We start from the raw sequence: 72089 nt of genomic DNA on the forward strand, positions 1-72089 counted from the left end.
CTGGACCTCCTCCCTGTAGGCTGACTCATCATTGTTGGTGATCTGGCCTACTACCGTGGTGTCATCCGCAAACTTGATGATGGTGTTGGAACCATTAACAGCCACACAGTCGGGGGTGAAGAGGGAGTAGAGGAGGGGGCTCAGCACACATCCTTGTGGGGCCCCCGTGTTCAGGGTCGGGGGGGGGAGGTGTGGTTACCTAATTTGACAGACTGGGGTCTGTTTGTTAGGAAGTCCAGGGTCCAGTTGCAGAGGGAAGTGTTCAGGCCAAGAGTTTGGAGTTTGGTGGCCAGCTTGTTGGGGACGACAGTGTTGAATGCTGAGCTGTAGTCTATGAACAGCATTCTGATGTAGGTCTCCTTACCATCTAGGTGATTCAGTGCCGAGTGTAGAGCAGTTGTGATTGCATCCTCCATTGATCTGTTTGCACGATAGGCAAACTGGTGTTGGTCAAGTGAGGCAGGAACACTGGCTTTGATGTGGGCTAAGACCAGTCTCTCGAAACACTTCATTATGATGGGTGTGAGTGCGACAGGTCGATAGTCGTTCACGCACATCACAGCCATTTGTTTTGGCACAGGAATAATGGTAGTGGTCTTGAAGCATGTAGGGACTACTGCCTGGGCCAATGACAGATTGAAGATGGTGGTGAAGACATCAGCCAGCTGATCAGCACATTCCTTGAGTACCCATCCAGGGATGCTATCCGGTCCAGCAGCCTTTCGTGTGTTCACTCCACGTAAAACACCCCTAACGTCGGAGGTCGACAGAGTGAGCACCTGGTCTTCCGGGGGTGGCAAAGCTTTGGTAGCTGGCTCCCTGTTGTCCCTGTCGAAGCGAGCGTAGAAGTTGTTAAGCTCCTCCGGAAGGGAGGCATCGCTAACTGGGGGACTGGTGTTTTTGCCCTTGTAGTCAGTGATGGACTGGATGCCTTACCACATGCGCCGGGGGTCCGAGTTGTTGCGGAAGTGATCCTCTATCCGCAGTGTCTGTTTCCTTTTGGCAGTCCTGATACCCTTTTTTAGGTTGGTCCTAGCTGCACTGTAAGCCCCTCAACCCCTCATCTCCATATTCAACCCTAAAAAGGGTGTTCCCATTATGACAGCGCAAAGGCTACAGAGGTGGTCCCTTTTTCTAGGGGCACACCAATACAACATAGAATACAAAGGATCAAAACAGCATGGGAATGCTGACGGTTTATCGCGCCTACCGTTGCCAACGGTAGAAGAGGCACCTACAGTAGACCCAGTGGAGATGTTCCACTCTACCATAGTGGAATGTCTACCATAACAAATTCTGCCATTGAAAGGGAGACAAGAAATGACCTGACCCTCTCACGGGTCTACGATTTAACAGTAAAGGGATGGCCAGCACATGGCGAACCACTGTTGCCAGCATTCTCGCAAAGAAGAGAACAGCTGTCAGTGTGCCGAGGAACCTTGATGTGTGGATCCAGAGTGGTGATTCCACCCAAACTCCAGGATAAAGTGCTAAAGGAGCTTCACGAGGGGCATCTGGGTGGAGTGAAAATGAAGAACCTAGCCAGGGCGTTTGTATGGTGGCCAGGTATCAATGGAGACATTGAAGAAATGACCAAGAGCTGCCTAGGATGCCAGAAGGTCCAAAACGCTCCACCACAAGCCCCTCTACATCCATGGGAGTGGCCCTCATCTCCCTGGCAAAGGGTACACATCGGCTTTGCTGGTCCATTTATGGACTCAATGTTCTTAATCGTGCTTGATGCACACTCCAAGTGGCCGGAGGTAATAAAGATGTCCTCCACCACCACGGAAAAAACCATCACAGTATTAAGGACCATATTTGCCAGGAATGGGCTGCCGGAACAGATCTGTTCTGCTAATGGACTGCAATTTGTGTCCGAAGAATTCAGGAAGTTCTTAAAAAACAATGGGGTTAAGCACTACACGTCCGCCCCATACCATCCCGCCACCAATGGATTGGCTGAAAGGTTTGTCCAGACCTTCAAGAAGGCCATAAAGGCCATGGGTAATGAAGACATAAAACTTCAGCACAAGGTGGACAACTTCTTGTTCGCATACAGGAATGCAACACATATGGTTACCAACCAAACTCCCGCCATGATGTTCTTCAATAGAAACCTAAGATGCCGGCTGGATTTGGTCAAGCCCAACATCAGAAGGGACGTGGAGAACCGTCAGTTTCAAGGCATGAATGAAAGGCCAACTAGAACCTTCCAGATAGGTCAACAAGTTTTGGCCCAGGATTACCGTACCAAGAAATGGCAGCCTGGAACTATCTGCACACGACTAGGACCACTGATGTATACCGTGGACATCGGAGAAAGCATAATAAGGCGCCATGCTGACCAAATCATAGAGTCATCCGAAAAGGGACAACCTACACCACAATTCTATACGCCGAACGATGAAGTAGAGATACCCATATCTACCTCCGATTAGGTGATACTGGAACCCGATGAACCCGACACTGGCATTCAAGCCGAATCAGCCTTGCCAAAAGAACCTACTACACCACCAGAAACTACTACACCATCGAGGCGTTATCCGGACTGAGTCAGGAAGCCTCCTGAGAGACTGACTTATAATTAATTAACTACAGCAATGTGTATTTTATTTTTCTTATAACATGTAATTGTCAGGATTGGGGAGCCACGGGGCCGTATAAATACGAGGCCGTGCTCTCCGGGCAAGGTAGGTTCTGGACCCAAGTGCAGAAACCAGACAAGAGACACATATACCGTACTTTGTTTGAACTTTACTAGATTCACACATAACTAGATTAACACAGCAATATACATAAGAACTAGAGACAAGAGAACTCGAGACAGAAACACAACAAGCATACATAAGAACTAGAGACAAGTTACAAGACAGCTAGTCAAGATAGGAACTCAGGACAGCTTCCATGAGGAAGCCCACTTGTCTATACTGAGCTTGCGACAAGCTACCACAAGGGGCAACCGGCTTGCCGAGGCTAAACTCCAGATAAGCTACCCCAAGGGTAATCGGCTTATCAATGCAAAGCTCGAGACAAGATCCCAACGGCTCCCACATAGCAACACGCTAGTCCAAACAGCACCTTACCAAGACAAGCAACTTAACAGAACAACAGACTTAAATACATCTTAAATCCAGAGACAAGAACACAGACTTAGATACATAGCTCGAGAGAACTATGGCAGCCAGCTAGTGAAGGCAAGCTGCCATAGAGAAAAGGCTAGTCACACAGAGCACCTAGTCAAGACAAAGGACATTGTCAAGACTAACTCCCTGGTCCACCCTAGTGAGGACTGAGCAAAGAGTGAAGCAACAACAGAACTTATATACCAAGACACCAGGTGAAACCCATGAACAGCTAACAGGCCGTTAAGAATTAACACAGGGTTAGGAACAATTAACACAGAAAACTAGGAACAATTAACAAAGGACCCAAACAAGGTGAAGGTGCCATCTAGAGGTTACCAACAGAACTGACTGGCACCCTCACAGTAATTAATAATTACTTAAAATATGATGTACTGGTTAGCTAAAAGGGGAGGAATTGTAGTGTATGTGCCTTTAAGAGCCCCATGTATGCTGTAATGCCGGTAATGGCCACTCGGGCTATATAAGCCTGTATATTGTGTTATATCCGTTAGTACCCCCCAGACTTTGCTTAGTAAACACCTATGAACCAACTCCTGCCTTCAGTGTCTCTATCAACATACGGACACCACTGTGGTGAATACAGGAGTGGACACAGCACAGAGGGAAAATACAGGAGAGGACACAGCACCAGACGGAGAATACAGGAGAGGACACAGCACCAGATGGAGTATACAGGAGAGGACACAGCACCAGATGGAGAATACAGGAGATGACACATCACCAAATGGAGAATACAGAACAGGACACAGCACCAAAGGGTGAATACAGGAGAAGACACAGCACAGAGGGAAAATACAGGAGGTCAGAGCACCAGAGGGAGAATACAGGAGATGACACATCACCAGACAGAGAATACAGGAGAGGACACAGAATTAGACGGAGAATACAGGAGAGGACACAGCACCAGATGGAGTATAAAGGAGAGGACACAGTACCTGAGCAAGAATACAGGAGAGGACACAGCAACAGGCGGAGAATACAGGAGAGGACACATCACCAGAGGGAGAATACAGGAGAGGACACAGCATAGAGGGAGAATACAGGAGAGGACACAGCATCAGAGGGAGAGTAATGGAGAGTACCCAACACCAAGGGGAGATTACAGGAGAGAGCAAAGAATGGAGGGCGAAGGCAGGAGTGGACACAGCACTAGTGGGAGAATACAGGAGAGGACACAGCACCTGAGGGAGAATACAGGAGAGGACACAGCACCAGATCGAGATTACAGAAGATGACACAGCACAGATAGAGAATACAGGAGATGACACAGCACAGAAGGAGTGTACTGGAGAGGGCTCAGCACACAGGGAGAGTACAGGAGAGGACACATCACCAGACGGGGAGGACAGGAGAGGATACAGCACAGAGTGAGTATACAGGACAGGACACAGCACCAGAGGGAGCGTACTGGAGAGGACACAGCACTAGAGGGAGAATGCAGGAGAGGACACAGCACCAGAGGCATAATACAGAAGAGGACACAGCACAGAGGACTGAATTTAGGAGAGGACACAGCACAGAAGACTGAATTTAGGAGAGGACACAGCACCAGATCGAGTATACAGGAGAGGACACAGCACCAGAGGTAGAATACAGGAGAGGACAGAGCACCAGACACAGAATACAGGAGAGGACAGAGCACCAGACAGAGAATACAGTGGAGGATACAGCGCTGAGGGAAAATACAGGAAAGGACACAGAACAGATGGAGAATACAGGAGCGGACACAGTACAAGAGGGAGAATAAAGGAGAGGACGCAGCACCAGACAGAGAATACAGGAGAGGACACAGTACCAGAGGCATAATACAGAAGAGGACACAGCACAGAGGGAGAATAAAGGAGAGGACACAGCACCAGAGGGGGAGCACAGGGGAGGACACAGCACAGAGGGAGAGTACAGGAGAGGATACAGCAGCAGATGGATATTACAGGAGAATACACAGCACAGAGGGAGAATTCAGGAGAGGACACAGCACCAGTGGGAGAATACAGGAGAGGACACAGCACCAGAGGGAGAATACAGCAGAGGACACAGCACCAGACAGGAAGCACATGAGGGGACACAGCATAGAGGGTGAGTGCAGGAGAGGACACAGCACCAGAGGAAGGATACATGAGAGGACACAGCACCGGAGGGAGAATACAGGAGAGGACACAGCACCAGATCGAGGTAACAGGAGAGGACACAGCACAGATGGAGAATACAGGAGATGACCCAGCACCAGAGGGAGAATAAAGGGGAGGGCACAGCACGAGAGAATAAGTTCACGTGAGGACACAGCACAGAGGGAGAATAAAGGAGAGGACACAGCACCAGACAGGGAGCAAAAGAGAAGACACAGCACAGAGTGAGAATAAAGGAGAGGTCACAGCAAAAAGGGAGAATACAGGAGAGGACAAATCACAGAGTGATAGAATAGGAGAGGACACAGCACAGAATGAGAGGACAGGAGAGGACACAGCACAGAGGGAGAATACAGGAGAGGACACAGCACCAGACGGAGAATACAGGAGATGACACATCACCAGATGGAGAATACAGGAGAGGGTACAGCACCAGATGGAGTATACAGGAGAGGACACAGCACCAGACGGAGAATACAGGAGAGGACACAGCACAGAGGGAAAATACAGTAGAGGACACAGCACCAGACAAAGTGTACAGGAGAGGACACAGCACCAAAGGGAGAATACATGAGAGGGCACAGCACAGAGGGAAAATACAGGAGGTCACAGCACCAGAGGGAGAATACAGGAGACGACACATCACCAGTCAGAGAATGCAGGAGAGGGCACAGCACCAGACGGAGAATAAAGGAGAGGACACAGCACCAGACGGAGAATACAGGAGAGGACACAGCACCAGACAGCGTATACAGGAGAGGACACAACACCAGACGAAGAATACAGGAGACAACACATCACCAGATGGAGAATACAGGAGAGGACACAGCACCAAAGGGTGAATACAGGAGAGGACACAGCAGAGAGGGATAATACAGGAGGTCACAGCACCAGAGGGAGAATACAGGAGATGACACATCACCAGACAGAGAGTACAGGAGAGGACACAGCCGAGAGGGAAAATACAGGAGGACACAGCACCAGGGGGAGTATACAAGAGAGGACACAGCACCAGACAGAGAATACACTAGAATACACAGCACAGAGGGTGAATACAGGAGTGGACACATCACCAGATGGAGAATGCAGGAGAGGACACAGCACAGATGCAAAATACAGGAGGACACAGCACCAGAGAGAGAATACAGGAGAGGACACAGCACCTGACAGAGAATACATGAGAGGACACAGCACAGAGGGTGAATACAGGAGAGGACACAGCACCAGATGGGGAGCAGAGGAGAGGCCACAGCACAGATGGATAGTACAGGAGAAGACACAGCACAGAGGTTGAATGCAGGAGAAGACACAGCACAGAGGGTAAATATAGCAGAGGACGCAGCACAGAGGGAGAATAAAGGTGAGGACACAGCACCAGACGGGGAGCACAGGAGGGGACACAGCACAGAGGGAGATTACGGGAGAGGACACAGCACAGAGGGAGAGAACAAGAGAGGACACAGCACAGAGTGAGAGTACAGCAGAGCACACAGGGTGAACACTGGAGTGGGCACAACACAGCGGGTGAATAAAGGAGAGGACACAGCACCAGACAGAGAGCACAGGAGAGGACACAGCACAGAGGGAGATTACAGGAGAGGACACAGCACCAGACAAAGAACACAGGAAAGGACACAGCACCAGAGGCATAATACAGAAGAGGATACAGCACAGAGGGAGAATAAAGGAGAGGACACAGCACCAGAGTGGGAGCACAGGGGAGCACACCACATGGAGCGAGAGTACAGGATAGGATACAGCAGCAGATGGATATTACAGGAGAATACACAGCACAGCGGGCGAATTCAGGGGAGGACACAGCACCAGTGGAAGAATACAGGAGAGGTCACAACACCAGAGGGAGAATACAGCAGTGGACACAGCAGCAGGTGGGGAATACAGGAAAGGGCACAGCACCAAACAGGAAGCACATGAGGGGACACAGCATAGAGGGTGAGTACAGGAGAGGACACAGCACCAGAGGAAGGGTACATGAGATGACAGAGCTCCAGCGGGAGAATAAAGGAGAGGGCACAGCAACAGAGAGTAAGTTCACGAGAGGACACAGCACAGAGGGAGAATAAAGGAGAGGACACAGCACCAGACAGTGAGCACAGGAGAGGACACAGCACAGAGTGAGAATAAAGGAGAGGTCACAGCAAAAAGGGAGAATACAGGAGAGGACAAAACACAGAGGGATAGAATAGGAGAGGACACAGCAGAGAATGAGAGTACAGGAAAGGACACAGTACAGAGGGAGAATATAGGATAGGACACAGCACCAGGTGGAGAATACAGGTGTGGACACAGCACCAGAGGGCGAATACAGGAGAGCACACAGCACAGAGGGAGAATACAGGAGAGGACACAGCACCAGATGAAGAATACAGGAGAGGGCACAGCACCAGATGGAGAATACAGGAGAGGACACAGCACCAGATGGAGAATACTGGAGCACATCACCAGATGGACAATACAGGAGAGGATACAGCACCAGACGCAGTATACAGGAGAGGACACAGCACCAGACGGAGAATACAGGAGAGGACCCAGCACAGAGGGAAAATACAGGAGAGGACACAGCACCAGACAGAGAATACAGGAGAGGACACAGCACCAGACAGAGTATACAGGAGAGGACACAGCACCAGACGAAGAATACAGGAGACAACACATCACCAGATGGAGAATACAGGAGAGGACACAGCACCAAAGGGAGCATACAGCAGAGGACACAGCACAGAGGGAAAATACAGGAGGTCACAGCACCAGAGTGAGTATACAGGAGACGACACATCACCAGACGGAGAATATAGGAGAGGACACAGCACAGAGGGAAAATACAGGAGGACACCGCACCAGAGGGAGAATACAGGAGAGGACACAGCACCAGACAGAGAATACACTAGAATACACAGCACAGAGCGTGAATACAGGGGAGGAAACATCACCAGATGGAGAATACAGGAGAGGACAGAGCACACAGGGAAAATGCAGGAGGACACGGCACCAGAGGAAGAATACAGGCGAGGACACAGCACCTGACAGAGAATACATGAGAGGACACTGCCCAGAGGGTGAATACAGGAGAGGACACAGCACCAGACGGGGAGCAGAGGAGAGGTCACAGCACAGACGGACAGTAAAGGAGAAGACACAGCACAGAGGGTGAATGCAGGAGAAGACACAGCACAGAGGGTGAATATAGCAGAGGACACAGCATAGAGGGAGAATAAAGGAGAGGATACAGCACCAGACGGTGAGCACAGCAGAGGACACAGCACAGAGGGAGAGAACAAGAGAGGACACAGCACAGAGGGAGAGTACAGCAGAGAACACAGCATACAGGGTGAACACTGGAGTGGACACAACACAGCGGGTGAATACAGTAGAGGACACAGCAGCAGACAGAGAGCACAGGAGAGGACACAGCACAGAGGGAGATTACAGGAGAGGACACAGCACCAGACAGAGAATACAGGAGAGGACACAGCACCAGAGGCATAATACAGAAGAGGACACAGCACAGAGGGTGAATAAAGGAGAGGACACAGTACCAGATCGAGTATACACGAGAGGACACAGCACAGAGTGAGAATAAATGAGAGGACACAGTACCAGAGGGAGAATACAGGAGAGGACACAGCACCAGAGAGAGAATACAGGAGAGGACACAGCACCTGACAGAGAATACATGAGAGGACACAGCACAGAGGATGAATACAGGAGTGGACCCAGCACCAGGCGGGGAGCAGAGGAGAGGCCACAGCACAGATGGATAGTACAGGAGAAGACACAGCACAGAAGGTGAATGCAGGAGAAGACACAGCACAGAGGGTGAATATAGCAGAGGACACAGCACAGAGGGAGAATAAAGGAGAGGACACAGCACCAGAGTGGGGGCACAGGGGAGGTCACAGCACGGAGGGAGAGTACAGGAGAGGATACAGCAGCAGATGGATATTACAGGAGAATACACAGCACAGCGGGAGAATCCAGTAGAGGACACAGCACCAGTGGGAGAATACAGCAGAGGACACAGCACCAGGTGGGGAATACAGGAAAGGACACAGCACCAAACAGGAAGCACATGAGGGGACGCAGCATAGAGGGTGAGTACAGGAGAGGACACAGCACCAGAGGAAGAGTACATGAGAGGACATAGCACCGGAAGGAGAATACAGGGGAGGACATAGCACCAGATCGAGGTTACAGGAGAGGACAGAGCACAGAGGGAGAATACAGGAGATGACAGAGCTCCAGAGGGAGAATAAAGGAGAGGGCACAGCACCAGGGAGTAAGTTCACGAGAGGACACAGAACAGAGGGAGCATAAAGGAGAGGACACAGCACCAGACAGGGAGCACAGGAGAGGACACAGCACAGAGTGAGAATAAAGGAGAGGTCACAGCAAAAAGGGACAAAACACAGAGGGATAGAATAGGAGAGGAAACAGCACAGAATAAGATTACAGGAGAGGACACAGCACAGAGGGAGAATATAGGATTGGACACAGCACCAGGTGGAGAATACAGGTGTGGACACAGCACCAGAGGGCGAATACAGGAGAGGACACAGCACAGAGGGAGAATATAGGAGAGGACACAGCACCAGATGGAGAATACAGGAGAGGGCACAGCACCAGATGGAGAATACAGGAGAGGACACAGCACCAGACGGAGAATACTGGAGCACATCACCAGATGGACAATACAGGAGAGGATACAGCACCAGACGGAGTATACAGGAGAGGACATAGCACCAGATGGAGAATACAGGAGAGGACACAGCACAGAGGGAAAATACAGGGGGACACAGCACCAGAGGGAGAATGCAGGAGAGGACAGAGCACCAGACAGAGAATACATTAGAATACACAGCACAGAGCGTGAATACAGGAGAGGACACATCACCAGATGGAGAATACAGGAGAGGACAGAGCACAGAGGGTGAATACAGGAGAGGACACAGCACCAGACGGGGAGCAGAGGAGAGGTCACAGCACAGACGGATAGTAAAGGAGAAGACACAGCACAGAGGGTGAATGCAGGAGAAGACACAGCACAGAGGGTGAATATAGCAAAGGACACAGCACAGAGGGAGAATAAAGGAGAGGATACAGAACCAGATGGGGAGCACAGGAGAGGACACAGCACAAAGGGAGAGAACAAGAGAGGACACATCACAGAGGGAGAGTACAGCAGAGAACACAGCACACAGGGTGAACACTGGAGTGGACACAACACAGCGGGTGAATACAGGAGAGGACACAGCACAAGACGGAGAGCGCAGGAGAGGACACAGCACAGAGCGGGATTACAGGAGAGGACACAGCACCAGACAGAGAATACAGGAGAGGACACAGCACCAGAGGCATAATACAGAAGAGGACACAGCACAGAGGGAAAATAAAGGAGAGGACACAGCACCAGAGGGGGAGCACAGGGGAGGATACAGCACGGTGGGAGAGTACAGCAGAGGACATAGCAGCAGATGGATGTTACAGGAGAATACACAGCACAGAGGGAGAATTCAGGAGAGGACACAGCACCAGTGGGAGAATACAGGAAAGGACACAGCACCAGAGGGAGAATACAGCAGAGGACACAGCACCAGGCGGGGAATACATTAAAGTACACAGCACTAAAAAGGAAGCACATGAGGGGACACAGTATAGAGGATGAGTACAGGAGAGGACACAGCACCAGAGGAAGGGTACATGAGAGGACACAGCACTGGAGGGAGACTACAGGAGAGGACACAGCACCAGTTCAAGGTAACAGGAGAGTACACAGCAGCAGACGGAGAATACAGGAGATGACACATCACCAGATGGAGAATACAGGAGAGGACACAGCACCAGACAGTGAATACAGGAGGGGACACAGCACCAGATGGAGAGCACAGGAGAGGTCACAGCACAGAGGGAGATTACAGGAGAGGACACAGCATCAGATATGTGTACAGGAGTCTACACAGCACCAGAAGGGAACTACAGGAGACGATACGGCATCAGAGGGAGAATACAGGAGAGGACACAGCAACAGACAGAGTATACAGGAGAGGACACAGAACCAGATGGAGAATACAGGAGACAACACATCACCAGATGGAGAATACAGGAGAGGACACAGCACCAAAGGGAGCATACAGGAGAGGACACAGCACAGAGGGAAAATACAGGAGGTCACAGCACCAGAGGGAGAATACAGGAGACGATACATCACCAGACAGTGAATACAGGAGAGGAAACAGCACAGAGGAAAAATACAGGAGGACACAGCACCAGAGGGAGAATACAGGAGAGGACACAGCACCAGACAGAGAATACACTAGAATACACAGCACAGAGCGTGAATACAGGAGAGGACACAACACCAGATGGAGAATACAGGAGAGGACACAGCAAAGAGGGAAAATACAGGAGGAAACAGCACCAGAGGGAAAATACAGGAGAGGACACAGCACCTGACAGAGAATACATGAGAGGACATTGCACAGAGGGTGAATACAGGAGAGGACACAGCACCAGACGAGGAGCAGAGGAGAGGTCACAGCACAGACGGATAGTACAGGAGAAGACAGGATGCAGCATTTCCAAATTTGCAGACGACACTAAACTAGGAGGTGGGGTGGGCTCAGAGGAAGAGACCAGGAAGCTCCAGAGCGATTTGGACAGACTGGGCGATTGGGCGGATAAATGGCAGATGCACTATAATGTGGACAAGTGCGAAGTTATCCACCTTGGGTGCAGGAACGGGAGGGCAAATTATTATTTAAATGGCAATAGATTGGGAGAGGGGGAAGTACAGAGAGACCTGGGTGTTCTTGTACACCAGTCACTGAAGGCGAGCATGCAGGTGCAACAGGCGGTCAAGAAGGCAAACGGTATGCTGGCCTTCATAGCAAAAGGGTTAGAATACAGGAACAGGGATACCTTGCTGCAGCTGTACAGGGCACTGGTGAGACCACACCTCGAGTACTGTGTACAGTTTTGGTCGCCTCATCTGAGGAAGGATGTTCTTGCCATGGAGGGGGTGCAGCGGCGATTCACCAGGCTGATACCAGGAATGGCGGGAATGACCTATGAGGAGAGACTATGTAGTTTAGGGATGTACACACTGGAGTTTAGAAGATTGAGAGGGGACCTCATAGAAGTGTATAAAATTCTGACAGGTCTAGACAGACTGGATGCAGAAGGAATGTTTCCCTTGGCGGGTGAGAACAGAACTAGAGGACATAATTTAAGGATAAGGGCTAAACCATTTAGGACAGAGATGAGGGGGAATTTCTTCACTCAGAGAGTGGTGAACCTGTGGAACTCATTGCCACAGAGGGCAGTGTACGCCAGCTCATTAAATATATTTAAGAGGGAATTAGATATATTTCTACGGGCAAAAGGGGTTAAGGGTTACGGAGAGAAGGCGGGGACGGGATACTGAATTAAAGGATCAGCCATGATCTCATTAAATGGCGGAGCAGGCACGAAGGGCCGAATGGCCTACTCCTGCTCCTATCTTCTATGTATCTATGTATCTATGTAAGACACAGCACAGAGGGTGAATGCAGGAGAAGACACAGCACAGAGGGTGAATATAGCAGAGGACACAGCAGAGAGGGAGAATAAAGGAGAGGATACAGCACCAGACGGGGAGCACAGGAGAGGACACAGCACAGAGGGAGAGAGCAAGAGAGGACACAGCACAGAGGGAGAGTACAGCAGAGAACACAGCAAACAGTGTGAACACTGGAGTGGACACAACACAGCGGGTGAATACAGGAGAGGACACAGCACCAGACAGAGAGCACAGGAGAGGACAAATACAGAGGGAGATTACAGGGGAGGACACAGCACCAGACAGAGAATACAGGAGAGGACACAGCACCAGAGGCAAAATACAGAAGAGGAGACAGCACAGAGGGAGAATAAAGGAGAGGACACAGCACCAGAGGGGGAGCACAGGGGAGGATAAAGCACGGAGGGAGAGTACAGGAGAGGATACTGCAGCAGACGGATATTACAGGAGAATACACAGCACAGAGGTAGAATTCAGGAGAGGACACAGCACAGAGGGAGAGAACAAGAGAGGACACAGCACAGAGGGAGAGTACAGCAGAGAACACAGCACACAGGGTGAACACTGGAGTGGACACAACACAGCGAGTAAATACAGGAGAGGACACAGCAGCAGACGGAGAGCGCAGGAGAGGACACAGCACAGAGGGAGATTACAGGAGAGGACACAGCACCAGACAGGGAATACAGGGGAGGAAACAGCACCAGAGGCATAATACAGAAGAGGACACAGCACAGAGGGAGAATAAAGGAGAGGACACAGCACCAGATTGAGTATACACGAGAGGACACAGCACCAGGGAGAGAATACAGGACAGGACACAGCACCTGATAAAGAGTACATGAGAGGACACAGCACAGAGGGTGAATACAGGAGAGGACACAGCACCAGACGGGTAGCAGAGGAGAGGCCACAGCACAGATGGATAGTACAGGAGAAGACACAGCACAGAGGGTGAATGCAGGAGAAGACAGAGCACAGATGGTGAATATAGCAGAGGACACAGCACAGAGGGAAATTACAGGAGAGGACACAGCACCAGACAAAGAACACAGGAAAGGACACAGCACCAGAGGCATAATACAGAAGAGGACACAGCACAGAGGGAGAATAAAGTAGAGGACACAGCACCAGAGTGGGAGCATAGGGGAGGACACAGCACGGAGGGAGAGTACAGGAGAGGATACAGCAGCAGATGGATATTACAGGAGAATACACAGCACAGCGGGAGAATTCAGGAGAGGACACAGCACCAGTGGGAGAATACAGGAGAGGACACAGCACCAGTGGGAAAATACAGCAGAGGACACAGCACCAGGTGGGGAATACAGGAAAGGACACAGCACCAAACAGGAAGCACATGAGGGGACACAGCATAGAGGGTGAGTACAGGAGAGGACACAGCACCAGAGGAAGTGTACATGAGAGGACACAGCACTGGACGGAGAATACAGGGGAGGACATAGCACCAGATCAAGGTAACAGGAGAGGACACAGCACAGAGGGAGAATACAGGAGATGACAGAGCTCCAGAGGGAGAATAAAGGAGAGGGCACAGCACCAGAGAGTAAGTTCACGAGAGGACACAGCACAGAGGGAGAATAAAGGAGAGGACAAAGCACCAGACTGGGAGCACAGGAGAGGACACAGCACAGAGTGAGAATAAAGGAGAGTTCACAGCAAAAAGGGAGAATACAGGAGAGGACAAAACACAGAGGGATAGAATAGGAGAGGACACAGCACAGAATAAGAGTACAGGAGAGGACACAGCACAGAGGGAGAATATAGGATAGGACACAGCACCAGGTGGAGAATACAGGTGTGGACACAGCACCAGAGGGCGAATACAGGAGAGGACACAGCATAGAGGGAGAATACAGGAGAGGACACAGCACCAGATGGAGAATACAGGAGAGGGCACAGCACCAGATGGAGAATACAAGAGAGGACACAGCACCAGATGGAGAATACTGGAGCACATCACCAGATGGACAATACAGGAGAGGATACAGCACCAGACGGAGTATACAGGAGAGGACACAGCTCCAGATGGAGAATACAGGAGAGGACACAGCACAGAGGGAAAATACAGGAGAGGACACAGCACCAGACGGAGAATACAGGAGAGGACACAGCACCAGGCAGAGTATACAGGAGAGGACACAGCACCAGATGGAGAATACAGGAGATAAAACATCACCAGATGGAGAATACAGGAGAGGACACAGCACCAAATGGAGCATACAGGAGAGGACGCAGCACAGAGGGAAAATACAGGCTGTCACTGCACCAGAGGGAGAATACAGGAGACGACACATCATCAGGCAGAGAATACAGGCGAGGACACAGCACAGAGGGAAAATACAGGAGGACACAGCAGCAGAGGGAGAATACAGGAGAGGACAGAGCACCAGACAGAGAATACACTAGAATACACAGCACAGAGCGTGAATACAGGAGAGGACACATCACCAGATGGAGAATACAGGAGAGGACAGAGCACAGAGGGAAAATACAGGAGGACACAGCACCAGAGGGAGAATACATGAGAGGACACTCCACAGAGGGTGAATACAGGAGAGGACACAGCATCAGATGGAGAGCAGAGGAGAGATCACACCACAGACGGATAGTAAATGAGAAGACACAGCACAGAGGGTGAATATAGCAGAGGACACAGCACAGCTGGAGAGTATTGGATAGGGCCCAGCACAGAGGGAGAATACAGGATAGGACACAGCATCAGATGGGTGTACAGGAGTCTACACAGCACCAGAGGGGAATTACAGGAGATGATACGGCACCAGAGGGAGAATACAGGAGAGGACACAGCACCAGACAGAGTATACAGGCGAGGACACAGCACCAGATGGAGAATACAGGAGACAACACATCACCAGATGGAGAATACAGGAGAGGACACAGCACCAAAGGGAGCATACAGGAGAGGACACAGCACAGAGGGAAAATACAGGAGGTCACAGCACCAGAGGGAGAATACAGGAGATGACACATCACCAGACAGAGAATACAGGAGAGGACACTGCACAGAGGGTGAATACAGGAGAGGACACAGCACCAGACGGGGAGCAGAGGAGAGGTCACAGCACAGACGGATAGTACAGTAGAAGACACAGCACAGAGAGTGAATGCAGGAGAAGACACAGCACAGAGGGTGAATATAGCAGAGGACACAGCACAGAGGGAGAATAAAGGAGAGGGTACAGCACCAGACGGGGCGCACAGGAGAGGACACAGCACAGAGGGAGAGAACAAGAGAGGATACTGCACAGAGGGAGAGTACAGCAGAGAACACAGCACACAGGGTGAAAAATGGAGTGGACACAACACAGCGGGTGAATACAGGAGAGGACACAACACCAGACGGAGAGCACAGGAGAGGACACAGCACCGAGGGAGATTACAGGAGAGGACACAGCACCAGACAGAGAATACAGGAGAGGACACAGCACCAGAGGCATAATACAGAAGAGGACACATCACAGAGGGAGAATAAAGGAGAGGACACAGCACCAGAGGGGGAGCACAGGGGAGGATACAGCACGGAGCAGAGTACAGGAAAGGATACAGCAGCAGACGGATATTACAGGAGAATACACAGCACAGAGGGAGAATTCAGGACAGGACACAGCACCAGTGGGAGAATACAGGAGAGGACACAGCACCAGAGGGGAATACAGCAGAGGACCCAGCACCAGGCGAGGAATACAGGAAAGGACACAGCACCAAACAGGAAGCACATGAGGGGACACAGCATAGAGGGTGAGTACAGGAGAGGACACAACACCAGAGGAAGGGTACATGAGAGGACACAGCACTGGAGGAAGAATACAGGAGAGGACAAAGCACCAGATCGAGGTAACAGGAGAGGACACAGCAGCAGATGGAGAATACAGGAGACAACACATCACCAGAAGGAGAATACAGGAGAGGACACAGCACCAGACAGAGAATACAGGAGAGGACACAGCAGCAGATGGAGAGCACAGGAGAGGACACAGCACAGAGGGAGATTACAGGAGAGGACACAGCAGCAGACAGATAGTACAGAAGAAGACACAGCATAAAGGGGGAATACAGGAGAAGACACAGCACAGTGGGAGAATACAGGAGAAGACACAGCACAGTGGGAGAATACAGGAGAAGACACAGCACAGCTGGAGAGTATTGGATAGGGCCCAGCGCAGAGGGAGAATACAGGATAGGCCACAGCATCAGACGGGTGTACAGGAGTCTACACAGCACCAGAGGGGAAATACTGGAGACAATATGGCACCAGGGGGAGAATACAGGAGAGGACACAGCACCAGATCGAGTATACACCAGAGGACACAGCACACAGTGAGAATATATGAGAGGACACAGTACCAGAGGGAGAACACAGGAGAGGACACAGCAACAGGCGGAGAATACAGGAGAGGAAACTTCACCAGAGGGTAAATACAGGAGAGGGCACAGCACCAGAGGGGGACAACAGGGAAGGACACAGCAGAGGTGGAGAATACAGGAGCGGACACATTACCAGAGGGAGAATACAGGAGAGGACACAGCAATAGACAGATAATACAGGAGAGGACACAGCACCAGAGGCATCATACAGAAGAGGACACAGCACAGATGGAGAATAAAGGAGATGACACAGCACAGAGGGAGAATAAAGGAGAGGACACAGCACCAGACAGGGTGCACAAGAGAGGACACAGCACAGAGTGAGAATAAAGGAGATGTCACAGCAAAAAGGGAGAATACAGGAGAGGACAAAACACAGAGAGATAGAATAGGAGAGGACACAGCACAGAATGAGAGTACAGGAGAGAACAAAGCACAGAGGGAGAATACAGGATAGGACACAGCAGCAGGTGGAGAATACAGGAGTGGACACAGCACCAGAGGGCGAATGTAGGAGAGAACACATCACAGAGGGAGAACACAGGATAGGGCACAGCACCAGGTGGAGAATACAGGAGTGGACACAGCACAGAGGGAAAATACAGGAGAGGACACAGCACCAGACGGAGAATACAGGAGAGGACACAGCACCAGACGGAGAATACAGGAGAGGACACTGCACCAGATGGAGTATACAGGAGAGGACACAGCACCAGACGGAGAATACAGGAGATGACACATCACCAAATGGAGAATACAGGAGAGGACACATCACCAAAGGGAGAATACAGGTGAAGACACAGCACAGAGGGATAATAGAGGAGGTCAGTGCACCAGAGGGAGAATACAGGAGACGACACATCACCAGCCAGAGAATACAGGAGAGGACACAGCACCAGACGGAGAATACAGGAGAGGACACAGCACCAGATGCAGTATAAAGGAGAGGACACAGTACCTGAGGAAGAATACAGGAGAGGACACAGCAACAGGTGGAGAATACAGGAGAGGACACATCACCAGAGGGTGAATACAGGAGATGACACAGCACACAGGGTGAACACTGGAGTGGACACAACACAGCGGGTGAATACAGGAGAGCACATAGCACCAGACGGAGAGCACAGGAGAGGACACAGCACCAGAGGCATAATACAGAAGAGGACACAGCACCAGAGGGAGAATACAGGAGAGGACACAGCACCAGATCGAGATTACAGAAGATGACACAGCACAGATAGAGAATACAGGAGATGACACAGCACAGAAGGAGTGTACTGGAGAGGGCTCAGCAGAGAGGGAGAGTACAGGAGAGGACACAACACCAGACAGGGAGGACAGGAGACGATACAGCACAGAGGGAGTATACAGGACAGGACACATCACCAGAGGGAGCGTACTGGAGAGGACACAGCACCAGAGGGAGAATGCAGGAGAGGACACAGCACCAGAGGCATAATACAAAAGAGGACACAGCACAGAGGACTGAATTTAGGAGAGGACACAGCACAGGAGACTGAAATTAGGAGAGGACTCAGCACCAGATCGAGTATACAGGAGAGGACAGAGCACCAGACAGAGAATACAGGAGAGGACAGAGCACCAGACAGAGAATACAGGAGAGGGTACAGTGCAGAGGGAGAATACAGTGGAGGACACAGCACCAGAGGGAGAATACAGGCGAGGACAGAGCACCAGTCACAGAATACAGGAGAGGACAGAGCACCAGACAGAGAATACAGGAGAGGGTACAGCACAGAGGGAGAATAAAGCAGAGAACACAGCACACAGGGTGAACACTGGAGTGGAGACAACACAGCGGGTGAATACAGGAGAGCACACAGCACCAGACGGAGAGCACAGGAGAGGACACAGCACCAGAGGCATAATACAGAAGAGGACACAGCACAGAGGGAGAATAATGGAGAGGACACAGCACCAAAGGGGGAGCACAGGGGAGGATACAGCACGGAGGGAGAGTACAAGAGAGGATACAGCAGTAGACGGATATTACAGGAGAATAGACAGCACAGAGGGAGAATTCAGGAGAAGATCAACTAAATGCATACTTTGGGTCAGTCTTTACGAAGGAAGACACAAAAAACCTCCCTGGGATATCGGAAAAAATAGGGACATTGGCAAAGGAGGAACTGACGCAAATCAATATCTCTAAGGATATGGTGTTAAGGAAGCTAAAGGGATTGAAGGTGGACAAATCCCCAGGGCCTGATAACATGCATCCTAGGGTACTGAAGGAGGTGGCCCTAGAGATAGCGGATGCACTAAGGATGATTTTTCAGAATTCATTAGACTCGGGAACAGTGCCGATGGATTGGAGGGTAGCTAACGTTACCCCACTATTCAAAAAGGGGGGTAGGGAAAAAGCAGGTAATTACAGACCTGTAAGCCTTACATCAGTTGTGGGCAAAATGCTGGAGTCCATCATTAAGGATGAAATAGCGGAGCACTTAGCAAATGGGGACAGGATAGGACAGAGTCAACATGGATTTACAAAGGGTAAATCGTGCTTGACTAATCTATTGGAATTTTTTGAGGGAGTAACTGGTAGAATAGATGGGGGAGAGCCAGTAGATGTGGTGTACCTGGACTTCCAAAAGGCCTTCGATAAGGTCCCACATAAAAGATTAGCATGGAAAATTGAGGCTCATGGGATAAAGGGGAAAGTTTTGGCGTGGATAGGGAACTGGCTGTCAGATAGAAAACAGAGAGTTGGAATAAACGGCTCATTTTCTGAATGGCAGGCAGTAACAAGTGGGGTACCACAGGGATCTGTCCTGGGCCCCCAGCTGTTCACAATTTACATTAATGACCTGGATCAGGGAGTCGGATGCAGCATTTCCAAATTTGCAGACGACACTAAACTAGGAGGGGGGGTGGGCTCAGAGGAAGAGACCAGGAAGCTCCAGAGCGATTTGGACAGACTGGGCGATTGGGCGGATAAATGGCAGATGCACTATAATGTGGACAAGTGCGAAGTTATCCACCTTGGGTGCAGGAACGGGAGGGCAAATTATTATTTAAATGGCAATAGATTGGGAGAGGGGGAAGTACAGAGAGACCTGGGTGTTCTTGTACACCAGTCACTGAAGGCGAGCATGCAGGTGCAACAGGCGGTCAAGAAGGCAAACGGTATGCTGGCCTTCATAGCAAAAGGGTTAGAATACAGGAACAGGGATACCTTGCTGCAGCTGTACAGGGCACTGGTGAGACCACACCTCGAGTACTGTGTACAGTTTTGGTCGCCTCATCTGAGGAAGGATGTTCTTGCCATGGAGGGGGTGCAGCGGCGATTCACCAGGCTGATACCAGGAATGGCGGGAATGACCTATGAGGAGAGACTATGTAGTTTAGGGATGTACACACTGGAGTTTAGAAGATTGAGAGGGGACCTCATAGAAGTGTATAAAATTCTGACAGGTCTAGACAGACTGGATGCAGAAGGAATGTTTCCCTTGGCGGGTGAGAACAGAACTAGAGGACATAATTTAAGGATAAGGGCTAAACCATTTAGGACAGAGATGAGGGGGAATTTCTTCACTCAGAGAGTGGTGAACCTGTGGAACTCATTGCCACAGAGGGCAGTGTACGCCAGCTCATTAAATATATTTAAGAGGGAATTAGATATATTTCTACGGGCAAAAGGGGTTAAGGGTTACGGAGAGAAGGCGGGGACGGGATACTGAATTAAAGGATCAGCCATGATCTCATCGAATGGCGGAGCAGGCACGAAGGGCCGAATGGCCTACTCCTGCTCCTATCTTCTATGTATCTATGTATGTAAGACACAGCACCAGTGGGAGAATACAGGAGAGGACACAGAACCAGAGGGAGAATACAGCAGAGGACCCAGCACCAGGCGGGGAATACAGGAAAGGACACAGCACCAAACAGGAAGCACATGAGGGGACACAGCATAGAGGGTGAGTACAGGAGAGGAGACAGCACAAGACGAAGGGTACATGAGATGACACAGCACTGGAGGAAGAATACAGGAGAGGACACAGCACCAGATCGAGGTAACAGGAGAGGACACAGCACCAGATGGAGAATACAGGAGACGACACATCACCAGGTGGAGAATACAGGAGAGGACACAGCACCAGACAGTGAATACAGGAGAGGACACAGCACCAGACAGAGAGCACAGGAGAGGACACAGCACAGAGGGAGCTTACAGGAGAGGACACGGCAGCAGACGGATAGTACAGGAGAAGACACAGCACAAAGGGGGAATACAGGAGAAGACACAGCACAGTGGGAGAATACAGGAGAAGACACAGCACAGTGGGAGAATACAGGAGAAGAAACAGCACAGCTGGAGCGTATTGGATAGGGCCCAGCACAGAGGGAGAATACAGGATAGGCTACAGCATCAGATAGGTTTACAGGAGTCTACACAGCACCAGAGGGGAACTACAGGAGATGATACGGCACCAGAGGGAGAATACAGGAGAGGACACAGCACCTGACAGAGAATACATGAGAGGACACTGCACAGAGGGTGAATACAGGAGAGGACACAGCACCAGACGGGGAGCAGAGGAGAGGTCACAGCACAGACGGATAGTACAGTAGAAGACACAGCACAGAGGGTGAATGCAGGAGAAGACACAGCGCAGAGGGTGAATATAGCAGAGGACACAGCACAGAGGGAGAATAAAGGAGAGGCTACAGCACCAGACGGGGAGCACAGGAGAGGACACAGCATAGAGGGAGAGAACAAGAGAGGATACTGCACAGAGGGAGAGTACAGCAGAGAACACAGCACACAGGGTGAACAATGGAGTGGACACAACACAGCGGTTGAATACAGGAGAGGACACAGCACCAGACAGAGAGCACAGGAGAGGACACAGCACAGAGGGAGATTACAGGAGAGGACACAGCACCAGACAGAGAATACAGGAGAGGACACAGCACCAGAGGCATAATACAGAAGAGGACAGAGCACAGAGGGAGAATAAAGGAGAGGACACAGCACCAGAGGGGGAGCACAGGGGAGGATACAGCATGGAGGGAGAGTACATGAAAGGATACAGCAGCAGATGGATATTACAGGAGAATACACAGCACAGAGGGAGAATTCAGGAGAGGACACAGCACCAGTGGGAGAATACAGCAGAGGACACAGCACCAGAGGGGGAATACAGCAGAGGACCCAGCACCAGGTGGGGAATACAGGAAAGGACACAGCACCAAACAGGAAGCACATGAGGGGACACAGCATAGAGGGTGAGTACAGGAGAGGACACAGCACCAGAGGAAGGGTACATGAGAGGACACAGCACTGGAGGAAGAATACAGGAGAGGACAAAGCACCAGATCGAGGTAACAGGAGAGGACACAGCACCAGACGGAGAATACAGGAGACGACACATCACCAGAAGGAGAATACAGGAGAGGACACAGCACCAGACAGAGAATACAGGAGAGGACACAGCACCAGATGGAGAGCACAGGAGAGGACACAGCACAGAGGGAGATTACAGGAGAGGACACAGCAGCAGACGGATAGTACAGGAGAAGACACAGCACAAGCGGGTATACAGGAGAAGACACAGCACAGCTGGAGAGTATTGGATCGAGCCCAGCACAGAGGGAGAATACAGGATAGGCCACAGCATCAGATGGGTGTACAGGAGTCTACACAGCACCAGAGGGGAAATACAGGAGACGATATGGCACCAGAGGGAGAATACAGGAGAGGACACAGCACCAGATCGAGTATACACCAGAGAACACAGCACACAGTGAGAATAAATGAGAGGACACAGTACCAGAGGGAGGATACAGGAGAGGACACAGTACCAGAGGGAGAATACAGGAGAGGACACAGCAACAGGTGGAGAATACAGGAGAGGACTCATCACCAGAGGGAGAATACAGAAGAGGACACAGCACCAGAGGGGGACAACAGGGAAGGACACAGCACAGGTGGAGAATACAGGAGTGGACACATTACCAGAGGGAGAATACAGGAGAGGACACAGCACTAGACAGAGAATACAAGAGAAGACACAGCACCAGAGGCATAATACAGAAGAGGACACAGCACCAGAGGGAGAATAAAGGAGAGGGCACAGCACAAGACAGGGAGCACAAGAGAGGACACAGCACAGAGTGAGAATAAAGGAGATGTCACAGCAAAAAGGGAGAATACAGGAGAGGACAAAACACAGAGAGATAGAATAGGAGAGGACACAGCACAGAATGAGAGTACAGGAGAGAACAAAGCACAGAGGGAGAATACAGGATAGGACACAGCAGCAGGTGGAGAATACAGGAGTGGACACAGCACCAGGGGGCGAATATAGGAGAGAACACAGCACAGAGGGAGAACACAGGATAGGGCACAGCACCAGGTGGAGAATACAGGAGAGGACACAGCACAGAGGGAAAATAAAGGAGAGGACACAGCACCAGACGGAGAATACAGGAGAGGACACAGCACCAGACGGAGAATACAGGAGAGGACACTGCACCAGATGGAGTATACAGGAGAGGACACAGCACCAGACGGAGAATACAGGAGATGACACATCACCAAATGGAGAATACAGGAGAGGACACATCACCAAAGGGAGAATACAGGTGAAGACACAGCACAGAGGGATAATAGAGGAGGTCAGTGCACCAGAGGGAGAATACAGGAGACGACACATCACCAGCCAGAGAATACAGGAGAGGACACAGCACCAGACGGAGAATACAGGAGAGGACACAGCACCAGATGCAGTATAAAGGAGAGGACACAGTACCTGAGGAAGAATACAGGAGAGGACACAGCAACAGGTGGAGAATACAGGAGAGGACACATCACCAGAGGGTGAATACAGGAGATGACACAGCATAGAGGGAGAATACAGGAGAGGACACACCACCAGAGGGAGAGTAATGGAGAGTACCCAACTCCAAAGGGAGATTAGAGGAGAGAGCACAGCACGGAGGGCGAATGCAGGTGTGGACACAGCACCAGTGGCAGAATACAGGAGAGGACACAGCACCAGAGGGAGAATACAGGAGAGGACACAGCACCAGATTGAGATTACAGAAGATGACACAGAACAGATAGAGAATACAGGAGATGACAGAGCACAGAAGGAGTGTACTGGAAAGGGCTCAGCACAGAGAGAGAGTACAGGAGAGGACACAACACCAGACCAGGAGGACAGGAGAGGATACAGCACAGAGGGAGTATACAGGACAGGACACATCACCAGAGGGAGCGTACTGCAGAGGACACAGCACCAGAGGGAGAATGCAGGAGAGGACACAGCACCAGAGGCATAATACAAAAGAGGACACAGCAGAGAGGACTGAATTTAGGAGAGGACACAGCACAGAAGACTGAATTTAGGAGAGGACTCAGCACCAGATCGAATATACAGGAGAGGACAGAGCACCAGACAGAGAATACAGGAGAGGACAGAGCACCAGACAGAGAATACAGGAGAGGGTACAGCGCAGAGGGAGAATACAGGAGAGGACACAGCACCAGAGGGAGAATACAGGAGAGGACAGAGCACCAGTCAGAGAATACAGGAGAGGACAGAGCACCAGACAGAGAATACAGGAGAGGGTACAGCACAGAGGGAGAATACAGCAGAGAACACAGCACACAGGGTGAACACTGGGGTGGACACAACACAGCCGGTGAATACAGGAGAGCACACAGCACCAGACGGAGAGCACAGGAGAGGACACAGCACCAGAGGCATAATACAGAAGAGGACACAGCACAGAGGGAGAATAATGGAGAGGACACAGCACCAAAGGGGGAGCACAGGGGAGGATACAGCACGGAGGGCGAGTACAGGAGAGGATACAGCAGCAGATGGATATTACAGGAGAATACACAGCACAGAGGGAGAATTCAGGAGAGGACACAGCACCAGTGGGAGAATACAGGAGAGGACACAGCACCAGAGGGAGAATACAGCAGAGGACCCAGCACCAGGCGGGGAATACAGGAAAGGACACAGCACCAAACAGGAAGCACATGAGGGGACACAGCATAGAGGGTGAGTACAGGAGAGGACACAGCACCAGAGGAAGGGTACATGAGATGACACAGCACTGGAGGAAGAATACAGGAGACGACACAGCACCAGATCGAGGTAACAGGAGAGGACACAGCACCAGACGGAGAATACAGGAGATGACACATCACCAGATGGAGAATACAGGAGAGGACACAGCACCAGACAGTGAATACAGGAGAGGACACAGCACCAGATGGAGAGCACAGGAGAGGACACAGCACAGAGGGAGCTTACAGGAGAGGACACAGCAGCAGACGGATAGTACAGGAGAAGACACAGCACAAAGGGGGAATGCAGGAGAAGACACAGCACAGTGGGAGAATACAGGAGAAGACACAGCACAGTGGGAGAATACAGGAGAAGAAACAGCACAGCTGGAGAGTATTGGATAAGGCCCAGCACAGAGGGAGAACACAGGATAGGCCACAGCATCAGATAGGTTTACAGGAGTCTACACAGCACCAGAGGGGAACTACAGGAGATGATACGTCACCAGAGGGAGAATACAGGAGAGGACACAGCACCAGATCGAGTATACACGAGAGGACACAGCACACAGTGAGATTAAATGAGAGGACACAGTACCAGAGGGAGAATACAGGAGAGGACACAGTACCAGAGGGGGAATACAGGAGAGGACACAGCACCAGAGGGGGACAACAGGTAAGGACACAGCACAGATGGAGAATACAGGAGTGGACACATTACCAGAGGGAGAATAGAGGAGAGGACACAGCACCAGACAAAGAATACAGGAGAGGACACAGCACCAGAGGCATAATACAGAAGAGGACACAGCACAGATGGAGAATAAAGGAGATGACACAGCACCAGAGTGAGAATAAAGGAGAGGGCACAGCACCAGATAGTAAGTTCATGAGAGGACACAGCACAGAGGGAGAATAAAGGAGAGGACACAGCACCAGACAGGGAGCACAGGAGAGGACACAGCACAGAGTGAGAATAAAGGAGATGTCACAGCAAAAAGGGAGAATACAGGAGAGGACAAAACACAGAGAGATAGAATAGGAGAGGACACAGCACAGAATGAGAGTACAGGAGAGAACAAAGCACAGAGGGAGAATACAGGATAGGACACAGCACCAGGTGGAGAATACAGGAGTGGACACAGCACCAGAGGGCAAATACAGGAGAGAACACAGCACAGAGGGAGAACACAGGATAGGACACAGCACCAGGTGGAGAATACAGGAGAGGGCACAGCACAGAGGGAAAATACAGGAGAGGACACAGCACCAGGTGGAGAATACAGGAGAGGACACAGCACCAGACGGAGAATACAGGAGAGGACACAGCACCAGATGGAGTATACAGGAGAGGGCACAGCACCAGACGGAGAACACAGGAGATCGCACATCACCAAATGGAGAATACAGGAGAGGACCAGCACCAAAGGGAGAATACAGGAGAAGACACAGCACAGATGGATAATAGAGGAGGTCAGAGCACCAGAGGGAGAATACAGGAGACGACACATCACCAGCCAAAGAATACAGGAGAGGACACAGCACCAGACGGAGAATACAGGTGAGGACACAGCACCAGATGGAGTATAAAGGAGAGGACACAGTACCTGAGGAAGAATTCAGGAGAGGACACAGCATAGAGGGAGAATACAGGAGAGGACACACCACCAGAGGGAGAGTAATGGAGAGTACTCAACGCCAAAGGGAGATTACAGGAGAGAGCACAGAATGGAGGGCGAATGCAGGAGTGGACACAGCACCAGAGGGAGAATACAGGAGAGGACACAGCACCAGACGGGGAGCAGAGGAGAGGTCACAGCACAGACGGATAGTACAGTAGAAGACACAGCACAGAGGGTGAATGCAGGAGAAGACACAGCGCAGAGGGCGAATATAGCAGAGGACACAGCACAGAGGGAGAATAAAGGAGAGGCTACAGCACCAGACGGGGAGCACAGGAGAGGACACAGCATAGAGGGAGAGAACAAGAGAGGATACTGCACAGAGGGAGAGTACAGCAGAGAACACAGCACACAGGGTGAACAATGGAGTGGACACAACACAGCGGTTGAATACAGGAGAGGACACAGCACCAGACAGAGAGCACAGGAGAGGACACAGCACAGAGGGAGATTACAGGAGAGGACACAGCACCAGACAGAGAATACAGGAGAGGACACAGCACCAGAGGCATAATACAGAAGAGGACACAGCACAGAGGGAGAATAAAGGAGAGGACACAGCACCAGAGGGGGAGCACAGGGGAGGATACAGCATGGAGGGAGAGTACATGAAAGGATACAGCAGCAGATGGATATTACAGGAGAATACACAGCACAGAGGGAGAATTCAGGAGAGGACACAGCACCAGTGGGAGAATACAGCAGAGGACACAGCACCAGAGGGGGAATACAGCAGAGGACCCAGCACCAGGTGGGGAATACAGGAAAGGACACAGCACCAAACAGGAAGCACATGAGGGGACACAGCATAGAGGGTGAGTACAGGAGAGGACACAGCACCAGAGGAAGGGTACATGAGAGGACACAGCACTGGAGGAAGAATACAGGAGAGGACAAAGCACCAGATCGAGGTAACAGGAGAGGACACAGCACCAGACGGAGAATACAGGAGACGACACATCACCAGAAGGAGAATACAGGAGAGGACACAGCACCAGACAGAGAATACAGGAGAGGACACAGCACTAGACAGAGAATACAAGAGAGGACACAGCACCAGAGGCATAATACAGAAGAGGACACAGCACAGATGGAGAATAAAGGAGATGACACAGCACCAGAGGGAGAATAAAGGAGAGGGCACAGCACCAGAGAGTAAGTTCATGAGAGGACACAGCACAGAGGGAGAATAAAGGAGAGGACACAGCACAAGACAGGGAGCACAAGAGAGGACACAGCACAGAGTGAGAATAAAGGAGATGTCACAGCAAAAAGGGAGAATACAGGAGAGGACAAAACACAGAGAGATAGAATAGGAGAGGACACAGCACAGAATGAGAGTACAGGAGAGAACAAAGCACAGAGGGAGAATACAGGATAGGACACAGCAGCAGGTGGAGAATACAGGAGTGGACACAGCACCAGGGGGCGAATATAGGAGAGAACACAGCACAGAGGGAGAACACAGGATAGGGCACAGCACCAGGTGGAGAATACAGGAGAGGACACAGCACAGAGGGAAAATAAAGGAGAGGACACAGCACCAGACGGAGAATACAGGAGAGGACACAGCACCAGACGGAGAATACAGGAGAGGACACTGCACCAGATGGAGTATACAGGAGAGGACACAGCACCAGACGGAGAATACAGGAGATGACACATCACCAAATGGAGAATACAGGAGAGGACACATCACCAAAGGGAGAATACAGGTGAAGACACAGCACAGAGGGATAATAGAGGAGGTCAGTGCACCAGAGGGAGAATACAGGAGACGACACATCACCAGCCAGAGAATACAGGAGAGGACACAGCACCAGACGGAGAATACAGGAGAGGACACAGCACCAGATGCAGTATAAAGGAGAGGACACAGTACCTGAGGAAGAATACAGGAGAGGACACAGCAACAGGTGGAGAATACAGGAGAGGACACATCACCAGAGGGTGAATACAGGAGATGACACAGCATAGAGGGAGAATACAGGAGAGGACACACCACCAGAGGGAGAGTAATGGAGAGTACCCAACTCCAAAGGGAGATTAGAGGAGAGAGCACAGCACGGAGGGCGAATGCAGGTGTGGACACAGCACCAGTGGCAGAATACAGGAGAGGACACAGCACCAGAGGGAGAATACAGGAGAGGACACAGCACCAGATTGAGATTACAGAAGATGACACAGAACAGATAGAGAATACAGGAGATGACAGAGCACAGAAGGAGTGTACTGGAAAGGGCTCAGCACAGAGAGAGAGTACAGGAGAGGACACAACACCAGACCAGGAGGACAGGAGAGGATACAGCACAGAGGGAGTATACAGGACAGGACACATCACCAGAGGGAGCGTACTGCAGAGGACACAGCACCAGAGGGAGAATGCAGGAGAGGACACAGCACCAGAGGCATAATACAAAAGAGGACACAGCAGAGAGGACTGAATTTAGGAGAGGACACAGCACAGAAGACTGAATTTAGGAGAGGACTCAGCACCAGATCGAATATACAGGAGAGGACAGAGCACCAGACAGAGAATACAGGAGAGGACAGAGCACCAGACAGAGAATACAGGAGAGGGTACAGCGCAGAGGGAGAATACAGGAGAGGACACAGCACCAGAGGGAGAATACAGGAGAGGACAGAGCACCAGTCAGAGAATACAGGAGAGGACAGAGCACCAGACAGAGAATACAGGAGAGGGTACAGCACAGAGGGAGAATACAGCAGAGAACACAGCACACAGGGTGAACACTGGGGTGGACACAACACAGCCGGTGAATACAGGAGAGCACACAGCACCAGACGGAGAGCACAGGAGAGGACACAGCACCAGAGGCATAATACAGAAGAGGACACAGCACAGAGGGAGAATAATGGAGAGGACACAGCACCAAAGGGGGAGCACAGGGGAGGATACAGCACGGAGGGCGAGTACAGGAGAGGATACAGCAGCAGATGGATATTACAGGAGAATACACAGCACAGAGGGAGAATTCAGGAGAGGACACAGCACCAGTGGGAGAATACAGGAGAGGACACAGCACCAGAGGGAGAATACAGCAGAGGACCCAGCACCAGGCGGGGAATACAGGAAAGGACACAGCACCAAACAGGAAGCACATGAGGGGACACAGCATAGAGGGTGAGTACAGGAGAGGACACAGCACCAGAGGAAGGGTACATGAGATGACACAGCACTGGAGGAAGAATACAGGAGACGACACAGCACCAGATCGAGGTAACAGGAGAGGACACAGCACCAGACGGAGAATACAGGAGATGACACATCACCAGATGGAGAATACAGGAGAGGACACAGCACCAGACAGTGAATACAGGAGAGGACACAGCACCAGATGGAGAGCACAGGAGAGGACACAGCACAGAGGGAGCTTACAGGAGAGGACACAGCAGCAGACGGATAGTACAGGAGAAGACACAGCACAAAGGGGGAATGCAGGAGAAGACACAGCACAGTGGGAGAATACAGGAGAAGACACAGCACAGTGGGAGAATACAGGAGAAGAAACAGCACAGCTGGAGAGTATTGGATAAGGCCCAGCACAGAGGGAGAACACAGGATAGGCCACAGCATCAGATAGGTTTACAGGAGTCTACACAGCACCAGAGGGGAACTACAGGAGATGATACATCACCAGAGGGAGAATACAGGAGAGGACACAGCACCAGATCGAGTATACACGAGAGGACACAGCACACAGTGAGATTAAATGAGAGGACACAGTACCAGAGGGAGAATACAGGAGAGGACACAGTACCAGAGGGGGAATACAGGAGAGGACACAGCACCAGAGGGGGACAACAGGTAAGGACACAGCACAGATGGAGAATACAGGAGTGGACACATTACCAGAGGGAGAATAGAGGAGAGGACACAGCACCAGACAAAGAATACAGGAGAGGACACAGCACCAGAGGCATAATACAGAAGAGGACACAGCACAGATGGAGAATAAAGGAGATGACACAGCACCAGAGTGAGAATAAAGGAGAGGGCACAGCACCAGATAGTAAGTTCATGAGAGGACACAGCACAGAGGGAGAATAAAGGAGAGGACACAGCACCAGACAGGGAGCACAGGAGAGGACACAGCACAGAGTGAGAATAAAGGAGATGTCACAGCAAAAAGGGAGAATACAGGAGAGGACAAAACACAGAGAGATAGAATAGGAGAGGACACAGCACAGAATGAGAGTACAGGAGAGAACAAAGCACAGAGGGAGAATACAGGATAGGACACAGCACCAGGTGGAGAATACAGGAGTGGACACAGCACCAGAGGGCAAATACAGGAGAGAACACAGCACAGAGGGAGAACACAGGATAGGACACAGCACCAGGTGGAGAATACAGGAGAGGGCACAGCACAGAGGGAAAATACAGGAGAGGACACAGCACCAGGTGGAGAATACAGGAGAGGACACAGCACCAGACGGAGAATACAGGAGAGGACACAGCACCAGATGGAGTATACAGGAGAGGGCACAGCACCAGACGGAGAACACAGGAGATCGCACATCACCAAATGGAGAATACAGGAGAGGACCAGCACCAAAGGGAGAATACAGGAGAAGACACAGCACAGATGGATAATAGAGGAGGTCAGAGCACCAGAGGGAGAATACAGGAGACGACACATCACCAGCCAAAGAATACAGGAGAGGACACAGCACCAGACGGAGAATACAGGTGAGGACACAGCACCAGATGGAGTATAAAGGAGAGGACACAGTACCTGAGGAAGAATTCAGGAGAGGACACAGCATAGAGGGAGAATACAGGAGAGGACACACCACCAGAGGGAGAGTAATGGAGAGTACTCAACGCCAAAGGGAGATTACAGGAGAGAGCACAGAATGGAGGGCGAATGCAGGAGTGGACACAGCACCAGAGGGAGAATACAGGAGAGGACACAGCACCAGACGGGGAGCAGAGGAGAGGTCACAGCACAGACGGATAGTACAGTAGAAGACACAGCACAGAGGGTGAATGCAGGAGAAGACACAGCGCAGAGGGCGAATATAGCAGAGGACACAGCACAGAGGGAGAATAAAGGAGAGGCTACAGCACCAGACGGGGAGCACAGGAGAGGACACAGCATAGAGGGAGAGAGCAAGAGAGGATACTGCACAGAGGGAGAGTACAGCAGAGAACACAGCACACAGGGTGAACAATGGAGTGGACACAACACAGCGGTTGAATACAGGAGAGGACACAGCACCAGACAGAGAGCACAGGAGAGGACACAGCACAGAGGGAGATTACAGGAGAGGACACAGCACCAGACAGAGAATACAGGAGAGGACACAGCACCAGAGGCATAATACAGAAGAGGACACAGCACAGAGGGAGAATAAAGGAGAGGACACAGCACCAGAGGGGGAGCACAGGGGAGGATACAGCATGGAGGGAGAGTACATGAAAGGATACAGCAGCAGATGGATATTACAGGAGAATACACAGCACAGAGGGAGAATTCAGGAGAGGACACAGCACCAGTGGGAGAATACAGCAGAGGACACAGCACCAGAGGGGGAATACAGCAGAGGACCCAGCACCAGGTGGGGAATACAGGAAAGGACACAGCACCAAACAGGAAGCACATGAGGGGACACAGCATAGAGGGTGAGTACAGGAGAGGACACAGCACCAGAGGAAGGGTACATGAGAGGACACAGCACTGGAGGAAGAATACAGGAGAGGACAAAGCACCAGATCGAGGTAACAGGAGAGGACACAGCACCAGACGGAGAATACAGGAGACGACACATCACCAGAAGGAGAATACAGGAGAGGACACAGCACCAGACAGAGAATACAGGAGAGGACACAGCACTAGACAGAGAATACAAGAGAGGACACAGCACCAGAGGCATAATACAGAAGAGGACACAGCACAGATGGAGAATAAAGGAGATGACACAGCACCAGAGGGAGAATAAAGGAGAGGGCACAGCACCAGAGAGTAAGTTCATGAGAGGACACAGCACAGAGGGAGAATAAAGGAGAGGACACAGCACAAGACAGGGAGCACAAGAGAGGACACAGCACAGAGTGAGAATAAAGGAGATGTCACAGCAAAAAGGGAGAATACAGGAGAGGACAAAACACAGAGAGATAGAATAGGAGAGGACACAGCACAGAATGAGAGTACAGGAGAGAACAAAGCACAGAGGGAGAATACAGGATAGGACACAGCAGCAGGTGGAGAATACAGGAGTGGACACAGCACCAGGGGGCGAATATAGGAGAGAACACAGCACAGAGGGAGAACACAGGATAGGGCACAGCACCAGGTGGAGAATACAGGAGAGGACACAGCACAGAGGGAAAATAAAGGAGAGGACACAGCACCAGACGGAGAATACAGGAGAGGACACAGCACCAGACGGAGAATACAGGAGAGGACACTGCACCAGATGGAGTATACAGGAGAGGACACAGCACCAGACGGAGAATACAGGAGATGACACATCACCAAATGGAGAATACAGGAGAGGACACATCACCAAAGGGAGATTACAGGTGAAGACACAGCACAGAGGGATAATAGAGGAGGTCAGTGCACCAGAGGGAGAATACAGGAGATGACACATCACCAGCCAGAGAATAGAGGAGAGGACACAGCACCAGACGGAGAATACAGGAGAGGACACAGCACCAGATGCAGTATAAAGGAGAGGACACAGTACCTGAGGAAGAATACAGGAGAGGACACAGCAACAGGTGGAGAATACAGGAGAGGACACATCACCAGAGGGTGAATACAGGAGACGACACAGCATAGAGGGAGAATACAGGAGAGGACACACCACCAGAGGGAGAGTAATGGAGAGTACCCAACTCCAAAGGGAGATTAGAGGAGAGAGAACAGCACGGAGGGCGAATGCAGGTGTGGACACAGCACCAGTGGCAGAATACAGGAGAGGACACAGCACCAGAGGGAGAATACAGGAGAGGACACAGCACCAGATTGCGATTACAGAAGATGACACAGAACAGATAGAGAATACAGGAGATGACAGAGCACAGAAGGAGTGTACTGGAAAGGGCTCAGCACAGAGAGAGAGTACAGGAGAGGACACAACACCAGACAGGGAGGACAGGAGAGGACACAGCACAGAGGGAGTATACAGGACAGGACACATCACCAGAGGGAGCGTACTGCAGAGGACACAGCACCAGAGGGAGAATGCAGGAGAGGACACAGCACCAGAGGCATAATACAAAAGAGGACACAGCAGAGAGGACTGAATTTAGGAGAGGACACAGCACAGAAGACTGAATTTAGGAGAGGACTCAGCACCAGATCGAATATACAGGAGAGGACAGAGCACCAGACAGAGAATACAGGAGAGGACAGAGCACCAGACAGAGAATACAGGAGAGGGTACAGCGCAGAGGGAGAATACAGGAGAGGACACAGCACCAGAGGGAGAATACAGGAGAGGACAGAGCACCAGTCAGAGAATACAGGAGAGGACAGAGCACCAGACAGAGAATACAGGAGAGGGTACAGCACAGAGGGAGAATACAGCAGAGAACACAGCACACAGGGTGAACACTGGGGTGGACACAACACAGCCGGTGAATACAGGAGAGCACACAGCACCAGACGGAGAGCACAGGAGAGGACACAGCACCAGAGGCATAATACAGAAGAGGACACAGCACAGAGGGAGAATAATGGAGAGGACACAGCACCAAAGGGGGAGCACAGGGGAGGATACAGCACGGAGGGAGAGTACAGGAGAGGATACAGCAGCAGATGGATATTACAGGAGAATACACAGCACAGAGGGAGAATTCAGGAGAGGACACAGCACCAGTGGGAGAATACAGGAGAGGACACAGCACCAGAGGGAGAATACAGCAGAGGACCCAGCACCAGGCGGGGAATACAGGAAAGGACACAGCACCAAACAGGAAGCACATGAGGGGACACAGCATAGAGGGTGAGTACAGGAGAGGACACAGCACCAGAGGAAGGGTACATGAGATGACACAGCACTGGAGGAAGAATACAGGAGACGACACAGCACCAGATCGAGGTAACAGGAGAGGACACAGCACCAGACGGAGAATACAGGAGATGACACATCACCAGATGGAGAATACAGGAGAGGACACAGCACCAGACAGTGAATACAGGAGAGGACACAGCACCAGATGGAGAGCACAGGAGAGGACACAGCACAGAGGGAGCTTACAGGAGAGGACACAGCAGCAGACGGATAGTACAGGAGAAGACACAGCACAAAGGGGGAATGCAGGAGAAGACACAGCACAGTGGGAGAATACAGGAGAAGACACAGCACAGTGGGAGAATACAGGAGAAGAAACAGCACAGCTGGAGAGTATTGGATAAGGCCCAGCACAGAGGGAGAACACAGGATAGGCCACAGCATCAGATAGGTTTACAGGAGTCTACACAGCACCAGAGGGGAACTACAGGAGATGATACGTCACCAGAGGGAGAATACAGGAGAGGACACAGCACCAGATCGAGTATACACGAGAGGACACAGCACACAGTGAGATTAAATGAGAGGACACAGTACCAGAGGGAGAATACAGGAGAGGACACAGTACCAGAGGGGGAATACAGGAGAGGACACAGCACCAGAGGGGGACAACAGGTAAGGACACAGCACAGATGGAGAATACAGGAGTGGACACATTACCAGAGGGAGAATAGAGGAGAGGACACAGCACCAGACAAAGAATACAGGAGAGGACACAGCACCAGAGGCATAATACAGAAGAGGACACAGCACAGATGGAGAATAAAGGAGATGACACAGCACCAGAGTGAGAATAAAGGAGAGGGCACAGCACCAGATAGTAAGTTCATGAGAGGACACAGCACAGAGGGAGAATAAAGGAGAGGACACAGCACCAGACAGGGAGCACAGGAGAGGACACAGCACAGAGTGAGAATAAAGGAGATGTCACAGCAAAAAGGGAGAATACAGGAGAGGACAAAACACAGAGAGATAGAATAGGAGAGGACACAGCACAGAATGAGAGTACAGGAGAGAACAAAGCACAGAGGGAGAATACAGGATAGGACACAGCACCAGGTGGAGAATACAGGAGTGGACACAGCACCAGAGGGAAAATACAGGAGAGAACACAGCACAGAGGGAGAACACAGGATAGGACACAGCACCAGGTGGAGAATACAGGAGAGGGCACAGCACAGAGGGAAAATACAGGAGAGGACACAGCACCAGGTGGAGAATACAGGAGAGGACACAGCACCAGACGGAGAATACAGGAGAGGACACAGCACCAGATGGAGTATACAGGAGAGGGCACAGCACCAGATGAAGTATAAAGGAGAGGACACAGTACCTGAGGAAGAATTCAGGAGAGGACACAGCATAGAGGGAGAATACAGGAGAGGACACACCACCAGAGGGAGAGTAATGGGGAGTACCCAACGCCAAAGGGAGATTACAGGAGAGAGCACAGAATGGAGGGCGAATGCAGGAGTGGACACAGCACCAGAGGGAGAATACAGGAGAGGACACAGCACCAGATCGAGATTACAGAAGATGACACAGCACAGATAGAGAATACAGGAGATGACACAGCACAGAAGGAGTGAACTGGAGAGGGCTCAGCACAGAGGGAGTGTACAGGAGAGGACACAACACCAGACAGGGAGGACAGGAGAGGATACAGCACAGAGTGAGTATACAGGACAGGGCACAGCACCAGAGGGAGCGTACTGCAGAGGACACAGCACCAGAGGGAGAAAGCAGGAGCGGACACAGCACCAGAGGCATAATACAGAAGAGGACACAGCACAGAAGACTGAATTTAGGAGAGGACACAGCACAGAAGGCTGAATTTAGGAGAGGACACAGCACCAGATCGAGTATGCAGGAGAGGACACATCAGCAGAGGGAGAATACAGGAGAGGACACAGCACCAGACACAGAATCCAGCAGAGGACACAGTACAGTGGGAGAATACAGGAGAGGACACAGCACCAGAGGGAGAATACATGAGAGGACAGAGCACCAGACGGAGAATACAGGAGAGGACAGAGCACCAGACAGAGAATACAGGAGAGGTTACACCGCAGAGGGAGAATACAGGAGAGGACACAGCACCAGACAGAGAATACAGTGGAGGATATAGCGCTGAGGGAAAATGCAGGAAAGGACACAGCACAGATGGAGAATACAGGAGTGGACAAATTACAAGAGGGAGAATACAGGAGAGGACACAGCAGCAGACAGAGACTACAGGAGAGGACACATCACCAGAGGCATAATACTGAGGAGGAGACAGCACAAAGGTAGAATAAAGGAGAGGACACAGCACCAGAGGGGGAGCACAGGGGAGGACACAGAACAGAGGGAGAGTACAGGAGAGGATACAGCAGCAGACTGATATTACAGGAGAATACACAGCACAGAGGGAGAATTCAGGAGAGGACACAGCACCAGTGGGAGAATACAGGAGAGGACACAGCACCAGAGGGAGAATACAGCAGAGGACACAGCACCAGGCGGGGAATACAGGAAAGGAAACAGCACCAAACTGGAAGCACATGAGGGGACACAGCTTCGAGGGTGAGTACAGGAGTGGACACAGCACCAGAGGAAGGATACATGAGAGGACACAGCACTGGAGGGAGAATACAGGAGAGGACACAGCACCAGATCGAGGTAACAGGAGAGGACACAGCAGAGAGGGAGAATGCAGTAGATGACACAGCACCAGAGGGAGAATAAAGGAGAGGGCACAGCACCAGAGAGTAAGATCACGTGAGGAGAGAGCACAGAGGGAGAATAAAGGAGAGGACACAGCACCAGACAGGGAGCACAATAGAGGACACAGCACAGAGTGAAAATGAAGGAGAGGTCACAGCTAAAAGGGAGAATACAGGAGAGGACAAATCACAGATGGATAGAATAGGAGAGGACACAGCACAGAATGAGATTACAGGAGAGAACACAGCACAGAGGGAGAATATAGGATAGGACACAGCACCAGGTGGAGAACACAGGAGTGGACACAGCACCAGAGGGCGAATACAGGAGAGGACACAGCACAGAGAGAAAATACAGGAGGACACAGCACCAGGGGGAGAATACAGGAGAGGACACAACACCAGACAGAGAATACCCTAGAATACACAGCACAGAGTGTGAATACAGGAGTGGACACATCACCAGATGGAGAATGCAGGAGAGGACACAGCGCAGAGGGAAAATACAGGAGGACACAGCACCAGAGGGAGAATACAGGAGAGGACACAGCACCTGACAGAGAATCCATGAGAGGACACAGCACAGAGGGTGAATACAGGAGAGGACACAGCACCAGACGGGGAGCAGAGGAGAGGTCACAGCACAGATGGATAGTACAGGAGAAGACACAGCACAGAGGGTGAATGCAGGAGAAGACACAGCAAAGAGGGTGAATATAGCAGAGGACACAGCACAGAGGGAGAATAAAGGAGAGGACACAGCACCAGACGGGGAGCACAGGAGAGGACAAAGCACAGAGGGAGATTACTGGAGAGGACACAGCACAGAGGGCAAGAACAAGAAAGGACACAGCACAGAGTGAGAGTACAGCAGAGAACACAGCACACAGGGTGAACACTAGAGTGGACACAACACAGCGGATGAATAAAGGAGAGGACACAGCAACAGATGGAGAGCACAGGAGAGGACACAGCACAGACGGAGATTACAGGAGAGGACACAGCACCAGACAAAGAATACAGGAAAGGACACAGCACCAGAGCCATAATACAGAAGAGGACACAGCACAGAGGGAGAATAAAGGAGATGACACAGCACCAGAGGAGGAGCACAGGGGAGGACACAGAACAGAGGGAGAGTACAGGAGAGGATACAGCAGCAGAGGGATAGTACAGGAGAATACACAGCACAGCGGGAGAATTCAGGAGAGGACACAGCACCAGTGGGAGAATACAGGAGAGGACAGAGCACCAGAGGGAGAATACAGCAGAGGACACAGCACCAGGTTGGGAATACAGGAAAGGACACAGCAACAAACAGGAAGCACATGAGGGGACACCGCATAGAGGGTGAATACAGGAGAGGACATAGCACCAGAGGAAGGGTACATGAGAGGACACAGCACCAGAGGGAGAATACAGGAGAGGACATAGCACCAGATCGAGGTAACAGGAGAGGACACAGCACAGAGGGAGAATACAGGAGATGACAGAGCTCCAGAGGGAGAATAAAGGAGCGGGCACAGCACCAGAGAGTAAGTTCACGAGAGGACACAGCACAGAGGGAGAATAAAGGCGAGGACACTGCACCAGACAGGGAGCACAGGAGAGGGCACAGCACAGAGTAAGAATAAAGGAGAGGCCACAGCAAAAAGGGAGAATACAGGAGAGGACAAAACACAGAGGGATAGAATAGGAGAGGACACAGCACAGAATGAGAGAATAGGAGAGGACACAGCACAGAGGGAGAATATAGGATAGGACACAGCACCAGGTGGAGAATACAGGAGTGGACACAGAACCAGAGGGTGACTACAGGAGAGGGCACAGCACAGAGTGAGAATAAAGGAGATGTCAGAGCAAAAAGGGAGAATACAGGAGAGGACAAAGCACAGAGAGATAGAATAGGAGAGGACACTGCACAGAATGAGAGTACAGGAGAGAACACAGCACAGAGGGAGAATACAGGATAGGACACAGCACCAGGTGGAGAATACAGGAGTGGACACAGCACCAGAGAGCGAAAACAGGAGAGAACACAGCACAGAGGGAGAATACAGGAGAGGAAATAGCACCAGATCGAGGTAACAGGAGAGGACACAGCACAGAGGGAGAATACAGGAGATGACAGAGCTCCAGAGGGAGAATAAAGGAGAGGGCACAGCACCAGAGAGTAAGTTCATGAGAGGACACAGCACAGGGGGAGAATAAAGGAGCGGACACAGCACCAGACAGGGAGCACAGGAGAGGACATAGCACAGAGTAAGAATAAAGGAGAGGTCACAGCAAAAAGGGAGAATACAGGAGAGGACAAAACACAGAGGGATAGAATAGGAGAGGACACAGCACAGAATGAGAGATTAGGAGAGGACACAGCACAGATGGAGAATATAGGATAGGACACAGCACCAGGTGGAGAATACAGGAGTGGACACAGAACCAGAGGGTGAATACAGGAGAGGACACAGCACAGAGGGAGAATACAGGAGAGGACACAGCACCAGACGGAGAATACAGGAGAGGAAACAGCACAGAGGGAGAATGCAGGAGACAACACATCACCAGACAGAGAATACAGGGGAGGACCCAGCACAGAGGGAAAATACAGGAGGACACAGCACCAGAGGGAGAATACAGGAGAGGATAAAGCACCAGACAGAGAATACACTAGAATACACAGCATAGATCATGAATACAGGAGAGGACACATCACCAGATGTAGAATACAGGAGAGGACACAGCACAGAGTGAAAATACAGGAGGACACAGCTCCAGAGGGAGAATACAGGAGTAGTGGGGATAGTTGGTAAATAAAGCGCCCTAGAGTATACCTGTAACTGGGGTATTGAATAATTTTTTTAATTAATTAAAGGAGTAAGTCATGGCAGGAGAGTTCAGACCCGTGTTCTGCTCCTCTTGCTCCATGTGGGAAGTCAGGGATGCTGCCAGTGTCCCTGACGACCATGTGTGCGGGAAATGCATCCAGCTGCAGCTACTTGTAGACCGCATTGCGGCGCTCGAGCTGCGGTTGGATGAATTTTGGAGCATGCGCGATGCTGAGAGGCTCGTGGATAGCACGTTTAGTGAGTTGTTCACGCCTCAGGGTAGGGCAGCACAGGGGGTGACCATCAGGCGGAGCAACAAAGGCAGGCAGGTAGTGCAGGGAACCCCTGCGGACATCCCCCTTTCAAACAAGTATACCGCTTTGGATACTGTTGAGGGGGATGACTCACCAGGGGAAGGCAGCAGCAGCCAACTTCCTGGCACTGGGGGTGCTCCTGCTGCCCAGGAAGGGGGGAAAAAGAGTGGGAGAGCAATAGTGGTAGGGGATTCTATAGTAAGGGGAACAGATAGGCGTTTCTGTGGCCGTAGACGTGAATCCAGGATGGTTTGTTGCCTCCCTGGTGCCAGGGTCAAGGATGTCACTGAGCGGCTGCAGGGCATTCTGGAGGGGGAGGGTGAACAGCCAGTGGTCGTGGTCCACATTGGTACCAACGACATAGGTAAAAAGAGGGATGAGGTCCTGCAGCAAGAATTTAGGGAGCTAGGTGAAGGATTAAAAAGCAGGACCTCAAGTGTTGTAATCTTTGGATTACTCCCGGTGCCACGTGTTAGTGAGTATAGGAATAGGAAGATAGAACAGATGAATGCGTGGCTAAAAGGATGGTGCAGGGGGGAGGGCTTTAGTTTCCTGGATCACTGGGTCTGCTTCTGGGAAAGGTGGGACTTGTACAAGTCAGACGGTTTACACCTGAACCAGAGGGGAACCAATATCCTTGCGGGGAGGTTTGCTAGCACTGCTGGGGGGGGTTTAAACTAACTTGGCAGGGGGATGGGGTACAGAGTGGAGCTATAGTAGGGGGTGATTTACAGCCAAATACAGAGGGAAAAACAAGTCAGCTGGGAAGGCAGAGCAAATATGTGAAGGCAAAAGAGAATATGGCAGGGCTGGAAGGCATTTATTTTAATGCAAGGAGTCTTGCAAATAAGGTGGATGAACTGAAGTTGTTGTTGAACACATGGGAGTACGATATTGTTGCTATCACGGAGACATGGTTGAGGGAGGGTCAGGACTGGCAGCTCAATATTCCGCGGTATAGAATCTTCAGGCGAGACAGAGGGGGGTGTAAAAGGGGAGGGGGTGTTGCAATATTAATTAAGGAGTCAATTACTGCTGTAAGGAGGGATGATATATTAGCGGGTTCCTCTAATGAGGCCATATGGGTAGAACTTAAAAACAAAAAGGGGGCAAGCACTTTGCTGGGAGTGTACTATAGGCCCCCAAACAGTCAGGGGGAGATAGAGGAACAGATATGTAGGCAAATCTCAGAAAAGTGCGAAAATAATAGGGTAATAATAGTGGGGGATTTCAACTTCCCCAATATAAATTGGGATAGTCAGAGTGTGAAAGGCTTAGAGGGTGCAGAATTCTTAAAGTGCATCCAGGAGAGCTTTTTGAGCCAACATGTAGCAAGTCCTACAAGAGAGGGGGCGGTACTGGACCTAATTCTGGGGAATGTAGCCGGGCAAGTGGTGGAAGTGTCAATAGGAGAGCATTTTGGCGACAGTGACCATAATTCGGTGAGATTTAAGGTGGTCATGGAAAAAGACAAAGACGGCCCGGAAATAAGGGTTCTAAATTGGGGGAGGGCCGATTTTAATATGATAAGGCAGGATCTGGCCAAAGTGGACTGGGAGCAGCTACTTATAGGAAAATCCACATCAAAACAGTGGGAGACTTTCAGAAGGGAAATAGAGAGAGTACAACGCCAACATGTTCCTGTAAAGGTCAAGGGTGGGACCAACAGGCAAAGGGAACCTTGGATGACAAGGGATATACAAAAATGCATTAGAAATAAAAGGGGGGCTTTTGGCAGTTACAAAAGACTAAAGACAGAAGAAGCCCTAGAGGAGTATAAAAAGTGCAGGGGCATACTTAAAAAAGAAATTAGGAGGGCGAGGAGGGGCCATGAAATAACACTGGCGAGCAAAATAAAGGAAAATCCTAAGATGTTTTATAAGTATATTAAGGGCAAGAGGATAACCAGGGAAAGGGTAGGGCCCATTAGGGACCAAAGTGGCAATCTGTGTGTAGAGCCAGATGATGTAGGCAGGGTTTTAAATGAATTTTTTGCATCTGTGTTCACTATGGAGAAAGACGATGCAGACATAGAAATCGGGCAAGGGGACTGTGACATACTTGAACATATTAGCATCAAGAGGGAGGAGGTGCTAGCGGTTTTAGCAGGCCAAAAAGTGGATAAATCTCCAGGCCCAGATGAGATGTATCCCAGGCTGCTGTGGGAGGCAAAGGAGGAGATTGCAGGGGCTCTGGCACAAATTTTCAGAACCTCTCTGGCCACAGGGGATGTACCAGAGGACTGGAGAACAGCTAACGTAGTACCATTATTCAAGAAGGGTAGCAGGGATAAACCAGGGAATTACAGGCCAGTGAGCCTAACATCTGTGGTAGGGAAATTATTGGAAAAAATTCTGAGGGACAAAATTAGTCTCCACTTGGAGAGGCAAGGATTAATCAGGGAGAGTCAGCATGGCTTTGTCAAGGGTAAATCATGTCTGACAAATCTGATTGAATTTTTCGAGGGGGTGACTAGGGGGGTGGATGAGGGAAATGCTGTGGATGTGGTTTACATGGACTTCAGTAAAGCTTTTGACAAAGTCCCGCATAGGAGACTGGTCAAGAAGGTAAGAGCCCATGGGATCCAGGGTGCCTTGGTGCGTTGGATCCTAAACTGGCTGAGTGGCAGGAGGCAGAGGGTGATGGTCGAAGGTTGCTTTTGTGACTGGAAGCCTGTGTCCAGTGGGGTACCTCAGGGATCGGTGCTGGGTCCCTTGTTGTTTGTGATCTACATAAATGACTTGGATGAGAATGTAAAAGGTATGATCAGTAAGTTCGCAGATGACACGAAAATTGGTGGGGTGGTAAATTGCGAGGAGGAAAGCCTCAGGCTACAGGACGATATAAACGGGTTGGTCAGATGGGCGGAAAAGTGCGAGGTGATGCATTCTGGACGGACAAATAAGGTAAGGGAATACACAATGAGTGGTAGGACCCTAGGAAGTACAGAGGGTCAGAGGGACCTTGGTGTACATGTACATAGATCCCTGAAGGCAGCGAAACAGGTAGATAAGGTGATTAAAAAGGCATATGGGACACTTGCCTTCATTAGCCGAGGCATGGAATATAAGACAGGGAGGTTATGATGGAGCTGTACAAAACGCTGGCGAGGCCACAGCTGGAGTACTGTGTGCAGTTCTGGTCGCCTCACTATAGAAAGGATGTGATTGCTTTGGAGAGGGTGCAGAGAAGATTCACCAGGATGTTACCTGGGATGGAGCGCCTCAGCTATGAAGAGAGGCTGGACAGGCTGGGGTTGTTTTCCTTGGAGCAAAGAAGGCTGAGGGGGGACCTGATTGAGGTGTACAAAATGATGAGGGGCATAGATAGGGTAGATAAAGAGGAACTTTTCCCCTTAGTAGGGGGGTCAATAACAAGGGGGCATAGATTCAGGGTAAGGGGCAGGAAATTTAGAGGGGATTTGAGGAGGAACTTTTTCACCCAGAGGGTGGTTGGAATGTGGAACTCAATGCCTGAAAGGGTGGTAGAGGCAGGAACTCTCACAACATTCAAGAAGCATTTGGATGAGCACTTGAAATGCCATTGCATACAAGGCTATGGACCAAATGCTGGAAAATGGGATTAGACTGGACAGGGATGGATGGGCGGCGTGGACACGATGGGCCGAAGGGCCTCTTTCTGTGCTGTAAAACTCTATGACTCTATGAGGAGGACACAGCACCAGAGGGAGATTACAGGAGAGGACACAGCACCTGACAGAGAATAAATGAGAGGACACTGCACAGAGGGTGAATACAGGAGAGGACACAGCACCAAACGGGGAGCAGAGGAGAGGTCACAGCACAGACGGATAGTGCAGGAGAAAACACAGCACAGAGGGTGAATGCAGGAGAAGACACAGCACAGAGGGTGAATATAGCAGAGGACACAGCACAGAGGGAGAATAAAGGAAAGGATACAGCACCAGATGGGGAGCACAGGAGAGGACACAGCAAAGATGAAGAGAACAAGAGAGGAAACTGCACAGAGTGAGAGTACAGCAGAGAACCCAGCACACAGGGTGAACACTGGAGTGGACACAACACAGCGGGTGAATACAGGAGAGGACACAGCACCAGATGGAGAGCAAATGAGAGGACACAGCACAGAGGGAGATTACAGGAGAGGACACAGCACCAGACAGCGAATACAGGAGAGGACACAGCACCAGAGGCATAATACAGAAGAGGACACAGCACAGACGGAGAATAAAGGAGAGGACACAGCTCCAGAGGGGGAGCACAGGGGAGGACACAGCACAGAGTGAGAGTACAGGAGAGGATACAGCAGCAGACGGATATTACAGGAGAATACACAACACAGAGGGAGAATTCAGGAGAGGACACAGCACCAGTGGGAGAATACAGGAGAGGACACAGCACCAGAGGGAGAATACAGCAGAGGACACAGCACCAGGCGGGGAATACAGGAAAGGACACAGCACCAAACAGGAAGCACATGAGGGGACACAGCATAGAGGGTGAGTACAGGAGAGGACACAGCACCAGAGGAAGGGTACATGAGAGGACACAACACAGAGGGAAAATACAGGAGAGGACACAGCACCAGACAGAGAATACAGGAGAGGACACAGCACCAGACGGAGAATACAGGAGATGACACATCACCAGATGGAGAATACAGGAGAGGACACAGCACCAAAGGGAGAATACAGGAGAGGACACAGCACAGAGGGAAAATAAGAACATAAGAACATAAGAAATAGGAGCAGCAGTAGGCCAATCGGCCTCTCGAGCCTGCTCCGCCATTCAATAAGATCATGGCTGATCTGATCCTAACCGCCAATCGACTATCACAGAACCATCTCCTGAATCTAACAGAATTAGACACATGAAATAGGAGCAGGATCAGGCTACACGGCCCCTGGGCCTGCTCTGCTACCCACAGGGCCATGACCGATCCAAACCTAGACTCATGTCCAAATTCCTGCCCGCTCCCCATAACCCTTTATTCCCTTTACGTCTAGGAAAATGTCTATTTCTGTTTTAAATTTATGTAATGATGTAGCTTCTACAGCTTTTTGGGGCAGCATATTCCATGGACCTACCACCCTCTGAGTGAAGTAGTTCCTCCTCATCTCAGTTTTGAAAGAGCAGCCCCTTATTCTAAGACTATGCCCCCTAGTTCTAGTTTCACCCAACATCGGGAACATCCTCCCCGCATCCACCCGATCCAAAACCTTCACAATCTTATATGTTTCAATAAGGCCGCCTCTCATTTTTCTGAACTCCAATGAGTAGAGTCCCAATCTACTCAACCTCTCCTCATATGTCCATCCCCTCATCCCTGGGATTAACTGAGTGAACCTTCTTTGGACTGACTCGAGAGCAAGTATGTCTTTTCTTAAGTATGGACACCAAAACTGTATGCAGTATTCCAGGTGCAGTCTCACCAATACCTTGTACAACTGAAGCAATACCTCCCTATTTTTATATTCTATCCCCCTAGCAATGAAAGCCAACATTCCATTGACCTTCTTAATCACTTGCTGCACCTGCATACTAACCTTTTGAGTTTCGTGCACCAGGACTCCCAGATCCCTTTGTACTTCAGTACTTTCCAGTTTCTTGCCATTAAGATAATAACTTGCTCTACGATTTTTCCTGCCAAAGTGCATAACCTCACACTTTCCAGTATTGTATTCCATCTGCCAAAGCTCTGCCCACTTACTTAGCCTGTCTGTGTCTCCTTGCAGGTTTTTTATGTCCTCCTCACTCACTACTTTCCCTCCCAACTTAGTATCATCTGCAAACTTTGATATGTTACACTTGGTCCCCTCCTCCAAATCGTTAATATAGATTGTAAAGAGTTGGGGAACCAGCACTGACCCCTGTGGAACTCCACTAGTTACTGATTGCCAGTCCGAGAATGAACCATTTATCCCAACTCTCTGCCTTCTGTTAGATAGCCAATCCTCTATCCATGCCAGAATATTACCCCCAATCCCGTGATTTTTTATCTTAAGCAATAATCTTTTGTGTGGCACCTTGTCAAATGCCTTTTGGAAGTCTAAATACACTACATCCACTGGTTCCCCTTCATCCACCCTATATGTTACTTCCTCAAAGAATTCCAACATATTTGTCAAACATGACTTCCCCTTCATAAAAACCATGCTGACTTTGTCCTATTAAATTATGATTACCCAAATGTCCTGTTACTGTCTCCTTAATAATGGACTCCAATATTTTACCTACCACAGAATACAGGAGAGGACACAGCACCAGACAAAGAATACAGGAGAGGACACAGCACCAGACAAAGAATACAGGAGAGGACACAGCACCAGACAAAGAATACAGGAGAGGACACAGCACCAGATCAAGATTACAGAAGATGACACAGCACAGATAGAGAATACAGGAGATGACACAGCACAGAAGGAGTGTACTGGAGAGCGCTCAGCACAGAGGGAGAGTACAGGAGAGGACACAGCACCAGACGGGGAGGACGGGAGAGGATACAGCACAGAGGGAGTATACAAGACAGGACACAGCACCAGAGGGAGCATACTGGAGAGGACACAGCACCAAAGGGAGAATGCAGGAGAGGACACAGCACCAGAGACATAATACAGAAGAGGACACAGCACAGAGGACTGAATTTAGGAGAGGACACAGCACCAGATCGAGTATACAGGAGAGGACACATCAGCAGAGGTAGAATACAGGAAAGGACACAGCACCAGACACAGAATGCAGCAGAGGACACAGCACAGAGGGAGAATACAGGAGAGGACACAGCACCAGAGGGAGAATACAGAAGTGGACAGAGCACCAGACAGAGAATACAGGAGAGGACAGAGCATCAGACAGAGAATACAGGAGAGGATACAGCGCAGAGGGAGAATACAGGAGAGGACACAGCACCAGACAGAGAATACAGGAGAGGATACAGCGCTGAGGGAGAATACAGGAAAGGACACAGCACAGATGGAGAGTACAGGAGTGGACACATTACCAGACGGAGAATACAGGAGAGGACACAGCACCAGACAGAGAATACAGGAGAGGACACAGCAGCAGAGGCATAATGCAGAAGAGGACACAGCACAGAGGGAGAATAAAGGAGAGAACACAGCACCAGCGGGGGAGGACAGGGGAGCACACAGCATGGAGGGAGAGTTCAGGAGAGGATACAGCAGCAGACGGATATTACAGCAGAATACACAGCAAAGAGGGAGAATTCAGGAGAGGACACAGCACCAGTGGGAGAATACAGGAGAGGACACAGCACCAGAGGGAGAATACAGCAGAGGACACTGCACCAGGCGGGGAATACAGGAAAGGACACAGCACCAAACAGGAAGCACATGAGGGGGCACAGCATAGAGGGTGAGTACAGGAGAGGACACAGCACCAGGGGAAGGGTACATGAGAGGAGACAGCACAGAGGGAGAATACAGGATATGACACAGCACCGGAGGGAGAATACAGGAGAGGACACAGCACAGAGGGAGAATACAGGAGATGACACAGCACCACAGGAAGATTAAAGGAGAGGGCACAGCACCAGAGATTAAGTTCACGAGAGGACACAACACAGTGGGAGAATAAAGGAGAGGACACAGCACCAGACAGGGAGCACAGGAGAGGACACAGCACAGAGTGGGAATAAAGGAGAGGTCACAGCAAAAAGGGAGAATACAGGAGTGGACAAAACACAGAGGGATAGAATAGGAGAGTACACAGCACAGAATGAGAGTACAGGAGAGAACACAGCACAGAGGGAGAATACAGGATAGGACACAGCACCAGGTGGAGAATACAGGAGTGGACACAGCACCAGAGGGCGAATGCAGGAGAGGAGACAGCACAGAGGGAGAATACAGGAGAGGACACAGCACCAGACGGACAATACAAGAGTGGACACAGCACCAGACGGGGAATACAGGAGAGGACACAGCACCAGACAGAGAATACAGGAGATGACACCTCACCAGATGGAGAATACAGGAGAGGATACAGCACCAGACGAAGAATACAGGAGACGACACAGCACGGAGGGAAAATACAGGAGAGGACACAGCACCAGACGGAGAATACAGGAGAGGACACAGCACCAGACAGAGAATACAGGAGATGACACATCACCAGATGGAGAATACAGGAGAGGTCACAGTACCAGAGGGAGAATACAGGAGATGACACATCACCAGACAGAGAATACAGGAGAGGACACAGCACAGAGGGAAAATACAGGAGTACACAGCACCAGAGGGAGAATACAGGAGAGGACACAGCACCAGACAGAGAATACATGAGAGGGCACAGCACAGAGGGTGAATACAGGAGAGGACACAGCACCAGAGGCATAATACAGAAGAGGACACAGCACAGACGGAGAATAAAGGAGAGGACACAGCACCAGAGGGGGAGCACAGGGGAGGACACAGCACGGAGTGAGAGTACAGGAGAGGATACAGCAGCAGACGGATATTACAGGAGAATACACAACACAGAGGGAGAATTCAGGAGAGGACATAGCACCAGTGGAAGAATACAGGAGAGGACACAGCACCAGAGGGAGAATACAGCAGAGGACACAGCACCAGGCGGGGTATACAGGAAGGGACACAGCACCAAACAGGAAGCACATGAGGGGGCACAGCATAGAGGGTGAGTACAGGAGACATCACAGCACCAGAGGAAGGGTACATGAGAGGACACAGCACTGGAGGGAGAATACAGGAGAGGACACAGCACCAGATCGAGGTAACAGCAGAGGACACAGCACCAGACGGAGAATACAGGAGACGACACATCACCAGATGGAGAATACAGGAGAGGACACAGCACCAGACAGTGAATACAGGAGAGGACACAGCACAGAGGGAACATACAGGAGAGGACACAGCACCAGACAGAGAATACAGGAGAGGACACAGCACCAGACGGAGAATACAGGAGATGACACATCACCAGATGGAGAATACAGGAGAGGACACAGCACCAAAGCGAGAATACAGGAGAGGACACAGCACAGAGGGAAAATAAGAACATAAGAACATAAGAAATAGGAGCAGGAGTAGGCCAATCGGCCCCTCGACCCTGCTCCCCCATTCAATAAGATCATGGCTGATCTGATCCTAACCGCCAATCGACTATCACAGAACCATCTCCTGAATCTAACAGAATTAGACACATGAAATAGGAGCAGGATCAGGCTACACGGCCCCTGGGCCTGCTCCGCTACCCACAGGGCCATGACCGATCCAAACCTAGACTCATGTCCAAATTCCTGCCCGCTCCCCATAACCCTTTATTCCCTTTACTTCTAGGAAACTGTCTATTTCTGTTTTAAATTTATGTAATGATGTAGCTTCTACAGCTTTTTGGGGCAGCATATTCCATGGATCTACCACCCTCTGAGTGAAGTAGTTCCTCCTCATCTCAGTTTTGAAAGAGCAGCCCCTTATTCTAAGACTATGCCCCCTAGTTCTAGTTTCACCCAACATCGGGAACATCCTCCCCGCATCCACCCGATCCAACACCTTCACAATCTTACGGCCTAGAAATTCAGTTGCGTGCCCCAGCCGTTAGCGCCTTAGGAGGAGTAGATCTTGAGAGCTAGGCACTTAGCGGCCGGGCGCAGGGCGATCTGCGCCTACGCCCAACTTCAGTAGACATTTAGCACCGGCGCAAAGTGTTTGCGCGCGCTCAGCTGCGCGCGCAGATTATGACGTCATTTCCTCGTGCAACGCCCTTTGTGCGCCCCAATCCGGAACTTCAGTCGCGCCCGCCCAATGTGGGCGTGGCGCTCCTAAGAACTGTGAACTGGAACGCAGCAGAGGCCATGCGGGCCTCGGGGAGCGCTAATTAAAGGGCACTTACCCTGAACTATAAAGGCCAGCCATTTTGCAGCAATCACTCTTGTGCAACGGATTTATGGACAGAGACCAAGGAAGAGAGCTTACTGCTTTGGCCCAACATAGGAGAGGTATTTTTGGCTTCAGGCCAGAGCATGGCAATTCGCCTTCATTGTGAGGTCATTGTTTGCCAACATATTATGGGGGCTGCATGAGGTGCCAACCCTCAGTTTCAGCATTATGTGCGAAGGGCTCGCAGACGCTGTGTGAGAGGGGCAGCCCTGGCTAGACGCAGAGGGGGTAACAGGCATCGGCAACCTAGGCCTTACCCACTCAGGAAATACCGCCAGCGGGTGACCTATCTCACCATGCCTGCCGCGCAGTGTGTTAGGAGGCTGCGCTTCAGAAGGGAGGTGGTTGCAGAGATCTGCCAGCTGCTTCACAGAGATCTGCATCCACAGCTGAGGTGCAGGACGTCTCTGTCGGTGGAAGTGAAGGTCACGGTGGCTCTGAACTTCTATGCAAGCGGCTCCTTCCAAGCCGCTGTTGGGGACATTGCTAACATATTCCAGTTCGCCGTGCATTGCTGCATCCGCCAGGTGACCAATGCCCTTTTCAGAAGGAGACACCAATTCATCTCCTTCCCCATGACCCTGGAGAAGCAGCAGCAGCGTGCAGTGGGATTTGCGAGAACAGCGGGCTTCCCCATGGTGCAGGGCGCCATTGACTGAATGCATGTGGCTTTGCGGGCACCTATCCACAATGCCGAGGATTACCACAACCGGAAGGGTTACCATTCCCTCAATGTACAGCTGGTGTGTGACCACAGGCAGCGCATCCTAGTTGTCAATGCCCGCTTTCCAGGCAGCAGCCATGATGCATTTATCCTGCGACAGACTACTGTGGCTGACATGTTCCAGGCACAGCCTCCCCCAAGAGGATGGCTTATCGGGGACAAAGGCTATCCTTTGTGTACCTGGCTCATGACCCTGCTCCGCGCGCCCAGGGCCCCTGCTGAGGAGGCATACAACGAAAGCCATCAAGCCACTAGGAACATCATAGAACAAACGATTGATGTCCTCAAGCAACGGTTCCGCTGCCTGGATCGTTCCGGAGGATCTCTGCTGTATTCGCCGGAGAGAGTCTCCCAGGTCGTGGTCGTCTGCTGCATGCTGCACAACCTGGCTATCCGCAGGACTCAGGCACTGCCACCTCACGCTGGAGCACCACCTCAGGAGGAGGAGCAGGAGGAGCATGAGGAGGAGGAGGAGGAGGAGGAGGAGGAGTACCAGCCCAGGAGGGAGGCACAAGGTCCAAGGGCCGCCCGTCGGCGGCTTATTGAACGTCACTTCTAGGCCCCCTGTCAGGGAATGGCTTGTGGCAATGAAGGGACCTGAATGCAGCCGCTCCACAAGCCCTCAGCCGGTTAAGGCAACAACCACTTCAAACATCAAACATGGACAAGCTGAATAAATAAAATGCTTTATTGAACAAACTCAGGGCCCTTCCCACATGAAACCCAAAAACAGACAACACACCCAAAAAACTGTCAGACACATGACTCACTCCCACAACCTGGGGTGGAATAACAAAACATTTCCACAAAAATGGCCTTCATCCTCGGCCTTACAAAAACAACCATCCCATAAACAAAACAACCATCCCCATATAAAAACACATTTGCCCACACCCTCTACTTTGTGGCCCGCGAGGGCAATTCCTTGACCAGCCTTTTGCGGCCCCTGGCCGCCCTGCTGCTCCTCCTCAAAGTGTGCCCAGTGGCTGCTGCAAGGCTGGGGGAAGGCTCCTGAGGGGCACATGGCGTGACGGGAGATGCCCTTGGGGGTCGGCCTGGACGAGCTCTGGCCCTCGAGGGGCCGGCTGGTGACTGCTGCAGCTGTGGCTGGGCAGCAGCAGTCTCTCCAGCAGTTCGTCGCAGCTCCACTGGGGGAGTGGCAGTGGCGGCTGCAGGAATGGGGGCAAGCTGGCTGATGGCAGGTGCTCGCTGCTCGCCTGAGACACTGGCACTCACCCGGGCCAGCACTGCAGCATGCGCAGCAATCTGCTGAAGGACAGACAGCTGTGCTGCTGCAGCGCGGCGGGTGCCCTGGCGATGCCTGGCTGACACAGCGAGTGTGGCAGCAGTGAGTGCCCGTACTGCCCTGGTCTGTGCCCGCATCAGACCAGCCAGTGACTGCATGGCACCACTGATCACCTGGGAACTCGCGGACTGCTCTGCCCTGAAATCGGACCGACTCGCGGACTGTTCTTCCCCGAATTCTGCCCGACTCGTGGACTGTTCTGCCCCGAATTCTGCCCGACTCGCGGACTGTTCTGCCCCGAATTCGGCCCGACTCGCGGCCTGTGCTGCTTCGAATAGCTCGAAACTCCTGGCCTATGAGGCGCCAAAATCGGCCACACTATGAGCCAGGGACTCAATGGCCTCAGGCAACCATGCCACAACCCCCATGAACTCGGTGTGCTGGCGATCCGAGTCCACGGACATTTGATCGAGGAGGCGCACCTCCTTGGCGAGGACCGTCTCCGGACTGGAGGCCGGACTCTCCCTCTGGGGAGAAGGCCGCCGAGCTGGCCGACCCTTCCCGCGTTGCTGGATGCCACTGGGCCCAGCAACTACACTCCCCTGCGACCCTTCCCCCCTCTGGGAAGAAGGCCGCTGAGCTGGCCGACCCTTCCCGCGTTGCTGCACGCCACTGGGCACAGGAGCTACACTCCCCTGCGACACTTCCCCCTGGCTGTTCTCCAGGGAAGACGTGTCCCCTCCATTGGCATCCCCTGGCGCAGCTGAGGGTTCCCCTGGTGGGCCGCCTTGCTCTTCCTCTTCCTCCTCCTCCTCCTCCTCTTCCGAGGGGCTGTCACTGGCAGCTTCAGGGACCTCCTCCTCACCATCTGAAAGCAGGAAGGCAGAAGAGTAGCTTTAGAGTGAGGAGAGGGCGTCAGCGAGGGAGGCATGAGTGGTGGCATTCAGCGCATTGGTCGGACAGTGGCAAAGGATGTAGATCTGAAGCGCAAGTGGGACGAGAGAGGCCCAAAAGGTGATGTCCTTACCATTGGTGCCCAGAACAGGGTCGGCATCTCCAGATGCAACGGGGCCAATCACCCGGGCACCCATGAGGCTACCCACGCGCTCTTCAAGGTCACTGAGCTGCTGGATCTGGGGACCGCCTCCCCCGGTCACAGTCCGGCTCTTCTGATTGTGTGCCAGCTTGGCCTGCAAGAGAAAGGACGGCCTCTAAGTACAGTGTGGTGCCCAGATCTTGTGTGCACTGCCTCCCATGGTCGAATAGCTTGGCCAGTGTGGTGCCGTGATCTTGTGTGCACTGCCTCCCATGGTCGAATAGCTTGGCCGGTGTGGTGCCCTGATCTTGTGTGCACTGCCTCCCATGGTCGAATAGCTTGGCCACTGTGGTGCCCTGATCTTGTGTGCACTGCCTCCCATGGTCGAATAGCTTGGCCAGTGTGTAAAGTGCAGAATGTGCAATTGATGTTCATGCCAGTCCCATAGCTGCTGGATGAGGGCTGGCCATTCGGGCTTTTAGGTCCCTTTGCCCATAATGTGAGGTGCACATGCAAGGATGAGGAGGACACTGGAAAGGGGACTCACCCTGACAATCCTTGTGAGGTCATTGAACTTTTTCCGGCATTGGACAACAGTCCTGGGGACCTCGCTGTTGGATGTGACCCTGTGGGCGACCTCCCTCCAGGCTTTCCTGTAGACGCTGGTGGTAGGCTTCTTGCCACTGTCCGGGAACAAGAGTTTGCGTCTCCTCTCCAAAGCCCTAACCAGCACTCTCAAATCATGGCCAGTGAAGCGCTGCGCTCATTCACGGGCCTTCTGCATCTTTCCCGGCGCTATTTCTGTTCAGCAGCAGTGTTTAGGCCTAGCTGGAGGGCTGCAGTGTCCAGGGCGTGGCAGCAGACGAACTCGACCCTTCCCCCTTTAAGAGCTGGCCGGCGCCAGGGTGTCTGCTGTCAATCAAGAAATGACCGCACCTGCGCTGCGCCCGGCCTCGGCGGTTTAGCTCAGCACCGCCGGCTTTGCGCCTAAAGATAGTTGTGTAACGCCAGTTTTAGCGCTCGAGCAAACTCTTAGGGCGAAGCTACTGAATATCGGCGAAGTGGCCTCGACTTTGCGCCGGGCGCAAACTTTACCGGCCGCCCGACTTTTCCGCCCCAAAAGTGGCTATACTGAATTTCTAGGCCTATACGTTTCAATAAGGTCGCCTCTCATTTTTCTGAACTCCAATGAGTAGAGTCCCAATCTACTCAACCTCTCCTCATATGTCCATGCCCTCATCCCTGGGATTAACCGAGTGAACCTTCTTTGTACTGACTCGAGAGCAAGTATGTCTTTTCTTAAGTATGGACACCAAAACTGTATGCAGTATTCCAGGTGCGGTCTCACCAATACCTTGTACAACTGAAGCAATACCTCCCTATTTTTATATTCTATCCCCCTAGCAATGAAAGCCAACATTCCATTGGCCTTCTTAATCACTTGCTGCACCTGCATACTAACCTTTTGAGTTTCGTGCACCAGGACCCCCAGATCCCTTTGTACTTCAGTACATTCCAGTTTCTTGCCATTAAGATAATAACTTGCTCTACGATTTTTCCTGCCAAAGTGCATAACCTCACACTTTCCAGTATTGTATTCCATCTGCCAAAGCTCTGCCCACTTACTTAGCCTGTCTGCGTCCCCTTGCAGGTTTTTATGTCCTCCTCACTCACTACTTTCCCTCCCATCTTAGTATCATTTGCAAACTTTGATATATTACACTTGGTCCCCTCTCCAAATCGTTAATATAGATTGTAAAGAGTTGGGGACCCAGCACTGACCCCTGTGGAACTCCACTAGTTACTGATTGCCAGTCCGAGAATGAACCATTTATCCCAACTCTCTGCCTTCTGTTAGATAGCCAATCCTCTATCCATGCCAGAATATTACCCCCAATCCCGTGATTTTTTATCTTAAGCAATAATCTTTTGTGTGGCACCTTGTCAAATGCCTTTTGGAAGTCTAAATACACTACGTCCACTGGTTCCACTTCATCCACCCTATATGTTACTTCCTCAAAGAACTCCAACAAATTTGTCAAACATGACTTCCCCTTCATAAAAACCATGCTGACTTTGTCCTATTAAATTATGATTACCCAAATGTCCTGTTACTGTCTCCTTAATAATGGACTCCAATATTTTACCTACCACAGAATACAGGAGAGGACACAGCACCAGACAAAGAATACAGGAGAGGACACAGCACCAGACAAAGAATACAGGAGAGGACACAGCACCAGATCAAGATTACAGAAGATGACACAGCACAGATGGAGAATACAGGAGATGACACAGCACAGAAGGAGTGTACTGGAGAGCACTCAGCACAGAGGGAGAGTACAGGAGAGGACACAGCACCAGACGGGGAGGACGGGAGAGGATAAAGCACAGAGGGAGTATACAGCACAGGGCACAGCACCAGAGGGAGCATACTGGAGAGGACACAGCACCAAAGGGAGAATGCAGGAGAGGACACAGCTCCAGAGGCATAATACAGAAGATGACACAGCACAGAGGACTGAATTTAGGAGAGGACACAGCACCAGATCGAGTATACAGGAGAGGACACATCAGCAGAGGTAGAATACAGGAGAGGACACAGCACCAGACACAGAATCCAGCAGAGGACACAGCACAGAGGGAGAATACAGGAGAGGACACAGCACCAGAGGGAGAATACAGCAGAGGACAGAGCACCAGACAGAAAATACAGGAGAGGACAGGGCACCAGACAGAGAATACAGGAGAGGACACAGCGCAGAGGGAGAATACAGGAGAGGACACAGCACCAGACAGAGAATACAGGAGAGGATACAGCGCTGAGGGAGAATACAGGAAAGGACACAGCACAGATGGCGAATACAGGAGTGGACACATTGCCAGAGGGAGAATACAGGAGAGGACACAGCACCAGACAGAGAATACAGGAGAGGACACAGCAGCAGAGGCATAATACAGAAGAGGACACAGCACAGAGGGAGAATAAAGGAGAGAACACAGCACCAGAGGGGGAGGACAGGGGAGCACACAGCATGGAGGGAGAGTTCAGGAGAGGATACAGCAGCAGACGGATATTACAGCAGAATACACAGCAAAGAGGGAGAATTCAGGAGAGGACACAGCACCTGTGGAAGAATACAGGAGAGGACACAGCACCAGGCGGGGAATACAGGAAAGGACACAGCACCAAACAGGAAACACATGAGGGGGCACAGCATAGAGGGTGAGTACAGGAGAGTACACAGCACCAGAGGAAGGGTACATGAGAGGACACAGCACAGAGGGAGAATACAGGATATGACACAGCACCGGAGGGAGAATACAGGAGAGGACACAGCACCAGATCGAGGTAACAGGAGAGGAAACAGCACAGAGGGAGAATACAGGAGATGACACAGCACCAGAGGGAGAGTAAAGGAGAGGGCACAGCACCAGAGAGTAAGTTCACGAGAGGACACAACACAGAGGGAGAATTAAGGAGAGGACACAGCACCAGACAGGGAGCACAGGAGAGGACACAGCACAGAGTGAGATTAAAGGAGAGGTCACACCAAAAAGGGAGAATACAGGAGTGGACAAAACACAGAGTGATAGAATAGGAGAGTACACAGCACAGAATGAGAGTACAGGAGAGAACACAGCACAGAGGGAGAATAAAGGATAGGACACAGCACCAGGTGGAGAATACAGGAGTGGACACAGCACCAGAGGGCGAATACAGGAGAGGAGAGAGCGCAGAGGGAGAATACAGGAGAGGACACAGCACCAGACAGACAATACAAGAGTGGACACAGCACCAGACGGAGAATACAGGAGAGGACACAGCACCAGACAGAGAATACAGGAGACGACACCTCACCAGATGGAGAATACAGGAGAGGATACAGCACCAGACGAAGAATACAGGAGACGACACAGCACGGAGGGAAAATACAGGAGAGGACACAGCACCAGACGGAGAATACAGGAGAGGACACAGCACCAGATGGAGAATACAGGAGACGACACATCACCAGATGGAGAATACAGGAGAGGACACAGCACCAAAGGGAGAATACAGGAGAGGACATAGCACAGAGGGAAAATACAGGAGGTCACAACACCAGAGGGAGAATACAGGAGGTGACACATCACCAGACAGAGAATACAGGAGAGGACACAGCACAGAGGGAAAATACAGGAGTACACAGCACCAGAGGGAGAATACAGGAGAGGACACAGCACCAGACAGAGAATACATGAGAGGACACAGCACAGAGGGTGAATACAGGAGAGGACACAGCACCAGATGGGGAGCAGAGGAGAGGTCACAGCACAGATGGATAGTATAGGAGAACACACAGCACAGAGGGTGAATGCAGGAGAAGACTCAGCACAGAGGGTGAATATAGCAGAAGACACAGCACAGAGTGAGAATAAAGGAGAGGACACAGCACCAGATAGGAAGCACAGGAGAGGACACAGCACAGAGGGAGATTACAGGAGAGGACACAGCACAGAGGGAGAGAACAAGTGAGGACACAGCACAGAGTGAGAGTACAGCAGAGAACACAGCACACAGGGTGAACACTGGAGTGGCCACAACACAGCGGGTGAATACAGGAGAGGACACAGCACCAGACGGAGAGCACAGGAGAGGACAAAGCACAGAGGGAGATTACAGGAGAGGACACAGCAGCAGACGGATAGTACAGGAGAAGACACAGCACAAAGGGGGAATACAGGAGAAGACATAGCACAGATGGAGAATACAGGAGAAGACACAGCACAGCTGGAGAGTATTGGATAGGGCCCAGCACAGAGGGTGAATACAGGATAGGACACAGCACCAGACGGGAGCACATGAGTCTACACAGCACCAGAGGGGAAATACAGGAGACAATACGGCACCAGAGGGAGAATACAGGAGAGGACACAGCACCAGATCGAATATACAGGACAGGACACAGCACAGAGTGAGAATAAAGGAGAGGACACAGTACCAGAGGGAGAATACAGGAGAGGACACAGCACAGAGTGAGAATAAAGGAGAAGACACAGTACCAGATGGAGAATACAGGCGAGGACACAGCAACAGGCGGAGAATACAGGAGTTGACACATCACCAGAGGGAGAATACAGGAGAGGACACAGCAGAGAGGGAGAATACAGGAGAGGACACAGCACCAGAGGTAGCGTAATGGAGAGTACCCAACACCAAAGGGAGATTACAGGAGAGAGCACAGCATGGAGGGCAAATGCAGGAATGGACACAGCACCAGTGGGAGAATACAGGAGAGGACACAGCACCAGACAGAGAATACAGGAGAGGACACAGCACCAGATCGAGATTACAGAAGATGACACAGCACAGATAGAGAATACAGGAGATGACACGGCACAGAAGGAGTGTACTGGAGGGGTCTCAGCACAGAGGGAGAGTACAGGAGAGGACACAGCACCAGACGGGGAGGACAGGAGAGGATACAGCACAGAGGGAGTATACAGGACAGGACATAGCACCAGAGGGAGCTTACTGGAGAGGACACAGCACCAGAGGGAGAATGCAGGAGGGGACACAGCACCAGAGGCATAATACAGAAGAGGACACAGCACAAGTAAAACATGGGTTAGATTAAGAGTAAAGCTACCTCTACACTGTCCAAACAAACACTCCCAGGGTAGCTGCAGCATGGATTAGATGCAGAATGAAGCTTCCTCTGCAATGCCCCATCAAACACTCACAGGGCAGGTACAGCACGATTTATGTTAGATCCGTGATTCTGAGGGTATGCTGTTATTCAATAACCACACAGATGCTGTAACTTAACAATAAACAGGTCTTTACTGGAGGAGGGCATTCACAAGACTGGGGGTACAGAGGCATGCGCAAAGCTTATATACAGGTGTGGTCACTGTCGGTACTACAGTATACAGGAGCTGTAAAAGTAGTTCTGTCTTAAAGGCACATACACTACAATTCCCCCCCTTTTAGATTATTAGTACCCCTAATATTCAAATAAAAATTAACACTTTAACAGGTACATTAAACAACAATAGTTCATTTATAGATTCAGTCTTTCGGGCGGTTTCCTGACCCTTTCGGGATAGCGCCTTTCCTGAGGTTCTTGTTCTTGGTGCAGAGGCGATTCTGACCCCCTTTCATCGGGTAGTTCATCGGGTTCCACTGCTACTGGTTCTGAGGTAGATGCTACCGGTATGTCGGGTTCATTCCCAGGTACTCAAGACATGGGGTTGACGCGTTCCTGTGACGCTAAGATCTGATCGACGTGGCGTCTCACAATGTTCTCCCCGACATCCACTGTGTACATTAATGGCCCCTGCCTCGTGCATATCGTTCCGGGTTGCCATTTCTCTGTTCGATAATCACGGGCCAAGACTGGTTGCCCTACATTGAAGCTCCTTGTCGGCTTCTCATTGATGTGTTGGAATTGTTTGTCCTCAACATTTCTTCGCACATTTGGTCTGAGCAAGTCCAGACGAGATCTCAACCTTCGGTTAAAGAACATCATGGCCGGGGTCTGGTTGGTAACTGCATGTGTCGCATTTCGGTAGGCTAATAAGAAATTGTCCATCTTATGCTGTAGTGGAATTTCATCATTACCCATGGCCTTTATCGCCTTCTTAAAGGTTTGTACGAACCTCTCAGCCAATCCATTCATGGCTGGATGATACGGGACGGATGTGTAATGCCTTACCCCATTCCTTCTCATAAATTTTTGAAACTCGTCGGACACAAACTGTGGTCCATTATCAGAGCAAATCTGCTCTGCAAACTGTTTCTGGCAAATATGGTCTGTAGGACTGCAATCATTTTCTCTGTAGTGGTTGAAGACATTTTTATCACCTCAGGCCACTTTGAATGAGCATCCACTGCTATTAAGAACATTGAGTCCATGAATGGACCAGCAAAATCAATATGCACCCATTGCCATGGAGAGGAGGGCCACTCCCATGGGTGTAGAGGGGCATGTGGTGGTGCATTTTGGACCTTCTGGCATCCTAAGCAGCTCTTAGTTAGGTCTTTAATTTGCTGAACGATTCCCGGCCACCACACATAAGCCCTAGCAAGGCTTTTCATTTTCACTCCCCCCAGATGACTTTCATGTAGCTCATTCAGCACTTTCTCCCTTAACTTGGGTGGAATCACCACTCTGGATCCACACATCACTGTCCCCTGGCATACTGACAGCTGTTCTCTTCTGGATGAGAATGCTGGCAACAGTGAGTCGCCAAGTGTTGGCCATCCCCTCATCGTCAAATCATATACCCGAGACAGCGTCGGATCATTGCGGGTCTCCTTCTCTATATCCGCGTTCGTTACTGGCAATCGTTCAATTATTGACGAATAAAATATCTCGATAGGGTCCACTGCTGGTGCTTCCTCCACGGTAGGCAGTGGCAGGCGCGATAGCCCATCAGCGTTCCCATGCTGTTTCGTGCCTTTATATTCTATTTCATATTGATTCGCCCCTAGAAACAGGGACCATCTTTGTAACCATTGTGCAATCATCACTGGAACGCCCTTCTTAGGATTAAAGATGGAGACAAGTGTTTGGTGGTCAGTCAGCAAGGTGAACTTCTGCCCATGCAGATAGTGGTTGAATTTTTTTACTCCCCATACTAGGCTGAGGGCCTCCCTGTCAATCTGGGCGTAGTTGCGCTCGGCTAATGTTAGTGACCGAGACGCAAAGGCTACTGGCCTCTCCAACCCGTCTGGGAATTTGTGTGACAGCACCGCTCCAATACCATAGGGTGATGCATCACATGCCAAACAAATTGTTAGTGCTGGGTTGAAATGGGCCAACACCTCTTTTGATGTGATCAATTCTTTACACTTCTGGAAAGCTCGTCTACGTTCGTCATCCCACTTCCATGTTACCCCTGTTTGCAGTAGGGTGTTCAGTGGGTGTAATACCGTGGACAAATTTGGTAAGAGCTTGTGGTAGTAGTTTACCAGCCCGAGGAACGACCTCAGCTGTGACACATTTTCCGGTGCTGGAGCCTTGACTACTGCCTCAATCTTGTCAGGGGACTTATGTAACCCCTCTTCATCGATGATGTGGCCACAATACGAGATGTTTCTGGAAAAACTCGCACTTGTGGCGATTAGCTCGTAGCCCATACTCCTTTAATCTGGTGAGCACCTTCTCCAAGTTGGCGAGGTGATCACGGTCATTTTCGCCCATGACCAAGATGTCGTCCAAATAACACTGGGTCCCTGGAATCCCTTGCAGGACCTGATCCATCACCCTTTGCCAGATAGCCGGAGCCGAGGCTACTCCGAACACCAGCCGGTTGTATTGATAGAGACCTTTATGAGTGTTATTCGTAAGGTATTGTTTCAAAGCTTCTTCTACCTCCATTTGCAAGTACGCCTGGGCTAGATCAATTTTGGTGAAGCGTTTACCTCTAGATAGCGAGGCGAAAATATCCTCAATTCGTGGAAGCGGATATTGTACCGTGTGAAGGACTGGGTTCACTGTCACCTTAAAATCCCCACAGATGCGGATTTTCTTTGGTTCCCCAGGCATATTACTCAACGACCTCTTCATTACAGGAACGATGGGTGTAGCCCACTCGCTCCAGTCCACTTTGAACAGTACTCCTGAACGTTCCAACCCTTCCAGCTCTGCTTGAACAGCTGGTCTGATCGCATAAGGCACTGGTCTGGCCTTAAGAAACTTTGGGCTTGCATTTTCCTCTATTTTAATCATTGCTGTTATGCCTTTTATTGTTCCTAGTCCCTCCTGGAACACTTCTTGTGCGTCAGTTAGCATTTTTGACAGTCGTCCACGCGTGACGTCGTCATCCTTTTTGGCCTCAACCTTCAGTGCCTGTATGGAATGCCAATCTAATTGTATCTTCTGGATCCATTCACGTCCTAGCAGTGGTGGTCCTCCATCTGGCAATACATATATATCCATTTTAGGTATTTCCTAGCCTTTATATATCGCTTTCACCCTTATTTTTCCTTTGAGGTAGACTTTTTGCCCCGTATACGTCTTCAAGACAATCTCTGTAGCTTTCAAGGGTATATGTGAAAATAGCTGCTTGTAGGCCCTTTGGTTTATGACTGTTAGGGTCCTGTGTCCAATTCCATTTTCAATTGGACTCCGTCTATCTTGAGTGTAAGCCAGATAGTCTGGTGAGCCTCCATTTCGGTTACGTTATGTAGTTTCAGACAACCCAGCTCCTTGCTCCCGGAGCCTGTGTCACTTTTCTGTTCGTCTGAACCACTGTCCATCACCTGGTGTACCTTTTTGTACTTCTCCTGTGGAGATTTCTTACTGTTGGTTTTCTTCCCAGACCTGCAGACTCTTGCTATGTGTCCTGCTTTCCCACACTGTCTGCACACTTGGTCCTTGAACCAACAATCCTTCTGGTCATGTGTTGTTCTGCCGCAGCGATAGCACTTCCTTGTTCCATGGGACATTTCATTGGTGCCATATTCTTGCGGTCTCCGTTGTATCTCTGCAGCGCCCCTTGCGGCTGCTTCGTGTGATACTGCCATACTGAAAGCTTTGTCCAGCGTAAGATCCTTTTTTGATAGAAGCCGTTTGTGGGTTCCTTCACTTTGTAGCCCACACACAAACTTGTCCCTTAACATATCTGCTAATCCCGCTCCAAACTGGCAGTGTTTCGATAGCTTGCGCAGTTCCGTTAGGTACTCAGCATTGCTTTCGTCTTTGTGTTGGTTCCTTTTATGGAACTTAAATCGTTCTGCTATCAGCAGCGGTGTGGGGTTTAAGTGGTCCTGTAGGATTTCTACTATGCTTTCGAAATTCTTGTTCACCGGCTTCTCTGGGGTTATTAGATTTCGCAGTAACCCATAAGTTTTTGCACCCATGGAATTTAACAAAATCAGTGCTTTATTAGCATCTGGCCCTTCATTCGCCCTGCAGTACACCTCAATACGTTCCACATTGTCGAACGTAGAGATACTGCCACTCTTCAGCATCCCTGGGTGTGAGTTAACTGTCAAAAATGGTGCCTCCCGCGCTTCCCCTTCTTCTCCGCTGGCACAAAATGGCGTCTCCCGCACTTTCCTTCCTTCCCGCGCTCGTCCTTCTTCTCCGCTGCGGCTTATAAAAATGGCGTCTCCCGCGCTCTTCCTTCTTCTCCGCGGCTCAATGGCATCTCCCACGCTCTCCCTTCTTCTCCCCGTGGACCCTGTTCAGCCTGTGAGCCCTGGCTGTGCTCTGCGCGTTCTTCTCTTTATTTTTTTTTTCTTTTTCTCGACGCCGCTCGGTATTCAACCCCCGGCTGTGCCCTGTGCGCTTCACACTCTGTCTTACCCCGTCGACGCTGCTCAGCTTTCTCTCTGCCGTCGGTCGGCTCCAGCCGCCGCTGCCCGGGAAGGGTCTGCGCTGGACCTGTCGTCAGTCTCTTGCTGATCGTCGTGGCTGGGGAACCAAGCCCGGCTCTCCACAGCCTCCCCTGCGATGTTCACTCTCTGCCTGATGACTGGGCGGTTGCTCGTGGTCGACGCCCGTGTTCCTGGCCTTGACTTTTTTTTTTAGTTGCAGGTAGATTCGAATCGACACTCGTCGCCACTGTTAGATCCGTGATTCTGAGGGTATGCTGTTATTCAATAACCACACGGATGCTGTAACTTAACAATAAACAGGTCTTTACTGGAGGAGGGTAGTCTCAAGACTGGGGGTACAGAGGCATGCGCAAAACTTATATACAGGTGTGGTCACTGTCGGTACTACAGTATACAGGAGCTGTAAAAGTAGTTCTGTCTTAAAGGCACATACACTACAGTTTAGATACAGAGTAATGTTCCCTCAACACTGTCCCATCAAACACTCCCAGGGCAGGTACAGCATGGGTCAGAAACAGTGAAGCTCCCTCTGCACTATTCCATCAAACACTCCCAGGACAGGTACAGCATGCATAATATACAAAGTAAAGCTCTCTCAAACACTCCTAAGGTAAGTACAGCATGGGTTAGATGCAGAGTGAATGTCTCTCTACACTGTCGAATCAAGCACTCCCAGGTCAGGTACAGCACGGTTTAGATGCAGAGTGATGCTTCCTCTACACTGTCCCATCAAACACTCCCAGGGCAGGTACAGCACAGCTTAGATACAAATTAAAGCTCCCTCTACACTGTCCCATCAAACACTCCCAAAGCGAGTACAGCACTGATTAAATACAAGATAATGCATCTCCTTCACATTCCCATCAAAAACTCCAAGCCCAGGTTCAACACTGGTTAGATACAGAGTGAAGCTCCCTCTACACTGTTCCATCAAAAATAAACCACAACAGGTACAACACTAATTAGATACTGTGAAGCTCCCTCAACACTCTTCCATCAAACACTCCCAGGTCAGGTACAACACTGGTTAGACGCATTGAAGCTCCCTATACACTGCTCCATCAAACACTCCCAGTACAGGTACAGCATGGATAAAATACAAAGTAAGGCTCTCTCTAGACTGCCCTATCAAACACTCCCAAGGTAAGTACAGCATGGGTTAGATGCAGAGTAAAAGTCTCTCTACACTGTCGCATCCAACACTCCCAGCCCAGGTACAGCACGGGTTAGATACACAGTAAAGCTCCCTCTACACTGTCCCATCAAACATTCCCAGGGCTGGTATAGCATGTATAATATACAAAGTAAAGCTCTCTCAAACACTCCTAAGGTAAGTACAGCACGGGATAGATGCAGAGTGAATGTCTCTCTACACTGTCGAATCAAACACTCTCAGGTCAGGTACAGCACGGTTTAGATGTAGAGTGATGCTTCCTCTACACTATCCCATCAATCACTCTCAGGGCAGGTACAGCATGGCTTAGATACAAATTAAATCTCCCTCTACACTTTCCCATGAAACACTCACAGGGCAGGTACAGGACGGGTTAGATACAGGATAAAGCTCCCTCTACACTGTCCCATCAAACACTCCCAAAGCGAGTACAGCACTGATATAAATACAAGATAAAGCATCTCCTTCACACTCCCATCAAACACTCCCACAGCAGGTACAGCACTGGTTAGATACAGGGTGAAGCTCCCTTTACACTGTTCTATCAAAAATATCCCACAACAGGTAAAACACTGATTAGATACTGTGAAGCTCCCTCTGCACTCTTCCATCAAACACTCTCAGGTAAGGTACAACACTGGTAAGATACAGTGAAGCTCCCTTCACACTGCTCCATCAAACATCCCAGGACAGGTACAGCACAGATAAGATACAAAGTAAGGCTCTCTCTAGACTGCCCTATCAAACACTCCCAAGGTAAGTACAGCATGGGTTAGATGCAGCGTAAAAGTCTCTCTACACTGTCGCATCCAACACTTCCAGCCCAGGTACAGCACGGGTTAGATACACAATAAATCTCACTCTACACTGTCCCATCAAACACTCCCAGGGCAGCTGCAGCACGGATTAGATGCAGAGTGAAGCTTCCTCTGCAATGCCCCATCAAACACGCACAGGGCAGGTACAGCACGGTTTAGATACAGAGTAATGTTCCTGTAGTGTATGTGCTTTAAGTCAGAACTACTTTGTACAGCTCCTGTATACTGTAGTACCGGCAGTGACCACACCGGTGTATAAGCTGTGCGCATGCCTCTGTACCCCAGTCTAGAGATTACCCTTCTCCAGTAAAGACCTGTTATTTGTTTATGTACAGCATCCGTGTAATTATTTCTCCACTGAACCACGGATCTAACAGTGGCGACGAGTGTCGATACAAATCTACCTGCAACATTAAACAAAACAAAACAAAAAAAAATAGTCGAGTCCAGGAACATGGGCGTCGACCACGAGCAACCGCCCAGCAGTCAGGCAGAGATCCAACTTCGCTGGGGAGGCTGTGGAGAGCCGGGTTTGGTTCCCCAGCCACAACGAGCAGTAAGAGACCGACGACAGGTCGAGAGCAGACCCTTCCCGAGCACCTGCGGCTGGAGCCGACCAACGGCAGAGAGAGAGAGCCGAGCAGCGTTGACGGGGTAAGAAGAGGGTGAAGAGAGCAGGGCGCAGCCGGGGGTTGATCAGCGAGCGGCATCGAGGAAAAATACTGCAAACCGGAGAGAGAGAGGGTAAGAAACAGCCGGGTTCTAGACTGAGCGGCGTCGACAAATATCAAGAGGAGAACGCGCAGAGCACAGCCAGGGATCACGGGCTGATCAGGGTCCACGGGGCGAAGCAAGGGGAGACGCCATTGAGCCGCGGAGAAGCAGGGAGAGCGCGGGAGACGCCATTGAGCCGCGGAGAAGCAGGGAGAGCACGGGTGGCGCCATTGAGCCGCGGAGAAGAAGGAAGAGCACGGGAGATGCAATTTTGCGAAGCCGCAGTGGAGAAGATGGGCGAGCGTGGGAAGGAAGGAAAGCACAGGAGATGCCATTTTGTGCCAGCGGAGAAGAAGGGGAAGCACGGGAGGCGCCATTGGTGATAGTTAACGCACAACCAAGGATGCCGAAGAGTGGCAGTATCTCTACGTTCGACAATGAGGTCGAAGATTGGGCGACATATGTGGAACGTATTGAGGTGTACTGCAGGGCGAATAAAGTGCCAGATGCTAATAAAGCACTGGTTCTGTTAAATTCCATGGGTGCAAAAACTTATGGGTTACTGCAAAATCTAATAACCCCAGAGAAGCCGATAAACAAGAATTTTGAAAGCATAGTAGAAATGCTACATGACCACTTAAAACCCACACCGCTGCTGATAGCAGAATGATTTAAGTTCCATAAAAGGAACGAACACAAAGACGAAAGCAATGCTGAGTACCTAATGGAACTGCGCAAGCTATCGAAATACTGCCAGTTTGGAGCGGGACTAGCAGACACGTTAAGGGACAAGTTTGTGTGTGGGCTACAAAGTGAAGGAACACAGAAACGGCTTCTATCAAAAAAGGACCTTACGCTGGACAAAGCTTTCAGTATGGCAGTAACACACGAAGCAGCCGCAAGGGGCGCTGCAGAGATACAACGGAGACCGCAAGAATATGGCACCAACTAAATGACCTATAGAACAGGGAAGTGCTATCGCTGCGGCAGAACAACACATGACCAGAAAGATTGTTGGTTCAAGGACCAAGTGTGCAGACAGTGTGGGAAAGCAGGACACATAGCAAGAGTCTGCAGGTCTGGGAAGAAAACCAACAGTAAGAAATCTCCACAGGAGAAGTACAGAAAGGTACACGAGGTAATGGACAGTGGTTCAGATGAACAGAAAAGTGACACAGACTCCGGAAGCAAGGAGCTGGGTTGTCTGAAACTACATAATGTAACCGAAATGGAGGATCACCAGACTATCTGGGTTACACTCAAGATAGACGGAGTCCAAGTGGAAATGGAATTGGACACAGGGTCAGCTCTAACAGTCATAAATCAAAGAGACTACAAGCGGCTATTTTCACACATACCCTTGAAAGCTACAGAGATTGTCTTGAAGACGAATACGGGGCAAAAAGTCTACCCCAAAGGAAAAATAAGGGTGAAAGTGACATATAAAGGTCAGGAAATACCTAAAATGGATATATATGTATTGCCAGATGGAGGACCACCACTGCTAGGACGTGAATGGATCCAGAAGATACATTTAGATTGACATTCCATACAGGAAGTGAAGGTGGAGGCCAAAAAGGATGACGATGTCACACCTGGATGACTGTCAAAAATGCTAACTGACGCAAAAGAAGTGTTCCAGGAGGGACTAGGAACACTAAAAGGAATAACAACAACAATTAAAATAGAGGATAATGCAAGCCCAAAGTTTCTGAAGGCCAGACCAGTGCCTTATGCGATCAGACCAGCGGTTGAAGCAGAGCTGGAAGGGTTGGAACGTTCAGGAGTACTGTCCAAAGTGGACTGGAGCAAGTGGGCTACACCCATCGTTCCTGTAATGAAGAGGTCGTTGAGTAATACGCCTGGGGAACCAAAGAAGGTCTGCATCTGTGGGGATTTTAAGGTGACAGTGAACCCAGTCCTTCACGCGGTGCAATATCCGCTGCCACGAATTGAGGATATTTTCACCTCGCTATCTGGTGGTAAATGCTTCACCAAAATTGATCTAGCCCAGGTGTACTTGCAAATGGAGGTAGAAGAAGCTTCGAAATATTACCTTACGATCAACACCCATAAAGGTCTCTATCAATACAACCGGCTGGTGTTTGGAGTAGCTTCGGCTCCGGCTATCTGGCAAAGGGCGATGGATCAGGTCCTGCAAGGGATTCCAGGGACCCAGTGTTAGTTGGACGACATCTTGGTCACGGGCGAAAATGAAGGTGATCATCTTGCTAACTTGGAGAAGGTGCTCGCCAGATTAAAGGAATATGGGCTGCGAGCTAATCGCCACAAGTGCGAGTTTTTCCAGAAACAGATCTCGTATTGTGGCCACGTCATCGATGAAGAGGGGTTACAGAAGTCCCCTGACAAGATAGAGGCAGTAGTCAAGGCTCCAGCACTGGAAAATGTGTCACAACTGAGGTCGTTCCTCGGGCTGGTAAACTATTACCACAAGTTCTTACCAAATTTGTCTACGGTGTTACACCCGCTGAACACCCTACTGCAAAAAGGGGTACCATGGAAGTGGGATGACGAACGTAGATGAGCTTTCCAGAAGTGTAAAGAATTGATCACATCAAAAGAGGTGTTGGCCCATTTCAACCCAGCACTACCAATTCGTTTGGCATGTGATGCATCACCCTACGACATTGGAGCGGTGCTGTCGCACAAATTTCCAGACGGGTTGGAGAGGCCAGTAGCCTTTGCGTCTCGGTCACTGACCTCAGCCGAGCGCAACTATGCCCAGATTGACAGGGAGGCCCTCAGCCTAGTATGGGGAGTAAAAAAATTCAACCACTCTCTGCATGGACAGAAGTTCACCTTGCTGACTGACCACCAACCACTTGTCTCCATCTTTAATCCTAAGAAGGGCGTGCCAGTAATGACTGCACAGCGGTTACAAAGATGGTCCCTGTTTCTAGGGGCGAATCAGTATGAAATAGAATAAAAAGGCACGAGACAGCATGGGAACGCTGATGGGCTATCGCGCCTGCCACTGCCTACTGTGGAGGAAGCATCAGCAGTGGACCCTATCGAGATATTTTATTCGCCGATAATTGAACAATTGCCAGTAACAAACGCGGATATAGAGAAGGAGACCCGCAATGATCCGACGCTGTCACGGGTATATGAATTGACGGTGAGGGGCTGGCCAACACATGGCGACTCACTGTTGCCAGCATTCTTATCCAGAAGAGAACAGCTGTCAGTATGCCAGGGGACAGTGATGTGTGGATCCAAAGTGGTGATTCCACCCAAGTTAAGGGAGAGAGTGCTAAATGAGCTACTTGAAGGTCATCTGGGGGGAGTGAAAATGAAAAGCCTAGCTAGAGTTTATGTGTGGTGGCCGGGAATCGATCAACAAATCGAAGACCTAACTAAGAGCTGCTTAGGATGCCAGAAGGTCCAAAATGCACCACCACATGCCCCTCTACACCCATGGGAGTGGCCCTCCTCTCCATGGCAACGGGTGCACATTGATTTCGCTGGTCCATTCATGGACTCAATGTTCTTAATAGCAGTGGATGCTCATTCAAAGTGGCCTGAGGTGATAAAGATGTCTTCAACCACTACAGAGAAAACGATTGCAGTCCTACGGACCATATTTGCCAGAAACGGGTTGCCAGAGCAGATCTGCTCTGATAATGGACCACAGTTTGTGTCCGACGAGTTCCAAAAATTCATGAAAAGGAATGGGGTAAGGCATTACACATCCGCCCCGTATCATCCAGCCACCAATGGATTGGCTGAGAGGTTCGTACAAACCTTTAAGAAGGCGATAAAGGCCATGTGCGACGAGGAAATTCCACTACAGCATAAGATGGACAATTTCTTATTAGCCTACCGAAACGCGACACATGCAGTTACCAACCAGACCCCGGCCATGATGTTCTTTAACCGAAGGTTGAGATCTCATCTGGACTTGCTCAGACCAAATGTGCGAAGAAATGTTGAGGACAAACAATTCCAGCACATCAACGAGAAGCCGACAAGGAGCTTCAATGTAGGGCAACCAATCTCGGCCCGGGACTATCGAACAGAGAAGTGGCAACCCGGAACGATATGTACAAGGCAGGGGCCATTAATGTACACAGTGGATGTCGGGGAGAACATTGTGAGGCGCCACGTCAATCAGATCTTAGCATCACAGGAATGCATCAACCTCATGTCTCGAGTACCTGGGGATGAACACGACATACCGGTAGTATCTACTTCAGACCCAGTAGCAGTGGAACCCGATAAACTACCCGATGAAAGGGGGTCAGAATCGCCTCTGCACCAAGAACAAGAACCTCCGGAAAGGCGCTATCCCGAAAGGGTCAGGAAGCCGCCCCAAAGACTGAATCTATAAATGGACTTTTGTTATTGAATGTACATGTAAAAATGTAATTGTTATTTGAATATTAAGGGGGTATTATTAATCTAAAAAGGGAGGAATTGTAGTGTATGTGCTTGAAGTCAGAACTACTTTTTACAGCTCCTGTATACTGTAGTACCGGCAGTGACCACACCGGTATATAAGCTGTGCGCATGCCTCTGTACCCCAGTCTAGAGATTACCCTCCTCCAGTAAAGACCTGTTATTTGTTTATGTACAGCATCCGTGTAATTATTTATCCACTGAACCACGGATCCCACAGTTCCCTCAACACTGTCCCATCAAACACTCCCAGGGCAGGTACAGCATGGGTTAGATACAGAGTAAAGCTCCCTCTAAGCTGTCCCATCAAACACTCCCAGGGCAGGTACAGCATGGTTTAGATAAAAACTAAAGCTACCTCTACACTGTCCCATCAAACACTCCCAGGGCAGGTACAGCACGGTTTAGATACAAATTAAAGCTCCCTCTACACTGTCCCATCAAGCACTTCTACGGCAAGTACAGTACGTGGCACATACAGAGTAAATCTCCGTCTACACTGTCCCATCAAACACTCCCAGGGCTGGCACAGCACGGGTTAGACACAGAGTAAAGCTCCTTCTACATTGTCCCATTAAACACTCCCAGGCACGTACAGCACGGGTCAGAAACAGTGAAGCTCCTTCTGCACCATTCCATCAAACACTCCCAGGGAAGATAAAACACTGCTTAGATACAGTGAAGCTCCATATACACTGCTCCATCAAACACTCCCAGGACAGGTATAGCGCAGCTTAGAAACAAATTAAAGCTCCCTCTACACTGTCCCATCAAACACTCCCAAAGCGAGTACAGCACTGATTAAGTACAAGGGAATGCATCTCCTTCACACTCCCAT

The sequence above is a fragment of the Somniosus microcephalus genome, chromosome 8, assembly GCF_052327205.1.
Source record: "Somniosus microcephalus isolate GS21.2 chromosome 8, FLI_Smic_1.0, whole genome shotgun sequence".
Lineage (NCBI taxonomy): Eukaryota > Metazoa > Chordata > Chondrichthyes > Squaliformes > Somniosidae > Somniosus > Somniosus microcephalus.